Source organism: Telopea speciosissima, chromosome 9 (genome assembly GCF_018873765.1).
Source record: "Telopea speciosissima isolate NSW1024214 ecotype Mountain lineage chromosome 9, Tspe_v1, whole genome shotgun sequence".
NCBI lineage: Eukaryota > Viridiplantae > Streptophyta > Magnoliopsida > Proteales > Proteaceae > Telopea > Telopea speciosissima.
In genome coordinates this window covers 47,956,920-48,029,008 of record NC_057924.1, presented here as the reverse complement: position 1 = coordinate 48,029,008, position 72,089 = coordinate 47,956,920, and the positions used below count along the sequence as shown (strand labels likewise).

Genomic DNA, 72,089 nt, shown 5'->3' with positions numbered 1-72,089 from the left:
GACAAGGATGACAGAAAGTCTACCTCTGGGATGGTTTTTGTGCTTGGTGGGGGTGCAGTGATTTGGAGGAGTGCCAAACAGAAGTCAACAGCTGATTCCACAACAGAAGCTCATACTAATACCATATCATACCAAGTACGATACCATTTTCCCATACCATCACCGTACCGAATACAATTCAATATGGTACTGTATGGTATGAGTAATTTGGTACGATTCCGGTTCAATTTCGATACCGAGTTTATACTCTTAGTGAGACGGGTGCTTAAGCAATTGGTGAAGAGGTGGAGAGAAAAAATTTTGCTGCTACATTTGTAGCAGGAGTGTTCCTGCTACTCTGCTAGCAGCGAAGGAAATGGAATAATTCACTTCCCCTTTGGGTTCATAAATACCCTCCTAGGTCTTACTATTTTCTAAAATACCCTTTAAGATCCCATTTCATTGACTAGCAGCAAGGTAGCAAGGACATTCCTGTTACAAGTGTAGCAACAAAATTTCGTTCGAGGTGGAGGGGTAAAATTGAGAATGAAAAAAAAAATAGTTCACAAAATATCGCAAATGTCATTTTTAAAACTTTAGTACTTCAACCCCAAGGGGGTTGCTCAGTAGGCAAAGACCATGAATTTTTATCTTCCGTTGTCCGCTGCCCGGACAGCAGAGTGCTGTCCCCTTACATGAGTACGAAATGATGATTTAATCCACCCCTCAGGCAGCGTGTTCGGGTAGGGTGGTTAAATCGTCATTTCACGCCCATGTGAGGGGCCAGTACTCTGCTATCCGGGCAGCGGACAGCAGAGGATAACGATTCTAAAGACCACACCTCAAAAGTAAGAGGTCATAAGATCAACTCTCCATAGGGCCTCCCCGAGTAAAATATATATAAACTCCCAATTCCAAAAAAAAAAAAAAAAAAACTATCTTTTGCACTTCAAAGTGCTTATTTAATAACAGAGGACAACTCAGGTGATTCACCCAAATGTTTTATGGTCATGATAAACGCACTTCTACAAAGGGCAAGACGAGATAGAGTTTGCCTGTGGTTTTGCTAGAATTGGTGAGTAGTTGAAGGCACAACTGTAATGCATATATCTTTCATCGAAAATGCCTTTTTGATAAAGAGGGCGTTTCTTGTCTTTTTGATAAAGTCTTTAGTAGCAATTATGACACAATTTTGCCACAGGTTTTTTTGACCATGATTCAAATATAGGTTGAATTAAAGAGGGAGGAAAAAAAAAATAGTTAATCAAACAAATTAACTCAATCAAAAGGCAAATAATTTCTCCCCATGGGTATGCTTAAGAGAACTTCTTGGAAGTGTGATTTGATAATTTTAGGGAAAATTTCTTAGATTCATTAGATAAGAACGGAAATTATAAGATAAGTAGGTTTCAAATTTGTTTTACACACAATTTCTATTTTAAAATGATTTACTTAATCCCCAAAGTTGGTTAGTACTAATGCCACATAAGAATAAAATAAAGCAAACTTCTAAAATTGCCCCAACCTCTATGAAATCTGATGAAAGTGCACCTTAATTGTAGGAGTAGAAAGGCCTATTACCCCTTCCGAAGGAAATGAAAACAAAGCTATAGTATAGAGTCCAAAGCGAAGAACACCTTAATTATTGGAATAAAAAACAATAGAAACATTTAAAAAAAAAAAAAAAAAAAAAAAAAGAAGATGGTTCACCCACCATCCTAGGTTTCACAGACCCCTCATAGGGTTTTAGTATGTTCTACAATACACTCCCGATATCTATTCCCGTCCTCTCCTGTCTTGCAGTGAATGGGATCTCATTTATCGTGGATGGAAGCAAATTTGATAAAAAAAAACAAAAAAGTTGAGAGAATAAAAAAACAGGTAGAGAAAGTTTCACGCCCCTTCCCTCTTATTTTCTCATCGTTGTTTAAAACAGATTTTTTGGACATTTTTGAATTTTTGCTTTTATTTTATTTTTGCATAGCAAGAGTACTAACCAGCTTTGGGGATTTGTGTAAATTTTTTCAAATTGGAAAATAGTGGACATAAAACAAATTTGAAACCTACTTATCTTGTAATTTCCTTTTTTATCTAGTAGATCTAAGAAATTGTCCCATAATTTTACACCTTAACAAAAAAGTATTCTTTGGTGTGCCTTACTAACTTTGGTACATGATAGAACTTACACTGTAATTAATTGGCAAGAAACGAATAGAAAAGAAAAGAAACAACCATAATTTTGAACGATTTTCTTCTCGGCCCATTTTTTCTTGTCATTTGGTTAGCCTATGAAAGATTTGAGATTAGTTTTTAAATTGCTTTTGAAATATTTGAATTTTCTACTCGCGCCATCAAAAACAAATCCCGCCTTAAAGTCAAGATTTGATATTAGTTTTTAAAATTTTCTTGGTATACTCCAAATTTTCTATTCCCACGGTCCCACCATAAAAAACAAATCCAGCTTTAAAGGCTCAAAACCAACATTTGGATTAATTTAAATTTTTTTTTTTTTGAGATATTCGAAATTTTCTACTCCCGCCAAAAAAACAAATCCCACCTTTAAGTCGAGAGTTTTATAGATTTCTGAGAAAGAAATTCTTTGGAAGAAAGGAAGAAGGGACTAAAGTTCGACTCTCTGCATTTCTTGCGTCCTACGCAACTTATTTTCCAGCAACCATCAACTGTTCTTGCATCCTGGGCAACTCATTTTTCAACAGTAACAAGGAAGAACACCAGGTATGCAACTCAATATTTTATAGCCCTTCGAGTAGAACAGCTACTGTGCTTCCTTTTTTATTTTTGGGGTTTCCTGAATAAGGAATTTTTGTCTCATTCTCATTGTTTTTTGTAATTAGTTTATAATCTCAGCAGCTAACCACGGCCTATGTATGTAGGCATAAATACCTCTCAAAGATTATAGCTAGTAGCAATATCAAAGATTGAAGGATTATCTAACATCGTTCACATTTGAAAGGCGTTCAGGCAATTTGATCGAATGATGGCAGCTCATCATCAGGCCTATTCTTCATCATCCTCTTCTGGTTCGAGTTATGAAGTGTTCTTGAACTTTCACGGTAAAGACGTTCGCACTAATTTCGCGGACCACCTGTACCATGCCTTGGTTCAGAACGGAATAAAAACTTTCAGGGACGAGGAGGAACTCCGCAAGGGAAACGAGATTCGCCCGGAGCTGCTCCCTGCAATCCAGCAGTCACGAATCTCCATTCCCATCTTCTCGAAGAACTATGCTTCAAGCAGATGGTGTCTCGACGAGCTAACCAAGATCTCTGAATGCAAAAGAGCAATGAAGCAGATAGTCTTGCCCATTTTCTACAGAGTTGAACCAAGGGATGTGCGAAACCAGAAAAGGAAATATGAGGAAGCCTTTAAGGAATACCAGATGAGCTGCGACCAGACAACCGTGCAAAAGTGGCAAAATGCTCTGAAAGAGATTGGAAAATTGAAAGGATGGCATTCGAAGAAAGACACGTAAGTCCAACAGTTCCGTTTTGGTTCCATATTTGAGGGTTAATCCCTTCTATATTTACTCTATCATGAATTCATAAAATTAGAACTACTTACTGTCTGGTCAATTATTTATCATCTGAGGTCATATTTTGCCAATGTTCTTGGATTGCATTTAATTCAGTAGTTGAATCAGACTAAATAACCCATCAACATACCTCAACTTTCGGCTCACTCTTCTGCTCAATTGCATTTATTATTATGTAGACATGCTAATAAGATATTTTCATTCATTTGATTTGCCCGCATTAGCTATGGGTTTGAACTTCTTGACTTGAGCTTGTCCTTCAATATTTCAGGTGAACTATGATTCACACACTCAATATCTAACACGGGAAAATAAAAAGGGGAAAAATGATCATAGTAAGGGCTATGATAAAATAGGTTCAAGGTCCATTTATTAATTATAAATGTTTTTAGTAAGATGAGTTAGAATGTAGGGAATGCAAGACAGCAAGAGAACAAGAGAGAAAGAGGTGAGATGAGGGTAGGAGGATAAAGGAGAAGGCCAAGAGAACAAGAGAGATGATGATAGAATGTTGTGTGTCGAAGAAATATCTTCTCCACATTTATATTACTTCATTAATAATATGAAAGAAATTACATACATCTCCCTAGGGAGGTAAAAGGTAAGAAAAATAGAAATTACAATATAAGGCAATAGTTAATAATCTAATTCCTAAAATACCCTTGCTACATAAACTCTAACACTCCCCCTCAAACTGGAGAATATATGTCATGCATTCTCAGTTTGCATAATAGAATACCAAATTGAAGAAAAGTAAGTCTTTTGGTGAAGATATCCGCCCAATTGATCACCAGTCTCCACAAAAGGGGTGAAAATGCAGTCAGAGTCTATTTTCACTTTAATGAAGTGTCAGTCCACTTCGATGTGATTTGTTCTATCGTGTTGCACTGGATTGTGAACAATGTTTATAGCTGCTTTGTTATCATAGTAGAGCCGCATAGGTTCTTCAGTATCAAACCCCAATTCCTGAACTAATTGTCTCAACCATATGAGTTCACAAATTCCATAAGCCATTGCTCTAAACTCTGCCTCTACAATGGATCTAGCTACAACAGGCTGTTTTTTTGCTGCTCCATGTGACCAAATTAACACTCACAAAACAATAACTAGATGTAGACCTTCTGTCTGAGATGGATCCAACCCAATGGGCATCTGTGAAACCTTTGACTCTCAAGTGATTGTGTCTGGCATACAATAGTCCTTTCCCTGGACAGAACCTCAAGTATTTCAGAATGCGGTATTCAACATTCAAGTGCCAACTCTTGGGAGCATGCATAAATTGACTCACCACTCCCACAACATAAGAAATATCTGGGCGAATTATAAACAGATAGATGAGCTTCCTCACTAGTCTCTGGTACTTTATTACATCAACAAGAGAGGGACCACAATCTTCTCCTAGTTTATGATTCTGCTCAATAGGAAGACTTACTGGTTTGCAGCCCAACATCCCTGTTTTTTTCAACAAATCAAAAACAAACTTCTTTTGACATATGTTGATTCCTCTTTTGGACCTTGACTCTTCAATTCCTAAGAAATACTTTAAGGGACCCAAATCTTTAATCTCAAATTAGTGAGCCAGGTAGGTCTTCAACCTAGTTGTTTTCAGCTCTGTCATCTTCAGTCACTACAATGTCATCAGCAAAGGCAATTAGGGCTGTAATAGTACCATTACCATGCAGGGTAAATAAGGTGTGATCAGTTTGACAATAGCCCCTTCTTTGTGTTTCCCAAAATCAAATAGAAATGGAGAAGTGGGCAAAGGTGGGAGGAAAGGGATATCAACAACCTCTTCATTCCCACTATGCTCCCCCTAAAGAGGATGTTGATGAGGAGTAAAGAAAGGTATAGATTTAAAGGTGACATCTTTGGAGAGAAGTTGTTGTCGGGAAGAGGGATGGTAGCAATTATACCCCTTGGTAGAGGAGGAATATCCAAGGAAAATGCATTTGATTGCCTTGGGGTCAAGCTTAGTCCTATCAGATTTATTGACATGGACGTAGGACACACCCAAAGACCTTGGGGAGAAGAGAGAAAGCAGAAGTGAGGGGAGAATGTTTCCAAAGGGGACTTGGAATCAAGAAGTTTAGTGGGCATGTGGTTGATTAAAAAGACAACAGTGAGAAGAGCTTTGGACCAAAAGGTTTTAGGAACATGCAGGCAAAATAAAAGACTCCTAGTGACCTCTAATAAATGACGATTTTTTCTCTCAGCTACCCCATTCTGTTGGGGTGTATCAATAAAGGCTACCTGATGGATAATGCCATTATCAGTGAAAAAATTTTGGAGGCCACCATACATGTACTCCCCTCCTTTATCAGAACGAACGATTTTGATTTTAGTTTCAAACTGAGTAAGAACCATCTACAGAAATTTTTAAAGGCATCATAGACATCACTTTTATGCTTCATTAAGAAGTTTCAAGTGGATTGAGAATAATCATCAACAAATGAAATAAAATACAGTAACCAAATAAAGATGTAGTAGGAGAAGGTCCTCAAACATCAGTATGCACAATATGGAAGGGAACAGTGGATAAGAAGAATGCCAATGTTTAGCAAATAGACATGGTTCACATTGTAATACATGGGAAGGAGGAATGGAAGAAAACAAATGTGGTAATTTTTGTCTCATAACACTAAAAGAAAGGTGGCCCAAACGTTGATTCCACAACATCACAGAGTAAACGGTACTATTGTCACTATGCCCACATATGTAGGATTGAGCAGTAGGTAGGGGTGATGATCCTGGATCAAGAAGGTAGAGTCCTTTTTCCTTTCGTCCACTGCCAATAATCTTCTTTGTCACCAAATCCTGAAAAACACAGTGAGAAGGAAAGAAGGTGACAATAATTCAAAGATTTTGTTAGATGACTTACAGATAGTAGGTTAGGGGCAAAGTTAGGGGCATGAAGAACAGAGTCAAGAGAAATGCAAGAAGTGATTCGAACGGTGCCCTTACCAGAAATATAAGAACGGGAACCATCAACAATTCTGACCTTATCCTTATCAGAACAAATGGTGTAGGAATTATAACACTGAGATATACCAATCATATGGTTTGTGGTACCGGAGTCAATGACCCAATAGGGTGCAAATGTGGAGGCTTGTAAGGCTAAGGTTGAAGAATCTGATTCTGTAGGAGTAGTCGAAGAGTGGCCTAGTTGAGACATCATTCAGCGTAGTGTTGCCATATCATCCTGAGTGTGAGATCTGGTGTCTGTCTGTAGTCCGTATGGAAATCCCATAGGCACAACCTTAGTCATCAAAGTGTATGCTTTGGCTCCCCCTCTCTTGCTGCCTTGCATACCAGGGGGACAACCATAAAATATCCAACATCTCTATCTAGTGTGTCTATATTTCCTATAGTGGCCACAACTGAATCTATTCCTGTCATTTCTTGGGATGGAACCAAGATTCTTCCTCTAATAGTTGATATAATGTAGGAATACACGAAAATATGGGGATGATACCCAAATCCAATGAGGAGTACATACTCTGCCCAAATAGAGATAGTTCTTCTTAGGTAAGACTTCTCTAAACAACCTTTGTCGATTTACTGATTTAGACAGGTTGACGAAACACACTTACAAGATGGGGGTTAATATACCCAAATCTAGCTACCCAATAGCATCATGCCACATCATTACAGTCAGGAGAGGCCTAACGATTATAAGCCCATTGGGCCATACCCATACCCGCTCCAATAAGGAGTTTGATTATAAAACGGCGCGATCCACCATGTCGGGGGGGGGGATTAATCCATTCCCTACTTATGGATAGTGACACTCCCATAAGGAAACTACTAGAATAGTGCCCATGGTTCCCACTAACTAGGATCACTCTCCTAAAAGGAATCCATGATATAGTTGTCACGGCGGCATGGCGGTCCAAGGCGGTTGAGGCCTGTCTAAGCGCTTAGGCGGTAAAGCGGCCTCCTAAGCAGAGCTTAAGCGGTAAAGGCGGTCTAGTCACTCTAGTGTTAGTTTTCCCCCTCCCCCCAAACACTCAATACATATCATATCTTATATCATTAAAAATTAAATTTAAACCACTACAAACTACAGAGTATAGAGAAGAAGAAGAAGGTAAGAACAAAGAACTAAGAAGCAGAATTGATTAATTGAAGCATCAAAGAGAGAGAAGCAGCAGGTTGTAGCAGACTAGCAGGCATTAAAATAAAAAAAAATTACAGAGAAGCAGGTTGTAACAATGGAGTTAACATTAAAAAAAAAAAAAAAAACAGAGAGAGAGAGAAGCAGCAAGCTGTAGCAGACTAGCAGGCATCAAAATAAAATAAAAAAACAAAGAAGCAGGGCCTGTAACATGCGTTAACATAAAAAGGAAAAAAAAGAAGAGAGAGAAGCAGCAGGCAAAACACTCAAACAGAGAAGAAGAGTAGGGAACTAGGGGCTTACCTTGCCAGAAGAGTCATGTTTCAGTTGGCGGAAGTGGAACCGGAAGAGTAGAGATGTTGTGTTGGGGGAAGCAGTTGCAGACAACGGTTGTTAAAATAAAAAATGGAAAACAGAGTTACAGAGATTAGAGAAGTAGAAGAAGAAGATTAGGGGAGTAGAGACTAGAGACTTATCGGAACTAGAAGAGAAGATGAGTCGAGTCTTTGTTGCTGCTTGTCGGAACTGGCGGAGATGAAGACTCGAAGAGTTGCAGGCATAGTTGTCGGGTCTTACCTTGCCGGAGCCAGACAGGTAGGAGAACGAAGCTTTGCTTAAGTGTAGTTGTAGACTTGTTGCCAGAATAGCAGAGATTGAGTGTGAGAGAGTGAGAGACTGTAATATCGCATAACCTTTTGGGTTTCAAAAAAATAAAAGATAAAAGGAAAATAGAGAAGTAGAAGAAGAAGACTAGGGAGTAGGGAGAGGGACGTACCTTACCGGAGCCGGAAAGGTAGGAGAAGCTTCGCCTGAGTACTTGATGCCTGAATCGAGTTGTGGTTGCCGGAATAGCAGAGAGCCAGAGACGTCGGAACTGGTCAAGACTCGAGTTGCTTTTGCGCAGAGAGGAAAAGAGGTTTCGATTAATCCGTTTTAGACTTTTAGTCTTTTAGAGTTTTAGGGATTTTAGATTTTTTTAACTTTAAGTTTCAATTTTTTAAGGGTTATTTATTCCATGTAGCAACACACATGTTAAACATATATAACAACTAATGAAAATAAAACAACGAAAATAAAAAAGAATGTATAAAAAAAAAAAAAAAAAAAAAACACTCAACATTGGCGTCCGACTTGACCCCAAGGCTGCCTTTCATGAGTCTTGTTGAGCGTAGCATTGCTCAGCCCTTGTAAATTCGCTTGGATGCCAAGGCGGCGCTTAGGCGACGCCTTGACACAATTATGCTCCACGATTGATTCCTCTACCATGAATAGAAGATTCAATAAACAGGACTCTCCACCACCGCCTCTACCTATAGTCCATACTATATATACTCAGGTATCATATGCTTCATTATTATCACTTTTAACTGTTGCTAGAGAGGCATGACTTAAGCATTGGAGTGTCCTCGTCGGAGCAAACCGGCTCTCTTGTGCTTACTTTATTCTTCTATGCAAGCTGTCTTGCAGGAGGATTCCCTCGACGGTTTCTTGATGCAACAGTTTGACGCCGTTTGTGGGAACAATTATTTAGCTACCAAACCCACTCGAATTCTCTACCAATGACAGGATCAAACCGCACCACCAGAGACCTCGCAGAGAGGCAAAGGGCGACCACCTTGTTGTAGTGCTAGATCTATTTGTGGACGCCCACACCAGCAGAACCCACTGCAGGGACTTAATCAGCAGGTGTAAGAAGTCAACCCTGCAGCAGAAGTAACCCGCAACCACGTGTGTAACAATAAATGCCACAGGAGCAATTGCCACCGTTGCTGCCATTGTTGTAATCTCTTGGTCCTAATGCACCGGCTACCAATACGAGACCTGTAGCTTCAGATGTTGCAAACCAATGAATTGGTTAGAGGGTTCATTAGGCAGTAGATGGCAATTGCCGCACTCCATCATAGCAGTAGGTGACTGTTGTTCTAGTTCCACAACCAGCGCTCGCACAAAAGCAACTGACGTTACCACCAGTTCAGAACTAGCAGGTTACGCCACCACCATCACCTGCACCAGTTGAAGGAAGAGCGGAAAGCCACGTAAGATCATCTCATCCCTGACACCACAGGTCGGTGATAATCCAAGTGGCAAGGATGGAAGATTTGTCTACAAGGGTACGAGGGAGATCGCATGGCAGTCAGGGGCCAACACGAGTCCCTTCTAGAGGCGAAAGGACTTAACAGATCGATCGGTATAGTGAGATCTCGTCGAAAGCTAGTCGTACTCGTCGTTCGGGGGGAAGTGCAGCACAGTCCTAGCAAGATCTTTGTCTGGCAAGTAATCATGTAGAAAGTGCAAATCAGGTTCAATGATTCGTGGGAGACGTGCTGCCCCAAAGGCCAAACGGGGATTGGGTTTGCTGATCTGCCGATCAGGGGGGCCCACACGGACATGTTGAGGATCAGTTTCGATGATTACCTAACCAAACAAAAACAAGTTGAGCGGTAGAAAGTGATTTCCAAAAGAAGTTAAAAAAAATAGACGAAAAACCAAAAAATCACAATCGACTGTCGCTCGATAAAGGACATTCCGCACCGGGTGGCCATTCGTTCTCAACAACAATTATGAACGTTGACCTCCCTGTGGGGTTCAAGGTACTGAGTTTTGGCAGGTACGATGGGAAGGTGGACCCACACGATCACATAAATTATGTCAACTCAATGATGACTCTGTATGATGGCTCAGAAGAAGTCACCTGCCGAGCGTTCCCTAGTTCTCTCAAAGGGCCAGCCACAGCCTGGTTCTTAAGCCTCAAACCAGGATTAATTAATAACTTAGTAGAATTATGCAAGGCATTCATTACTCGCTTCCAGAGTAGCATCAAGCAGAAGAAGACGACTGCTAATTTATGGGCAGTAAGATAAAGGAGCGATGAATCAATCCATGACTTTGTCGTTCGGTTCACGTAAGAGTCTGACATCAAGGATCTGAATGATGTTATGGCATATAATGCCTAATACGATGACATTATAGAGGATGAGTTGGTCAGGTCCATAACATTGCAGCCTCTTGGAAATTGGAGGATTTGCTAGACCGTTGCAATCAGTTAGCTAATATAAGGGATGTCCTGAAAGCCAGGAAAGCAGTTGAGCCGAAAGCCTAGAAGAAGAAAAGGTCATCCAATGGTAAAAATGATTGGAAGGATAAAGAAAATAGGCAAAAGGCTGAACGGTGACAAGACAGGGATCCAAGCTTAGACTATACCCCTTAAAATACTTCCTGGACGGACATCTTGAAGCAGAAACACAATCGGGGCGTCGTTTATTGGCCAAAGCCAATGATATCGAAGCCCGAAGATAGGAACCAAAAGAAATAAGAATTATTGTTGGTTTCATAAGTATATTGGGCACGACACAGAGGACTGCTGTCAACTGAAGAAAGAGATAAAAGACTTAATCCAGGAGAGTCAGCTACGTTGTCTCGTGAGAGATGACCGAAGGTTGACTCAAAGGGAAAAACGCCCTAGAGAGAGTAATGGGGACAACATCGAAGAGAAGATGTTTGGCGAGAGGAATGTCAGCCTGCCAGGATTAATGAAAGGGGCCAATAGGAAGAGTGTCGAGCAGATCTTGGATCAAACCGGGCGGCAAGAAACCCCATTATGATTATTTTTAGGGGGCTAGGCCAAGAGTCGACAAGGAAGGCCAAGGCACAGGCTCGGTTCATTGGCGCAACAGAAGTAAAGGACAAGCGGGTAAAAGTAACCCTTGCAATCTCCTTCTCTAATGATGACATGGAAGGAGTAAGTTGGTCGCACGACTATGTGCTTGTGATCCAAGCTATGGTTGTTAATCGGGAGATGCAAGGAATCCTCGTAGATATCGGAGAGTCAGCGGATATGTTGTCCTACGATGTATACAAGTAGTTTGGATTCTTAGACGACAAACTACAGTATGAGGGAACTTCCTTATATGGATTCTCTGGGGTAGCCACGTTAACAGAGGGGTTAGTAAACTAGCTGTAACGGTCGGAGAGAGCCCTTGTACCATAACAGTGTTGGTCAACTTTGTGGTGGTAAAAGTGGCATCCGTGTTCAACGCCATCTTGAGACAGACAAACCTCAATGAGTTGGGCGTAATAGTGTCAACAAAACATCTCAAGATGAAGTTCCTCATGGAGAACGGAGTTGGGGAGTATTGTACAAAACAAAAGAAGTCCTGCGAATGCCACACCACCTTTATCAAACAGACAAAGGGAAATTGTAGGAGAATGACGCTTCTGTAGAGATCGGGAAACAAAAGGTTTTAGAGAAGAGACAAGGGAAGTGAAAGCTTTGGGTTTGAAATCTATTATTTTATACGGCGTTTGTTTAAAAACGCCTGTATTAAATACAACGACATTTCTTTGAAAAGCGTTAATAAGAATATTAAATCACCCTTAACGGTGAGCTAAAGAAAACGCCGGAAACTAATTTGTTTAACAATTGTACACAACGCCTATATCTATATGACGATTTTTAAGAAAATGTCGATATATCTTCATATATGAATAGCTCAACCCAAAGTGCCGTACCAATTTCTTGTAGTGAAAAGAGTGTAAGGGAGAACTAGTTGAAGACTTGGTGCAATCCTCGTAAACAAAGCGGATTCCGGTTGAAAGGTTCAAATAGGGGCCTCGCTAAACGGGGAATAGAGGGAACAATTGTCTTCTTTCTTAAGGAATAACATAGATGTGTTTGCTTGGTCAGAGGAGGACATGCCAGGAATCCCCCGACACATTGCTGAACACACTATCCATGTTGATCCAACCTGGAAGCCTGTGCAATAGAAAAGGACCTTCGCCCTAGATCGACAGAAGGCAATAAAGGACGAAGTTCAAAAGCTGAGCCGTTCGGGCTTCATAAGGAAAAAATAGTTCCCCATTTTGTTGGAAAATGTTGTGATGACCCAAAGTCAAACGACAAGTAGAGGATGTGCGTGGACTACACGAACCTTAACAAGACCTGTCCCAAAGATGAATACCCACTCCCTTGCATCGACCTCCTCATAGATGCAATGACGGGCCATTAAATGCTGAGTTTCATAGATGTATACTCAGGCTACAACCAAATCATGATGAAGAAGGAAGACGAGTCCTACACGGCGTTTAGAACCAACCAAGAAAATTTTTGCTATATAGTGATGCCGTTCAGGCTGAAGAATGATGGGGCCACTTACCAGAGAATGGTGAACAAGACGTTCAAAGGCTAGATAAGGAGAAATATAGAAGTCTATGTTGACGGCATGTTGGTTAAGAGCTTTAAGGCCGAATGACACCTGAAAGATTTGGACGAAGTCTTACGGATGAACCAGATGAAGTTGAACCCAGCGAAGTGTGCCTTTAGGGTCACCTCAGTTAAATTCCTAGGCTTTATGGTCTCAAAGAGGGAGATAGAGGCTAATCCCTCGAAAACACAGGCAATCTGGGATATGACACCACCCCAGACGGTGAGAGAAGTGCAGAGGCTAAATGACAGAGTGGCTACGTTGACTTGGTTCATGTCCCGAGCGGGAGATAAATGCTTACCCTTCTTCAGAACATTGAAAAAGCTGAGAAATCCCAAGGACATTATCTGGACGGAGGAGTGCCAGCACGTGTTCGAAGAACTGAAGATTTACCTAGAGAAAACACCTCTTTTAATGTGTCCAAAGTCGAGCAAAGAGCTACTACTCTACCTAGCGGGGTCCCTAGTAGCAGCCAGTGCAGTCTTGCTGAAAGAATAAGAGAAGTAACAAAAGTCAATTTATTATGTTAGTCATGTGTTGCTCGATGCAGAGACTAAGTACCCGAAGATAGAGAAACTGGCATTCACCCTAGTAATCGTGGCCAGGAAGTTAAGGTTTTACTTCCAAGCATACGTTGTCACTGTTCTGACCGACCAACCTCTGAAGAAGGTGCTCCACAAACCAGATGTCTCCGACTGGCTCGTGGCATGGGTATTGGAGTTGAGCGAGTACTATATCGAGTTCAAGCCCTAAACGGCAATAAAAGGCCAGTAGAGAACAAGTCGGATGATGAGCAAGAGCCAAGGGGTTGTATTCGAGCCTCATGGACAATATTCGTAGATGAATTGAGTCATTCCGTAGGTGGTATAGCAGGGCTCATACTACCTAGCCCCGAAGGATTCAAGATCCAATATGCACTAAGATTTAATTTGCCTGCCTCAAATAACGAGGCAGAGTATGAGGCACTGTTGGTCGGCCTAAGGGTTGCCCGAGCGGTCCAGATCGAGAAGATCGAAGTTCGAGGGGATTTGTAGCTCATGGTAAACCAGTTGAACGAGGAATAGGAAGCAAAGGACGAGCGTATGGCGGAGTACCTTGCTAAGGCTTGAGACTTGATTAAAGGGTTCACGAGTTTTAAAATACAAAGGGTTCCCTGTGCGAAAAATATAGTGATTGACATGCTCTCACGATTGTCCACTACCGAGCTATCACAATTAAACTGAGCGGTATATCTTGAATCCTTGGATAAACCCTCGTACAAGGAAGAAATGGTGGCTTAATTTAAGGAAGAACCTGTTGGATTTTAGGTTGAAGAAGGAGAAGAGAAGAAAGAGAAGAAAGAGAAGAGAGCAGCCACGGCTGTGGTGTTCAAGTGTAATGTCTCTAACCTAGAGACTAACATGCTTATATTGAAAAGAATAGTAAATTATACCTAGGCCCTTGGCCTTATACAAATGATAAAAAAATAAGAAAATAATACAAGGGGATATTTACACATATACCCCTGATACAATACAACCATTCTTAACACTCCCCCTCAAGCTGGGTGGTATATGTCATACATACCCAGCTTGTCTAACATAAAACTAAAGTGATTGGAGCCAAGTCCTTTGGTGAAGATATCAACCACTTGTTCATTCGTCTTCACAAAGGGAGTATAAATAGCCTTAGAGTCTATTTTCTCCTTAATAAAGTGTCTGTCAACCTCAACATGCTTTGTCCTATCATGTTGAACTGGGTTGTGAGCAATACTGATGGCTGCCTTGTTGTCGCAATATAGACTCATAGGTTCAGTTGTCTCAAACCCTAATTCTTGGACAAGCTTCTTCAACCACAAAACTTCACACACACCATGAGCCATGGCTCTAAACTCTGCTTTAGCACTTGACCTGGCTACCACTGGTTGTTTCTTACTCCTCCAGGTGACCAAATTGCCTCCAACAAAGGTACAGTATCCAGATGTGGATCTCCTATCAGAGATAGACCCAGCCTAATCAGCATCTGTATGTACTTCAATTCTCAAGTGACCATTCCTAGAGAAGAGAAGACCTTTTCCAGGGCATGACTTCAAATACCTGAGGATCCTATAAACTGCATCAAGATGTCCCATCTTGGGTGCATGCATAAACTGACTCACTACTCCAACAGCATAGGTGATGTCAGGTCGGGTGAGTGAAAGGTAGATAAGTTTACCTACTAGCCTTTGATACTTTTCAACATCCACCAAAGGTTCACCACAATCTTCCCTTAGTTTGTGGTTTTGCTTAATAGGGGAGGAGATTGGTTTGCATCCTAAGTAGCCTGTCTCCTTAAGTAGATCAAGAACAAACTTCTTTTGACAAACATTGATCCCTTGCTTAGATCTTGAAACTTCAATCCCCAGAAAATACTTCAATAGACCAAGATCTTTGATCTCAAACTGCCGAGCCAAATAAAGCTTAAGCTTTGAGATTTCAGCTTCACTGTTTCCCGTGACCACAATGTCATCAACATAAACAATGAGAGTTGTAATCGTGCTGCCATTCCTCTGTATAAACAATGTGTGGTCAGCTTGACTTTGAGTGTAGCCATTCTGTAGGAGGGCTTGTCTGAACCTCTCAAACCAAGCCTTAGGAGACTGTTTGAGTCCATAGAGAGCCTTCCTAAGTCGACACACTTTCCCATTATCACCAGGATGCTTGAACCCAGGAGGAGAGTACATATATACTTCTTCTAGGTCACCATGTAAGAATGCATTCTTCACATCAAGTTGGTACAATGGCCAATCAAGATTTGCAGCCATTGAGAGAAGTACACGGATGGAGTTATGCTGGGCCACTGGAGCAAAGGTTTCCTGATAGTCAATGCCATACACCTGTGTATACCCCTTGGGGACAAGTCTTGCCTTATACCTTTCCATAGTACCATCAGACTTGAACTTGACTGTGAATACCCATTTGCACCCAACCGGGATTCTCCCTTTAGGGAGTTCAATAAGATCCCAAGTGTGATTCTTCTCAAGAGCCAACATCTCTGTGTTCATTGCTTCTCTCCATTTTGGATCTGCCATAGCCTCTGTTACATTCTTGGGAATAGAGATGGATGAGATAGCCACAGTAAAGGCTTTACCTGTAAGGGAGATAGAATCATAGGAAACAAACTTGGCAATAGGATTAGTGCATGCCCGAGTTCTCTTTCGGTGAGTAATAGGAAGATCTAAGTCTGAGAATGGAGAATTAGAGGAAGGTATACCTGTCTCAACTGATGAAGGCTCAGGATGAGTAGACGAAGAAGGATTTTGGCAGGTCTTCTTTATAGGAAGCCATGAAGCAGGATTTCTCCTATCCTTCGTATACACCAATAACTCCCCTTGTTCTCTGTTTTCCTGTGCATTAGGAAGCTCCCCCTCAACAACAATATCCACAGAATTTTTCTTCCCTTTGTCAAGCTGGAAAGGAGAAATAGGAATAAGAGAGGAGAAAGGAAATGACACAAACTCGGGAACCTCTTCACCTTCAACACCACCACCACACTCCCCCTGAAGAGGGGACTGAAAATACGAAATGTTTTCAAAGAAATGAACATCCTTGGAGAGGAGCCACCGACGGGTAGGAGGATGATAGCATTTATACCCCTTTGAGGTGGAGGAATACCCAAGAAAGATGCACTTCAGGGCCTTAGGATCCAATTTAGTGCGGGCAGATTTGCTAATATGGACATAGCAAATACACCCAAACACCCTTGGAGGGAGAGAAAAAGAAGAGGACCTTGAAGGCAAGAGATCAAGAGGAACCTGGAAGTTCAAGACACTAGAAGGCATGTGATTAATAAGAAAGACAGCAGTGAGTAAAGCATCAGACCAAAAAGTTTTTGGAACATGCATGGTAAACCAAAGTGATCTAGCCACTTCAAGGAGATGGCGATTTTTTCTTTCAGCCACCCCATTTTGTTGAGGGGTATCAACACAAGCCATCTGATGAATAATGCCATGGTCAGAAAAAAAGGTTTCCAAACCACTATACATATATTCCCCACCTTTGTCTGAGCGGACAATTTGGATCCGAGTTTGAAATTGGGTATACACTATCTCATAAAAGTTTGTAAATGCAACATGGACATCACTCTTATGTTTCAAAAGAAAAACCCAAGTAACCCGAGAAAAGTCATCAATAAAAGAAATAAAGTAGCGGAAGCCACGCAAAGAAGTAACAGGGGAGGGCCCCCAAACATCAGTATGGATAAGATGAAAAGGTGAAGTAGATCTATTACCATTAGATGCATAAACTGTTTTACAACTTTTGGCAAATAGACAAGGTTCACAATGAAAAACATGCGAGACAGGAAAAGAAGTAAACAAATGTGGCAACTGTTTCCTCATAACAGAAAAGGAGGGGTGCCCCAAGCGACGGTGCCATAGCAGAATATCCTCTTGAGTATGTCCACCGTCTTGCCCACAAACATAGGACTGAGCTTGCAGAACAGGGGAAGTACCAGTCTCCAAAACATACAAGCCATTAGCTTCACGACCACTGCCAATCACCCTCTTCGTCACCAAATCCTGAAAAAGACAATGGGTAGGAAAGAAGGTGACAAAGCAATTCAAAGATCTAGTCAAGTGACTAACAGAAAGAAGGTTAGTGGCAAAGTTGGGAACATGAAAAACAGACTTCAAGGGTAAAAAAGGTGCAACCTGGATATCTCCCTTACCAGAAATAGAAGAGAAGGTACCATCAACAATTTTTACCTTATCTTTCCCAGAACAAATAGAATAGGAATTATATAGCTGTGACCTACCAATCATATGATCTGTGGTACCTGAGTCAATAACCCAAGAGGTGAGGTCGGAGGAGGAAGCCTGTAGTGCAGTGGAAGAACCGGTGGCAAAGGAACCTGAGGAAGTGGCAGAGGAACCATCCAAATGAGCCACAATCCGGCGAAATGCAACAATGTCCTCCTTGGAAAGAGAGGATTCATCAGATTCAACAACTCCAACATGAGCCTTAGGCCCTTTCTTCCGCTGTCCTCGCCCTCCAGATGAACCAACAGGGGGCTTCCCATGGAGATCCCAACAAAAATCCTTAGTATGCCCATTCTTGCCACAATGGTCACATAGGAATCGACCCTTCACAGCTCCCTTAGCAAACCCCTTATCGGTCCCCTTAGTGGAGTCTTGAGGGATGGAAGAAACAAGTGCAGAGTGCTCAACAGTGGGGGTAGTCCCCATAGCACCCCTAGGGGTCTCCTTACTCTGTAGATATCCACACATCTCCTCCAGTGAGGGAAGACTTGGACGGCCAAGGATTTGCACCCTAAGAGGCTCAAAATCAGCATTAAGACCTCCATGAAGAAATAAGACTCTCTCTCTCTCAAACAACCGATGCACCTTGACCTCATCAGTAGGGCATAACTGGAGATCTCTATAATGGTCATACTCTTCCCACAGGCCCACAACAAGGCTATAGTATTCAGAGATACTTCTCTCACCTTGGCGCAAGCTGACAATCTGTTGGAGAAGTTGGTACACCTTAGTAGAGTTCCCAACCCGATCAAAAATACGGGCCACACTATCCTAAATGTCCTTGGTAGTCTCCTTGCCCATAAATCTTCTTCCATATCTCAGGCTTCATGGAGAAAAGAAGCCAGGCCATCACCAGGGAATTCTCAGAGTCCCACTTGGGATACCCTTGCTCAGTCGGAAGAGGGGCCTGTATACTACCATTGGTGTAACCCATCTTTCCCCTACACCGGAGAATCAATTTCATGGACCGGGACCAATCTAAATAGTTGTGGTTCTCAAGTTTGGCAATAGGGAGTTGGAGAGGTTCCCGAGTTTGTGTCATTTCCTTTCTCCTCTCTTGTTCCTATTTCTCCTTTCCAGCTTGACAAAGGGAAGAAAAATTCTGTGGATATTGTTGTTAAGGGGGAGTTGGATATTAGGACTCTCAAAGGAGAAATGGGGCTGTTTGGGCTGTGTCTACAAGAGGCAGGGGTGTTGCAGCATCTTTGTCACCCATTTTGATCTTTAATCAAACACTTGATAGGCCCAAATAACAAATATCTCAACCACAACAATAGTCCCACAAATACAGCAATAGAAAACCAGGAAAATCAGAGATAAATAGCTTGAAAATAGGCCTTTAAATCCCTAAAAACTGATCAAACAACCACGAAGTAAGGATGAGTATTGTTCCTTACCAAAAAACGATTCAAATAGACCAAAGAAACTGGTCAAACAAGAACCTATTGAAGCAACAAGGGCCAAAAAACACTGCAGCTGGCGAAAAACAGAGGCAGAACAGCCTGGTCGAGATTCCCTTCTACTCCTTGGGTGCTTCCAAGAGATGTGGGAGGACACAATGAGAAGAAACAAGACCTCCACACGAAACTAGAGCACTTGGTTGCTCAGTATTTGGACTGCAGACAAGAGAGAAACAGGTCTGAGAAGGTATGTTATTTTTCTTCACAGAGACTGTTCTTCACCTTCCAAACAATCTTCAATCACCTTCAAACTCCAGGAGCAAACAGCTCTGATACCATGTTAGATTTTAGGTTGAAGAAGGAGAAGAGAAGAAAGAGAAGAAAGAGAAGATAGCAGCCACGGTTTTGGTGTTCAAGTGTTTTGTCTCTAACCTAGAGACTACCATGCTTATATTGAAAAGAATAGTAAATTACACCTAGGCCCTTGGCCTTATACAAATGATAAAAAATAAGAAAATAATACAAGGGGATATTTACACATATACCCCTGATACAATACAACCATTCTTAACAGAACCATGTTGGATGGATCCAATAATTCAATATCTAAGAGACGGGCGGCTCCCAGAGGACTGCATAGAAGCAAGAAAGGTGAAAGGCCGAGCGGCGAAACATACACTAATAGATGGCATGCCACACAAAAGATCAGTCTTTGCCCCTTTGTTGAGATGCCTTGGCCCAAGAGGAGCGTAGTACGCGCTATGTGAAGTGTATGAAGGAATCTGCAGAAGCCACCTGGGGGGAAGGGCCCTAGCTTACAAAGTGTTGCAACAGGGATTTTATTGGCCAAGAATGCAGGAGGAAGTCATCAAGTATGTTAAAACATGCGAATAACGCCAATTGTTTGCACCAGTGCCACACCAACCTGCGACACAATTGACATCGGTACTCAGCCCCATACCCTTTGCCACGTGGGGATGGACATCATGGGAGATTTCGTGCCAGTTTCAGGAAATAGAAAGTATGTGGTAGTAGCAATCGACTACTTCACCAAATGGGTAGAGGCTGATCCCTTGACCACCATCATGGAGAAGTAGATGGAGAAGTTCTTTAGTGATAAGATCATTTATAGGTTCGGAATGACACGCATCCTCATCACAGACAACGACAAACAAATTGATAATCTTGCCCTTGAGGAATTTTGCAAGAAATACCACATTGAACACCAAACAACGGTAGTAGCATACCCCCAGGTGAACGGCCAAGGCAAAGTCACCAACAGAACGCTGCTCGGTGGCATAAAGAAGCAACTCACATAAGCGAAACGGAGATGGGCAGAAGAACTCCTAAACTTCTTGTGGGCATTTTTTATAACAGTAAGGACCCCAATTGGAGAAAGTATTTTTAGACTGGCATACAACACCGAAGCCCTTGCACCAGTGGAGGTAGTGGCTTCATCCCACCAAGTACTAGCATGAAAGGACATAAGAGGATGGCCTCAAGGCGAACTTGGACTTTATAGACGAGGTTCGTGAAGATGCCCTACTGAGGAACATCACGTACCAGCAAAAAGCCACTATGCACTATAATAAAAGAGTAAAAGAATGGTTATTTCGATCGGGCGATTTGGTACTTAGAAAGGCGAGCACCTCACAACCAAGAAAGGAAGGAAAACTGTCCCCAAACTAGGAAGGACCATACATAGTCTCCAAGCAAATTCGCCCGAGGACGTATCGCTTGAAGACTCTGGGGGGTTAGAAGATACCTCGGCCTTGGAATTTTGAGAATCTTATGAAGTTCTATCAATAAACGCTCCCTAGTGACAATGTGATTCGATTCTTTCTTTTTCACTGGAACTTTTTGAAACAATTCATGTTCCCTTTGCAGAGATTAATACACGATTAAAGGTTATGGCACAAGTTGGTATATGAGCAATCAAAGACCACCACCGGGCGACAATTCAAAGTCCTCGCCCATGAGGCAATAAAAGACCTCACTTGTGGTAATTAAAGACCTCATACGTGAGGCGATAAAAGTCCTCATCCGTGACGCAATTAAAGACCTCACCCGTGAGGCAATAAAAGACCGCCACCAGGCGGCAACTAAAGACCTCACCCGTGCGGCAATAAAAGACCGCCACTGAGCAACAACTAAAGACCTCACTTGTGAGGCAATAAAAGGCCGCAACCGGGCAGAAACTAAAGACCTCATCTATAAGGCAACTAAAGACCACCATTGGGCGGCAAAGAAAGATCTCGCTCGAGAACCAAAAACATCACAGGGTATAAAGAACAAGAAAGAAGGAAATTTATTCATTTAATTGAGGCAATATCACAAACAATATTGCTACTAAATAAGGTCCAAAACAAAAAAAAAAGGGCAGAAGCCCTAACGGCCACGAGCGCGCACAGTGGGGACCAACGACAAGGTAGTTCTTCACGAAATTAAGGCAAGGGAAGAGGAATGCCGACCCAATAGAAGTCAGGTAACCTAGCCCGCACTGCATTATAAATAAGCCAAGCGCCAGCGACATAGTTTGTAGAGGCAAATTGGCAACAAGTAGAGGAACTTTGAAACTCTTTAGTAGCCGCCTCGACAACAATCCTCTTTTCCTTCTCAGCCCATTCTCGAGCGGTCTTGTTGATCTCCTGCGCAAATTCCAACTGCTCGATGAGGTCCTCTATGCGACAATGAGCCTCATACAGTTGGGTGTTATGCAATGGAAGGTCATCCTCCAGGCAATTCAACCTCTCCTTCAAAGATTCAACATAGGCAACCAATGGATCGAATCGCGTGCGACAGTCATCAAGCTGAGCCTCCAGCTCCGCTACTCGCGCGGTAGGATCCATTCCATCCCGAGCATCAAACATATAGGAGACCTGTTGGTGTAGACTTAAAAGGCGAGCACGCCAAGATCGAAAACTGGTAGAGAATAGGGTTTTGATCTGAACTTGGTTTGATTAGGCTAGGGTTGATTGACTGCTGGTTCTATTGGAATATCAGTGACAAGTTCTTAAAATTAATCCTGGTTCTGTAATGACCAGATTAGGGAATGCTGTAGGGACTGGGTATGTGAATAGTTACAAAAAGGTGAAGTTGTAAGGGGTTGGATTGAAGCTAACCTGCAACAAAAGGTGCTGCTGTAACTTTGTTGATGAAAACTTGTGGTTGAAGATGATGAAGCAAAAAAAGATATATTTAGCAAACTAGAGTCCCACTAGTTGCCCAGACATAGGAGTTCCACTTTGGACCGCTGTAGGAGTCTCACCTAAGCATACTTAATAAACTCACAAGCCTTTCTCAAAGAGAAGAAGACTAAGTCTTTTTTTGATGAATTCTGGAATGCCAAAGCAGCCTTCAATATTTTGAATTTATAGGGGAGGAAGGAGTTCAAAAAACCCCTTAGATACATGTAAACAATTAATGTACTGTTGGTATTTCCTAGAAAACATCCCCCATGCATCTAGGAATAATAAACAAGAACCTAGGAACTAGAAACAAGAAAATAATAAATCTGCCTAGGAATATAAAAAGACACTTAAATACTTAACTACCTAGATATATGAAAAGACTTTGAAATAAACCTAGGAAATATGAAAATAAGCACTACTAAGCCTAATCCCTTATGTATTCTGTGTACCCACATTTTAGGCTCAGTAAAGTGGCCAATTACAAATAAAACACATGGAATCAAATGCCTAATGCATACATAACCCCCACTCAAGGCTTATTTTCAATAAAATAAACCCATTATGTGACTTATTTGCATCACCTGTACCAACAGCGTAGGATCAATAGGGAATTCAAAGATGCACAAAGAAACATTCCATTGCCAACAATGAAAGGGAAAAAGAGTGTTCATTCAAGTATTAAAAAAAATTATACCCATGCCCGATCAGCGTAAGAATCCCGGCCGATCAAGCAATTACAAAAAAGGACAAAAATACAAGACAAAAAGGCTATGGTTCGTTTCCTCCGGCAACTTCATCATCTCCGCCGCCTACCACATATTCGTCCCCCTCCTTTTCACTGTCCTCCTCGTCGTCACCTCCTCGACAATAGGAGTTGGCACCGTAATAGCCTTGGTGTGACCTCCACGTCCGTAGGAAGCCTGGAACAAGCGAGGTCGCAGCCCGAGAAGTCCAAGTTGGGGAGCCGCTCTAGGACGTGGTTACAAACCACCCGACCGCCTTTAATGTAGGTCTCCACGTTGGCGAGCGCCACATCCTCGACACACACCTGGAGTTCTTGTAGTCCCCTATGGCCTGGGCAACTAACTTGGACTTCTCCTCCTCCGCCTCCTTCAGCAGTCTCTCCAGATGTAACGCATAGCTCAGAGCATCACCCTTTGCCTTGCGCTCTGACTCGAGAGTGCCCTCAGCCTCGCCCAACTTGGATTTCTGGATTTCCAGGTCGGAAGTGAGCGAAGTCAAGCAGTTCTCAAGGCTTTTAACCCAAGTCTTCGATTGGGATTCCTTGATCTTGTGTTGGTCGTCGGCGTCCTTAATCTGCGCCTTCAACTGGGTGAAACGATTCTGCTGAATGGCGAGGTTCGATGCAACCGTGTCTTTCTCAGTCTTGACGGTGTCAAACTCCTTATGCACGACATCTCTATCCCGCTGAGCGGTGTCAAGCTCACTACGGAGATCCTCCAATTCTTGGGACTTCTTTGCGAATATCTCGTCAAAGTCATTCACTATATCGAAGGACTGGGAGGCGTAAGCGATAAACTGCCACAAGGAGAGTTAGGAATAAATATATATATAAAAGGAAAAAACCTACCAGAAGCATGCAAGGTACAAAGAAATCACCCGAGACAAGTAGGTCCTCCCTCTCGTCACATCCGCAGGAGGATTGCGCCGCATGGTATCATAGTCAATAGGAAGGAGGCAACCTTTCGTCCACTTTGTAGCATTTTCGCGATGCTCGAAAATGTTGTCGTTCGGGGTAAGGTCCCACTTAGGGATGACAATAGTAGCATTGTCTTGGCGCTTGGTGGGAGGTGAGGGGGACTTCTTTGTGGGGAGATCTATCGTACCACCTCCATGGCTAGGGTAGATGAACCGGTCGGAGCAGCCAGACCCGGGTGGTTGGCAACTTCTAAAGATGGGTCGGCCAAGTCTCCGTCCATACTGCCGAAAGGAGAGCCAGTCTCCACCACATCGTCATCCTCTGTCCAAAAGGCGGTTAAGTCGTCGTTCGGAGCATCAGTAGTTGGCCTAGTGGGGGAGGTAAGCTGGGCGTCGCTGGTGGTGGACAGTGGTTCCTGGGGTCCCTTAGTAAAGGAGGGGGTCCCCATCTTTTTTTTCTTGGGCTTTTGAGCCTTCGGCCGGGCAGCCTAACCTGCACCTGTATCGTCAGCACCCTAGGCGCGTGGCGGGCTTGATGAATCTTTAGAGTAGCTTGAAGAGCATCGTTGCGAGCGACACTGCAAAGAAAAAGGAGATTCACAATTAATTAGAATGTTCGATACCTAAAAGAAAATAATAAGAGAAAAAAATCTACAAGGCTCCGGGCTCACCAGGATTAAGTCCGTGTCGAGAGAGGAACCCCTCGTTCCCTAACTCATTGGCGTTAAACGAAAGAGCACTCTTTAGTTGACGAAGGGTAACCTCATCCTCGTTACTGAGGGGAAGTTTGGCTTTCACCAATTTAATCTCGGGTTCACACCAGATATTCCCGGGCAGAAGACCTTTTAACTCGGAAGAAAAGAAAATCGGTCTTTCAGAGTTTGATTGATGAAGGAAGTCCAGTGAGATAATAAATACCCGTACGCTGGCCTAGGCTATACCAACCCCGAGCGTTATGCTAAGAGTTGAGATGGAAGAGATGGAAAAATAAAGAAAAAGATAGTGGCCGGTCGAGGTTGGTCACTAGGAGGACGAAACCGATGATGGTCCGCCATGAGTTAGGGACTAGCTGGGTGGGGGATACTCGAAAGTGGTTAAAAATTTCGCCCAGAAAACTCAAGACGGCTTCGCCGATCAAAAACCTGAGTCCATTGATCAAGAACTCCTCGTAGAGGCATATGTCTTGACTGACCGGGGTACAGGCAGACTCCCTCGACCTAGGAAGCCTAAGAGACGTACCATCAGGGAGATGGTAGTTGGTTTTGAACTCAGCCAGCTCCTCTGACTCGATAGTATAGGAAAATTGCAGGGCCACCCAACCATGATTGACCCTGAAGGTAGGGCCAATCCCTTTGACAGCGCCTAGCACGGCCAAATCAGCCGCACCAATGTGCGCCATTGGTCCAACAAGGGGCAGTACATCCCCAAACACAAGAATTGCAGGGTTAGGATTCCTGGGAGGGATCACACCCTCACCAGGAAATGCTAATCTATTGGTAGAGGCGATGAAAGTTGCTTGAGCCGGTGGGTTCTGACTAGAAGAGTCCATCTACGCTAGGGAATGGGGTTTTAAACTAACAAGAGCGAGAACCCAGAAGAAAAGAGAAGTAGAAAGGAAGAAACACAGACAAAAACAATAGAAGAAGGCCTTACTGGTTAATGAAGTTCGTGGAGAAGAGGAGCAAGACAGCGGAAGTGACGGAGCCCAAAGCAGATGCGTCGAGAAGAAAGCGGTGGTGCGCAGGACTCAAACATAGCGCAATCCCCTTGTAGAGGAAGTCACAGAGAAAGAGAAAACAGAGATTTGCAGAGTTGGAGAAGACGAACAAGATAAAGAATGAAGAAAAAGGAGGTTTAAATAAGGAAAGAAGAGTTTGAAGAGAGGGTAATAAATGCCCCCAGAAAATTCACGCCTGAGGAACAAACTGGCGCACGCGTGAAAGGACAGATTTGAAATTGAAAAGATGCCTTTCATATTCTCCTACCCTGAGCAACACACCTGATGATGTGGCACATACCCATTAGCCTGTTAAGCTGTGAAATCCATTAGAAATTTGAACTTGGAACTTGTGTTCTAGTTCAGTGTCGATGGTTGCATCAATGTTGTGGGATGCATCAGTGGAGGATGCAGGTCAACTCTCTGACTCACCTATGGAGGATTCCGGGGAGTCGTCACATCAAGCCATTCTTGACTCTGAGGATTCTACAGGCTGCCTGCATCTGAGCTACATGTGTCAGACATGCTTGGATGCACACATGCAGAAACTCTCCATTTCATTGACTGAATTGTAAGTATTATTCTATTCCTATATGTTTATATATAGTTTATTTTTTTTAAATTATGTATTAGGGGCAGAATAGTAATTTATCCTTGTGGGACCCACATCCCAGTGAGGGATTCAGCTTCCCATAGTCTACCTCAGTTGGATCCTTGTACGTGTCACATGACATAGCCTGTTAGATATAGGCTGTTATGTAATTAAATTTTATAAAATCAGATTAGGGAAATGATTCTCCAAAACTAATTCTAATTAGAACTAAGCCAACAGCCCTTAATTGAAGTAACTATATAAGGAATACTTGGTTCCTAATTTCATTCCTATCGTGTAAAAGTGACCAAAACCGATTCAGCTAGAGAAGGAGAGAAAGAAGAGGAAGAAAAGAAGAGAAAGAAGAAGGAGAAGAAGGGCTTAGACTTGGAGATTGGAGCTAAGTCTTGGAGGTTGATCTTGGAGTTGAGAAGAGAGGCTGCCATCACCATCTACACTTCAAATTCAGGTAGGAAACCCAACCCATAATTCTGATTTAGTTTAAAATCCTCTCTCCTCCAATCGATTGAGTTTACAACTCAATTCAGCCCAAATTAGGCAACATAGAATGAATATGGATAAATCCCCAAATTGGAGCATGGTTTTTGGTTTAATTAACCTAACACCTCTAACCCACCTTATTTGGACCCTAAAACGTGAAATTGGATCCATGCATGTGAGGAGTAAAAGCCCCAATTCTGTTTTGGCAGCCGGATGAAGTTGCAGGCTTTATGGCGGACGTCCGGCTACTCTGGCAGCCTGCATCCGGCTGCCCCTCTGCTATGTTTGTTGGACTGTTTTCCTAGGGGTTTTGACCTAGACTTCTACCCTAACTAATACACTTTATTTAATGATTATATAGGACTGTTTGACCTTGTTTTGGTGAGGATTACTTGGGTTTTGAGGATTCTATCTAGCTAGGCTTGTCTACTATCTCAGGTAAGGGAATTTGAGTTTAATTTTGTGTGTTTATGCTATTAATTTCTGTTTTATTATGACTGCCATACCATGCATCATTTCTATACTCTGTTCATATAGTTTGTTAGCTTTAAACTTATTTGCATTAGCTATGCATGAATTAGGGTGCATCCTCATATGCATTACACATATTACTTGTTCTTAGAATTACTTGGTTTATGATGATGTTACTGGACAGCTTATTGTATTACACTTATGTATGCATATTGCCATCATATTGGAGTTGCATATGGTTAGGATTGATATGAACCCAGTAGAAGTGTTGGATAACCCGTGGTAGGTCCGAAGGGATGATTTCGGAATGCCATTCACTGTCCCATAGCCAAAGAATATTAGGAATGGGAATAAACAGTAGGGTTAGTCATTGGGGGTTCGTTAGCGTCAGATGTGTAATGCCTAAGCTGTCGGGTCTCCACCGTAGTAGAATGGTTTCGCTTGGGTGACTGACGTCTGGTTATGCGTTTTCGGGACCGATGTTATTATTCTACTACAGTAGTACTTGTACCCCAGGAGACCTAGTATCTATGTTAGGAGCATGTTTCACTTAGTCCATTCATCATGGACTATCTGCATATGCTTGTGTGTTTCCCTTGGGCTTAGTGGAGCTCACCCCCGTGGATATCCTTATTTTACAGATGATACTACTTCTGTTGCGATTGTTCCTGTGGGAGCTTCATCCACTCAGGACCCTCCTACTGTTCATGGAGTTGATACTCCGCTGTTTGTGGAGCACGATGTCTCGTGCTTGTGTAACGATTGTGCATTCTCCTGAAGTACCTGACAGACCAGGCTATCTCCCCACTCTTTTGTTTATAAAACACTTTGGTATACTTAGCTTTATATAGATGTTGTATCTTTTGTTTTGGGTTACTGTGTGAATCTGTCAGTGTAACTCAAACTTCACTTCTATATATAAAAGCATTACTATTAGTCTTCTTTATTATTGCCTTTATCTCTAGTAAATTAAATTGCTTCCGCTGCGTTTAAACTCTGTATTGTGATAATTGTTGTAAATAGGGTATTGCACTTGCGATCCTTCGGGATTGGCTGGATGTCAGAGACATCCAGTCACACTTGGCCCTTATGAACCAGGCCGGGATGTGACATAAGCACATGGACATCCGTACAGACGGCATTGACGGTGTTGAAGTGACAGGAACTACAGCCTCCTGACACTTGGACTGATAGCCAGGATTCACAAAGCATTCAACCACGCACTAGATAAAGTTATCGCTCGGTCGAGAGCAGGGAACTTATCACTGTTCGGAGCTCATGGACACTCACTCGAGAGCATTGGTCAAGATTATGGGAGACGTTAGGACAAGAGCAAGCACGGTGCTATCACTCGGTCGAGAGTACAAAGGACATTGTCGCTCGGTCAAGAGCGCGTAACACATTGCCGCTAAGTTGAATGCGCTTAACGCATCGTCATTTAGTCGAGAGCGCGAAGGATCCCGTCGTTCGTAAACAAAAAATACAATCCAACTCGGTCAAGGGTGGAACATTCGGCTCCCAAAGCGAAATAGATTACACGTCTTCTACTCTGATGAACCCTAACGGCTCTGTCGGAGTGGGGGGCTTGTGATATACCCAAATCTAGCCACCTAATAGCATCATATAATGTCATCATAGTCAGGAGTGGCCTAACGATTATAAGCCCATCTGGCCCATACCCATACCCGCTCCAATAAGGAGTTTAATTATAAAATGGTGCGATCCACCACGTTGGGGGGGGGGGATCAATCCATTCCCTACTTATGGATAGTGACACAGTCCCTTAAGGAAACTACATGAATAGCACCCACGGTTCCTACTAACTAGGATCACTCTCCCAAAAGGACTCCATGATTGATTCCCCTACCATGAATAGAAGATTCAATAAATAGGACTGTCCACCACTACCTCTACCTACAGTCCACACTATATATACTCAAGTATAACCCTTAGCAGGTATAATCTTCTGCACTATTATCACTTTTAACTGTTGCTAGAGAGGCATGACTTAAGCATCGGAGAGTCTCCCGCTGGAGCAAACCGGCTCTCTTGTGTTTACTTTATTCTTCTGTGTAGGTTGTCTTGCAGGAGGATCCCCTTGACGCTTTCTTGACGCAACAGGGGTAATATCCAAAGTCAAATGAGAGTATATTCTCAACCCAAAAAAGGTTTTCAAACACTGGTGAACATAGCCCAGCAACCAAACAAGGCAAAGATCGCAAAGAAATTCAACACCACGGCAATCTTGAAAGTATAGCTTCATCAAACACCATTAGGGAAGCTCAAACAACATTCCTCAATAACACCAAACAGTCCCTCTTCGAAAAAACAATATCCAAATCAATTGGGGAGATCACAATCAACCCAAATACGTAGTCTAACTTCGAGAGAAAAAAAATCCAGCAAGCAAAAAACAAGCTCGAAATGTGAAGAACTTCTCTGAAACAAACCCTCCAAAGGGTAACAACATCTCATAACAACTCAAAACCATATGAGGCATTCCACAACCATTTCATATCTGAAAGGCACCATACATTGCATTTCGAGCAAAAAATAGGGCAACAACACAATTCTGGCAGTACTTGGCAGCTTGGAGGAGGATGAGTTGAGCTCCACCAACTCACCTCTTTAGTAACCAAGGCCTTGGGGGGGTTGAAAGCCACCCCTTGGGCGACTCTAGCAAGCCCAGGTCCATTCCCAAATATTGCTCGATGGAGGAGAAACCAAAAAAGAGAACAAAAATCTGGCAGTACCTTTTGAACAGTAGAGAATTGAGTTGTGGTTCCACAACCCTTCTCTTCAAGAACCAAGGGCCTGTGAAAGTGACAGAGGGGTCTAGGGCGATTCAAATAAGCCCTACCCCAGCTTCATCAACAGCCAGATATGTGTGTGTGAGAGAGAGAGAGAGAGAGAGAGAGAGAGCCATTCCAACACCGAAATCACTGTTCACGTGAACAGTAGTTTGAGCTCCTATTGATTCACATACCTCCTTTTGATGTTCCTATGATCTTCTTTCGAGCTTATCTCATGGTCCCTTTGAGTTTTTTCACACAATGGTCTCTTCTTTTGGAACCCCTCTGTAACCTAGGGTTGCAAAGAGAGAGAAATGGAAGCGGAGTACCGGTAGGACGACTCTCAAACCAAAGACCTTCGCTCCGATGCCAAGTTAGAATGTAGGGAATGCAAGAGAGCAAGAGAGCAAGAGAGCAAGAGGGCAAGAGAACAAAAGAGAAAGAGGTGAGATGAGAGTAGGAGGATGAAGGAGAACAAGGAGAAGAGAAGAACAAGAGAGATGATGGTAGACTGTTGTGTGTTGGAGAGATGTCTCCTCCACACCTATATTTCTTCATTATTAATATGAAAGAAATTACATACACCTCCCTAGGGAGGTAAAAGGTAAAAAAAGAGAAATTACAATATAAGGCAATTAGTTGACAAGCTAGTCCCCAAAATACCCTTACTACACAAACTCTAACAAGATGATGTTGAATTTGATTTCTTTTAACATAATAACATTGAATTTTTTTTAATGTATTAGAGAAAAATATTTGTTGTCATAATTTTTTCCTTTATTTTATTTGATTTTTGGGTAGGGATTTTCCTTTCATTTTTAATATGTATTAACTTTTAGGAAGAATAGTTTGGGTTTAAGAGTACCGAAGAAAAAAAAATAGGTTAAAGCCCAACAAATGGGAAAAAATATGAGATTTTTCATGTCATTTTTATTCACCCTTTGCTCACTTAAGAAAAGTTTTGGTGGGATATAAATACAAAATTATAAACAGAAAAATAAGATGCAAATACATAGTAAGACTTGCATAATCTACTTCAATTAATATAATTCACTTGTGGTTTCTTCTATATTGATTTTTTTGATTCATTTCCATATGTATTCAATTCATCATCCAAATTTTTTTTTGTTTGATTATGCAGGTATGAAGCGGAATTAGTAAAAGATGTTGTTAAAGAAGTTGTTAGTATATTGAACAAGAGACCCTTCAGTGTTTCTAACAACCAAGTTGGAATCCAATCTCGTATAAAAGAACTGTTGATGCTATTAGATATTGAATCTGACAACATAAGAATTGTCGGGATCTGCGGCCTTCCTGGCATTGGAAAGACAACGATCGCTAAGGCTGTCTACAATACAATCTTTAATCACTTTGAAGGGTGTAGTTTCATTACAGATGTTCGAGAAACTGCTCAACAACATAATGGTCTTGTTCATTTGCAAAAGCAACTTATCTTGGATATCCTGAACAAGAAGATCAGGATATTACTAGTGTGGATTATGGAATTAATGTGATCCAGCAAAGATTCTGTGGAAAAAAAGTTCTTATTGTTCTTGATGATGTCGATAAAAATATTCAAGTAGAATCTTTAGTTGGGGACCGCAAATCGTTTGGTGTTGGGAGTAAGATTATTATCACAAGTAGAGATAAGCAAATTTTACGTGTTCAAGAACCAGATGAGATTTATGAGCCCAAAGTAATGGATTCAAATGATTCTCTTCAACTTTTTAGCCATCATGCATTTAGAAGGGACCAACCACCTGAAAATTATTTGGATATCTCAAAAGCAATGGTAAGGACTACTGGAGGTCTTCCCTTGGCTCTTCAAGTTATAGGTTCGTCTTTGTATTCGAAGGACAAATCAGTATGGAATGACATGTTAAAGAAGTTGCAAAAAGCTCCCAACAATGATATCATGAAAATGTTGGAAATAAGTTATGATGGATTAGATCATGAGGAGAAACAAATGTTTCTTGATACTGCCTGTTTTTTCATTGGGATGGATAAAGATGTTGTGTGTCACATATGGGATAGTTTTAGCCTTTCTCCTCTAGTAGGGCTTGATGCTCTTTGTCTAAGGTCTTTGGTAACGATTAGTGAAAAAGGTGGGTTAGTGATGCATGATCTGCTTCGGGATCTTGGAAGGAATATTGTTCGTCAAGAGAACATAGATGAACCAGGGAAGCGTACTCGAATATGGTCTCAAGAGGATGTCTTGGAAGTACTGGATACACAAATGGTAGGTATTGAATATACATAAGTTATCTTTTGTGAGAACCTTGTAAAAAGGTCTTTGATGGATTTTGCTTGGTTTATTTCAAAAACCTTAGATGGGTACTTAATTGAGGTTCTCTGTTTTTTTTTTGCAGGGAACAAGTAATGTTAAAGGACTCAGTATCGATTTCAGCAATATATCAAGAAGCAATTGTTTGATGACCGAAGGATTTGCTGCAATGACAAGACTAAGGTTACTCCGAGTCGATCATGCATGTTTTTCTGGGAACTTCACCCATTCTTTTTCAGAACTGAGATGGCTTAGTTGGAAAGGATGCCCCGACCAATATGCAGGAACCAATTTTCGTCCACAGAAACTGGCAGTTCTTGATCTATCATGTAGTGAGATCACCAAAAACTGGATGGGTTGGAACTACATCAAGGTCTAGAAGAATTTCTCTCTTTTATTTAATTTGTTTATATCAAGTCTTTGTAAAAAATTCAAATTTTCTTTTAGTCCTTAAGCTAATCCGATAAGTTATAATATATATATATATTCTATTTTGCAGATGGCAGTAAATCTAAAAGTTCTAAATCTCACTTCTTGTCATCTACTATTTAGTACTCCCGACGTTTCAGCAAATCAACGCTTGGAGGTATTGCTTCTTAAAGACTGTAAAAATTTGGATGAGATTGATACATCCATTTGTTGTCTGACGAACTTAGTCATATTAAACATGAGTGACTGTGGGAGACTAAAGGATCTCCCAAGTGAAATTTCCCAGTTGACTTCTCTCAAAAGACTCGATTTAGGAAGATGTCCAAATCTAAAGAAGTTGCCGCAGGAATTGGGCCACATGGTATCCTTGACAGAACTTAATTTAAGTTGTTGCAGTAGTCTAATGGATCTCCCAAGTGAAATTTGTCAGTTGACTTCTCTCCAGAAACTCAATTTATACAGATGTGAAAGTCTAAAGAAGTTGCCGGAAAAATTGGGCTGTACGATATCCTTGATAGAACTTGATTTAGGATGGTGCGAGAGTCTAGTGGATCTCCCAAGTGAAATTTGTCAATTGACTTCTCTCCAAAAATTCAATTTAGAAGGATGTCGAAATCTAAAAAAGTTTCCGGAGAAATTGGGCCGCATGATATCCTTGATAGAACTTAATTTAAGTTTTGGCAGGAGTGTAGTAGATCTCCCAAGTGAAATTTCTCAGTTGACTTCTCTCAAAAGCCTCAGTTTGACTGGCCTTGGTTTTAGTAGCTGCTATTCAAATCGATACATCTCATGTCTTCCCTCAAGTTTGACCAGCCTTCATGTTAGTGACTGCTCTTCAATTCGATACATCTCATGTCTTCCCTCAAGTTTGACCAGCCTATATATTTGTAAGTGCAAGTCAATGGTAAAACTATCAAGTGCATCATCAGGAGGCTTGGGAAATTTAAAGAGATTATGTCTTGATTTATGCACCAGCCTAGAAGAAATTGAAGGTGTTGATGAGAAATTGGAGTCCCTGGAGGTCATCGACATTCGGGAGTGCAGATCATTAAAAAAGTTACCCAAACTGACGGGCTCGAAAAATCTAAGGACTTTGAAGCTTCTATGGAACGACGTCGTATCAGATTTTGAAGGCGAGGGGATGGACTCTCTGGAGGTGTTGGAGATAGAGACTTGCCAAGCATTAAGAAAAATACCATATCTGCCAGGTTCAAAAAGGCTGAGGATACTACAAATCGAAGACTGTCCAGCATTATCCGAGATTGAGCGCCTTGAGGACTATGAATCCTTACAAGAACTATCAATTAGTAAGGCCAGATCATTAAAAACATTACCGGATATCTCAACCCTGAAGAACCTGAGCTATTTAGGAATCAGAGAGTGCTGCTACTTGATTGAAAGATTACCTGATCTTTCAAACTTAAAAAAGTTGAGGCAATTAGATATTGGAAATTGTGGGAAGTTTTTAAAAAAATTGCCGAAATCATATATTGAGTATTGGGGGAGCTTAACCAAAATTCCAGGCCTTGGCAGATTGGAGTCCTTGCGACAATTGGGAATAGCAGGATGCATAGCCATTCAAAGATTACAGGATCTGTCAAACTTAAACAAGTTGACTTATCTAAACATTAAAGGCTGCAAGAATCTAACGGAGATTCATGGTATTGACAGATTGAAAAACTTAGAGATTTTGGTTATTAGTAGCTGCGAGTCCTTGGAAAGATTACCTGATCTGTCAAACTTAAAAAACTTGAAGGTTCTAAGGATTCAAGGCTGCAAGAATCTGACCCAGATTCCTGGTGTTGGCAGGTTGAAAATCTTAGAGGAATTGAATATTAGTGGCTGCGAGTGCTTGAAGTTGACTGGATCTGTCAAAAAACCTGAAGGATCTTAAGATTGAAGGCTGCAAAAATCCAACAGAGATTCATGGTGTTGACAGATTGGAATTCTTAGAGAATTTTGAGATTTTTTGGTGCGAGTCCTTGGAAAGATTAGCGGATCTTTCTAACTTAAACATATTGAAATATCTAAAGATTGAAGGCTGTAAGATTCTAACCGAGATTCAGGGTGTTGACACATTGGAATACTTACAGAATTTGGATATAAGTGGGTGCAAGTCCTTGGAAATATTACCCGATCTGTCAAACTTGAAAAACTTAATGGAGCTAAAAGACTGCAAGAAGCTAACTGAGATTAAAGCTGGTAGTGCATTGGAATCTTTGACACACTTGTATGTTAGGGGGTGTATATCCTTGGAAAAATTACCAGATCTGATGAAGTCAAAGAAATCGTTGAAACTAAATGGTGTGTCCTGCTGGGGCCTAACTGATAGTGCTTGAATAGCACTCTTGACTGATGGTGGGTGTACAAAATTATTCAAGGTACACCTCTCTCTCTCTCTCTCTCTCTCTCTCTGTTGCTTCTATTTTTTTGCCTTTTCTGTTTTTGTTGTTAAGACTCCATTAACTCTATAAAACTTTTTTGGCCCTCTACACCTGTTTTTATAACTCTAATAAATTCTTCTTTTCTAAAAAAAAATGATATCAATTAATATTCTCAGCAAAAAAGAGTCTTGTAGGTTGGTCATCTGTGATTATTACCTAAGGATCTATTTTTGTGCGACTTATATAGACTTTTTTTATTTTCATTTTTGATTTCAGTACCCTTTGTTTGCATGATATAGCTTCTTTTTTTGCCTTTTCTGTTCTTTGTTGTTAAGGCTCATTAACTCTGTAAAATTTTGGGATTTCTGGCCCTTTTCTCTCCTGTTTTTTAACATTAATAAATTTTTCTTTCCTAAAAAATTGATATCAACTAATCTTCATAAAATCAGATCCTTGAAAGGTTTTGATTTGGAAAAGGACAAGGATAGACCAGTCAGTGCAAGGTTGTTAGGTCATGAGATCCTCCTCCTTTTGATTAGTTGCTCAAGTGGCAAGTGCCCTTCCCAAAAGACACCCCGCTGCATATTAGTCCAAGGTGTAGCTAGTATCCAATGTATGGACTTTGTTTCACAGACCTTACTAGATTCAATTGTCAATCTAAATTCAGTATTAATTTTGCCTTCTATTTGTGCACAGTTTCTTCAATAAAATCCTTATTTATACATTAATCCTTAGCATAAAGGTTTTACTTCATTCTAGTTCCTGCTCATGTCAGAATGAATAAGGAGACCTAGAGAAACGCAATATGGTTTCACAACAAACCTACTTCATTAACGTACCTTCTATAAGGACCAAATCAAATTTCAGCGAGAGACACTTGTTCATGTTCCATGGCTCTTGATCCATTAAGCATCTTGCATCTAATGCTCTTGCTCCTTGACCTGTTTTCATATTATGGCATTGATGACATTATGTTTGTTGTTTAGACAGGAAATCACATGTTTTCACTTCCCATTACTTACTTCCATGGTTATTGATATATTTCCATTGTTAGGTACTTGTTGAATAATGTAATCCAGAATACCGTGGGGGTATTGTGATCTTTTGGGATTTATGTTTTATGTACTGCCGACTCTCGGCTAGAGTAAGGAGAATTCTATCCTATTTCATGTAATTCTTTTCTTATAAATTAAAGGGCTTGCTTGGTCGATTTGATCATTCAAGCATTCATTATTTTCTGTTTTGTTAACGTGGCATCTGAGCCAATTTCTCCGATCTAGGTTTTCAAAACACTTCCCTCTTCCCCCTTCCATCGTTTTCTCCTTCCTCCCTCTTCCACTCGATCTCCTTTTTCTCTCTTTTTTCCTTGGTTCTCTTCATCCACCTTAGGGCAGCACTAATGAGGTGATCGTATGATCTAGATGCTGCCCTCAATCCAACCTCTTCAATCCATGATCTAATCACAAGTTCAGATCAATACCTACTGCCCCTCTTCTCTGCAATTTTTTGGAGTCTCCCCTTCTTGAAGATCGAGCCTCTCTGTCTTGGAGGTTGATTTTTCTTATTGGAGATTCATCTTTGCAGTCTTGGACAGCAATTATCACAGGTGTTTACCATCCATTGAAGGCAGTTCCCCTATATCGATCTCATCTCAGGGTTTTTCAAAACCCTGACTCTTATCGATTTTGGGTTTTTAAGTTTCAGCTCTTACTGATTTTTGGAGGGCAGTTTTATTCTACTACAAGGAGCACTCGACCTTGCTGGTGTGCCTTTCTATTGAGTTTTTTGAAGATTTTCAGAATTCTCATCTTAGGATCGATTTCTGCCCATATCGATCTTGGTTTTCTGGTTTTGGATCTTAGCTGGCTGCATCGACTACTTGCTATTCTGCTGATTTGAAGTATGTCTGGTTTTGATATTACTACTGCTACTTCCGGCATTGAAGGCCAATCTAGGAATGAATATCTCCCTTATGCTGCTGCTATAAAACTCAATGGGACAAATTATCTGATGTGGTCTAGATCTACCTATTTAACTGTTGCTGGCCGTGGCCTTACTGGGCACCTCCTTGGCATTGCTACCAAACCATCTGACCCTGTTGCTCCTCAGGACTGACGGCTTTTTAATGATGCTATGGTGATGTCATTCTTGCTGCATTCTATGCAATCAGACCTATTAAGTGGCTATTTATTATTGGACATTGGACAGTTTCCTTTCAGTAATGCGATGAGAAGATGATGACACAACATGGGATACTGTGGATGTAAGGATATTGAGTCAGATGTTGAACGCAATGGATAATCAGATTGCAGAACTGGTTACTCACATTGACACGGTAAAGGATTTATGGGAGTATTTGAATGTACTCTACTCTGGGAAGGACAACTTGTCTCGAATTTATGACCTGTCCCAAGCTTTTTATAAAGTGGATCAGAAGACCCTGACTGTTACTCAATATTTTGCTGAATTCAAGTGCCTGTATGAGGAGATGAATTCCATTCTTCCTATCACTTTTGATGTACAAGAGATGCAACGACAGCGAGGGCAGCTGGCTGTTATGGTATTTTTGGATGGACTTCGAAAAGAATTTGAGCCACTACGGTCTCAAATCCTCGATGGGGATAGGGTCACCACACTTTCGGAGGCATTTTCTCGAGTTTTACGGGTTTCCGGTGAGAGCAGCCAAGATTCCACCCAAGGTGGTGATAGTTCGGCACTTGCAGCCTTTCCAAACCTTGGGTTTAGTGGTGGTGGTCATGGCCATGGGCCGGGGAATAGTAAAGCCCCCGCATATGGTACTTCAGAGACTTCAGGACAGGTGTGCACTTGTCATCATTGTGGCAAACCTGGTCATATTCAACGCTTTTGCTGGGAGCTTCATGGTAAACCACTTCAGTATGCAAATTCAGCCAGCAGTGATCCAGTGGTTCCCACTCCTTCCAAGCCTGAGGATAGAACAGTGACTATGTCTAATGAAGATTATGAGCAATTCACTCAATTTCAGAATTCTCAGTCATCTCAGTTCTCCACTACTACATTGGTTTAGCCAGGTAATGCTATTATATGCCTTTCATCTACTTCTTGTCCCTGGATAATTGATTCAAGTGCTTCGGACCATATGACTAGAGTATTGGGTATTTTTTCTTCATTTCATGAGTCTTCCTCCAATGTTGTGTTAGCTGATAGATCTCTTGCTAAAGTTCGGGGTATAGGCATTGTGCATGTTACCCCTTCTTTGTCGTTGTCCTCTGTTTCTTATTTGCCCAAATTTCTTTTTAATTTATTGTCCATTCAAAAATTCACCAAAGCTAACAATTGTTCTTGTAAACAGTCTTAGAATTGAATGCTTGAGTGATCAATATGGATCACCAAGCTCCTTTATTTATAATCAAAGAGTTACAATAATCATACTAGAATTAGGAAGGCTACCCTTGCTGATTCATATTAGGAATACCCAAATAAGAATAGGCTAAGGGAGAACAAATATAAAAGAGGACAAAACTACCCTTATCAGGTAGAACTACTTATTCTAACACTCCCCCTCAAGTTGGAGCATAAATATCAAACATGCCCAACATGACAAGAATAGGATGAAAAACTTTTCCATTTAATCCCTTAGTGAACACATCAGCTAGTTGGTCAGCAGACTGCACAAAAGGAACACAAACCAACCCTTCTTCCAACTTCTCTTTGATAAAGTGCCTATCAACCTCCACATGCTTTGTACAATCATGCTGAATAGGATTGTGAGCAATGCTAAAGGCAGCCTTGTTGTCACAATACAACATCATAAAAAGACGGACAAGAACACCAAGATCTTGCAATAAGCCTTTGAGCAATAGCAATTGACAAATACCCTGTGTTCTGCTTTTTACTACGCCATGTAACAAGGTTTCCACCAACAAACGAGCAATAGCCAGAGATGGACTTCCTGTGAAATCCATTGTAAATTTGAACTTTGGAACTTGTGTGATTTTAGGTTCTAGTTCAGTGTCGATGGTTGCCTCAATGCTATGGGCTGCATCAATGGAGGATGCAGATCAATTCTCTGACTCACCTATGGAGGATTCCGGGGAATCATCACAACAAGCCATTCTTGACTCTGAGGATTCTGTAGGCTGCCTGCATCTGAGCTGCATGTGTTAGACATGCTTGGATGCACACATGCAGAAACTCTCCATTTCATAGACTGAATTGTAAGTAATGTTCTATTTCTATATGTGTATATATAGTTTATTTACTTAAAATGAATATTAGGGGCAGAATGGTAATTATCATTTGCGGGACCCACATCCTCAATGTGGAATCCTGATTCTTGTAGACTACCCACACTGGCTTCCTACTTATGTCATAAGACATCACCCCAATGACTTAATTATAACTAATTAGGTAGTTATTTTTATAGATAATCAGATTATAAAAATACATTCTAAAATCTGTTTTTGACTAAACTAAGGCTAACATGCCTTAGTCATACACTAGTATATAAGGAATACTTAGCTTTAATTTCATTTCATTCCTACATCTAAAAGAGACCAAAACCGATTTCTGTAAGAGTGAAAGGAGAAGGAAAAGATAAGGACAGGAAGCTAGGGTTTGAGAATTTGGAATCCATTGGAGCTTGAGACTTGAAGCTTACACTACAACTTGGAAACTTGGGTGCTACCATCTCTTTCATCTTCAAGTTCAGGTAGGCCATTGAATCAGTTCTGTTTTACCCTGAATTTCCCTCTTCTTCAATTTTCGTTGAGTTTTCTTCCCTATTAAACCCTAGCATAAGAAATTAGGTAAATTTGGACAAATCCCCAAATTGGAATGTAGTTTTGGGTTTAATTAACCCAACACTACTAACCCACCTTAATTAAATCTTGAATTATGAAATTGGATCTATGCATGTGAAGATCCATGTAAGACAGCAAAAATCCCCAATTTTGGCTTTTCGACCGGATGGAGTTGCAGGCTTGCAACCAGTCGACCGGGTCCCATGTGTGAATCCGGTTCACTCTTTTGGCCCAGTTTTGAACCTAGATGTTAGGGCTTGGACCTAGGGCTCCTGCTATAACTAATTTATGATATTTTGTAATCTGAATAGGACTGTTTTACTCTATTCTAGTGTGGATTACTTGAGTTTTGGGATTCTATCTGGCTAGGCTTGTCTACTATCTCAGGTAAGGGAATTTGACCTTAATTTGGTGTGTTTGTGAAATTAATTGCTGTTTTGTTAACTATGCCATATCATGCACCATCCTTACAACTCTAATCATATAGTTTATTAGTTTCTATTTCTTTGCATTAGATATGCATGATTTAGGATGTATCTTCATATTGCATTGCACATATTATTGTTCTTAGAATTACATGTTTTATGATGATGTCACTGGACAGCTTACTGTATTATTCTTATTGAAACATATGCCATCATATTAGACTGCATATGGTTAGGACTGACATAAACCCAGTACTACGACCCTTACTAACAGAGGAGAGGTATTGGATAACCCGTGGTAGGTCTGAAGGGATGATTTCGGAATGCCATTTACTGTAGCATATCCCAAGAACATTACAGGAATGGGAAAAAACAGTAGGGTTAGTCATTGGGGGTTCATTAGAGTCAAATGTGTAATGCCTGAGCTGTCGGGTCTCCACCGTAGTAGAATGGTTTCGCTCGGGTGACCGACGTCTGGTTATGTGTTTCCAGGACCGAGGTTATCATTCTATCATAGTAGTACTTATACCTCATGAGACCTAGTATCCATGTTAGGAGCATGTTTAACTTAGGTCATTCATCATGGACTATCCACATATGCTTGTATGTTTTCACTTGCTGGGCTCAGTGGAGCTCACCCTTGTGGTTAACCTTAACTTTCAGATGATACTACTTCTACTGCTGTTGTTGTACTTGTGGGAGCTACATCCACTCAGGACTTTCCAACTGTTCATGGAGTTGATACTCCGTTGTTTGTGGAGCACGATGCCTCGTGCTCGTGTGATGATTGTGCTTTCTCTTAGTGCCTGACAGACTAGGCTACCTCTCCCCATTCTTTTGTTTATAAAACACTTTTGTATATCTATCCTTATATAGATTTTGTATCTTTTGTCTTGGGTTACTGTGTAAATCTATTAGTGTAACTCAAAACTTCACATATATATATATATATATATAATTGCTTTATCACTAGTTTTCTTTATTATTGCCTTTATTCCTATTATTTAAATTACTTTCCGCTGCGTTTAAATTCTGTATTGTGATAATTGTTGTAAATAGGGTACTGTACTTGCAATCCTGGTGGATCAGTTGGATGTCAGAGACATCCAGTCACACTTGGTCCTTATGAACCGGGCCGGGGTGTGACACTTCCTATCAAGGGATCCAGCTCAATCAGCATCAATATATGCTTCGACACAAAGATGGCCATTCGGAGACAGAAGAATTCCTTTTCCCGGGGCTGATTTCAAGTAACGGAGAATTCGAAGAACAACATCCATGTGAGAAGAATGAGGATCATGCATGAACTGACCTACCATACTCACAGGGACGACTATATCTGGTCGAGTATGACATAGATAAATAAGCTTGCCGTCTAATCTCTGATAAGGACCTTTGTCAATAGGTTCACCCTCCTTTTCTTTAAGCCTTGTAGCAGCTTCCATAGGTGTATCAGAAGGATGACACCCTAGCATTCCAGTCTCGGTTAGCAAATCTAGGATGTACTTCCTTTGAGAAAAATGATGCTCTTAGAAGATTGAGCAACTTCTATCCCTAGAAAGTACTTTAGGTTTTCCAGATCTTTTATTTCAAATTCTTAGCCAAGGAAAGTCATTAATTTACTTATCTCATTATTATCATTCCCAATGACCACAATGTCATCCACATAGACTATGAGAATGTTTATTTTTTCACTATTCCTTTTTATAAATAGGGTATGATTAACATTACTCTGCTTATAACCCACAGAAACCATAGTCTTGTAAAACTGTCCAAACCATGCACGGGGTGACTGCTTCAGCCCGTATAAAGCACGCTTCACAGTTGTCTTTGCATCACCCTTCTTCCAACTTCTCTTTAACAAAGTGCTTATCAAGAACACCAAGATCTTGCAATAAGCCTTTGAGCCATAGCAATTCACAAATACCCTGTATCATAGCATGGAATTCTGCTTCGGCACTAGACCTTGCCACTACGTTCTGCTTTTTACTATGCCATGTAACAAGGTTTCTACCAACAAACGAGCAATAGCCAGAGATGGACAACCTATCAGAGGATCCAGCCTAATCAGTATCGGTATATGCTTCGACATGAAGATGGCCATTCGGAGACAGAAGAATTCCTTTTCCTGGGGCTGACTTCAAGCAACAGAGAATTCAAAGAACAACATCCATGTGAGAAGAATGAGGATCATGCATGAACTGACTTACCATACTCACAGTGATAGCTATATCTGGTCGTGTATGAGATAGATAAATAAGCTTGCCGACTAATCTTTGGTAAGGACCTTTATCAACAGGTTCACCTTCCTTTTCTTTAAGCCGTGTGGTAGCTTCCATAGGTGTATCAGAAGGATGACACCCTAGCATTTCAGTCTCAATTAGCAAATCTAGGATGTACTTCCTTTGAGAAAGAACGATGCCTTTAGAAGATCGAGCAACTTCTATCCCTAGAAAGTACTTTAGGTTTCCCAAATCTTTTATTTCAAATTCTTGGCCAAGGAAAGTCTTCAATTTGCTGATCTCATTATTATCATTCCCGGTGACCACAATGTCATCCACATAGACTATGAGAATGGTTATTTTTTCACCATTCCTTTTTATAAACAAGGTATGATCAGCATTCCTTTGCTTATAACCCACAAAAACCATAGCCTTGTGAAACCGTCCAAACCATGCACGGGGTGACTGCTTCAGCCGGTATAAAGCACGCTTCAATTTACACACTTTGCCACTGGTTTTATCACATGAGAAACCCAGTGGAATATTCATAGATACTTCCTCAAGCTTTCCATGGAGGAAGGTATTCTTTACATCTAACTACTGCAATTCCCATCCCAGATTTACTGCGTAAGATAGTAGTACTTTGACAGTGTTCAGCTTTGCAATTGGTGTAAAGGTCTCCTAATAGTCGATTCCATAAGTTTGAGGAAATCCTTTGCCACCAATCGTGCTTTGTATCGATCCACAGTGCCATCTACCTTTTGTTTCACTACAAACACCCACTTACATCCAACTAGTTTCTTTCTTGGACGAAGAACCACAAGCTCCCATGTATCATTCTTTTGTAAGGCTTTCATTTCTTCCATCATTGCTGCCTTCCACTTTCCATCTGTGAAAGCTTTCTGCCAATTTTGGGGAATAAGAACAAAAGAAAGAGAAGAGACAAATGTACGGAATGATGGAGAAAGAAAATCATAAGAGCCTATATGAGAAATAGGTTGTCCAGTAAAAGCCCGAATACCTTTGCGATGAGCAATAGGTAAGTCAGGAGAAGAAGGAGAAGAGATGTTACCTGGTTCCAGGGCCGGCAACTGGATTGGTACTGGTGCTGCAGTGGATGGTAGCTGCGTATTTTTGGAATGTCCCCTGTAGTAGGTTTTGAGATTAAAATCATTAATTTTCTTCTAAAATTCCCTAATGGTTTGTTGGACTGGAGTCAACTCCCCTTAAGGGGATTTTCAGCAATAGGATTTTCAGCATCATCCAAGTTCTCCCCTTGGGGAAAATCCTCTCTATCTTTAGTAGGAGGGAGGGTACGTGCAGAAGGCTCAAGAGGGGTGGGGCCAATATTCAGTTGGTTCTGTACAGGAAGCTCAACCAATACATCTTCCTTGAAATTCTCCCCCTGAAGAGGTGTAGATGGATAATAGGAGAGAGGTTCATGAAAGATAACATCGATATTGACCAAGGTATAACAGGTGGGGGGTGGTAACATTTATAACCCTTTTGAGATGAAGAATATCCTAAGAAAATACAACGGACGCTACAGGGTTCAAGTTTGCCTGGGGATTTGGTATCCCTAGCATAACAGACACAACCAAAAACTTTAGGTGGAACAACAAAGGAGGAATATCCCTGTAATAAAGTAGCAGGGGTTTGTGAGTCAAGGACTCGGGTAGGCAGATTATTAATGAGATAGGCTGCAGTAAGGACAACATCTCCCCAATATTAGGGCGGAACAGAATGGGTAAACATAATAGCTTGAGACATTTCAAGGAGGTGGCGATTTTTCCTTTCAGCCACACCATTTTGGGTTGGGGTATCGACACAACTGGTCTGATGGAGGATTCCATGGGTAGCAAGATAGTGTTGGAACCGATCATCCATATATTCTTTGCCATTGTCACTCCGCAATATCTTGAGAGTGGCATTGTATTGGGTCTGAACCATCTTATGAAAATTTTTGAAAACAGGAGAAGACATTACTTTTGTTACGCATTAAATAAACCCATGTATTCCTAGAATAACAATCAATAAAAGAAACAAACCAATGATGGCCTTTGAGGGAAGATTTTCAACTAGGTCCCCAAGCATCAGAATGAACAAGATTAAAAGGAGAACTTTTATTATTAGAAATAGAATAAGTGGAACGATGTTGTTTGGCCAAATCACAGGCCTCACAAAAAAATTCATCTTTATTACACTCTTTAACTAATGCTGGAAATAAAAAAGACAGTGCCTAAAGGGGAACGACCTAGTCTTTTATGCCATTGTTGAAGTTCAGAAGAGATTAATGAGCTTTGATGAATAAGAGAAGGAAGTGGTGGTGGTGAAGTAGGACTCCCATTATCAAGCAGGTACAATCCACCATGCATCTTACCACATCCAATCGTCGCCTTCGTTGCCAGATCCTGAAAACAAACAGTGTGAAGGGAAAAAAGTTACTTTGCAATTTAAATCACGGGTAAGACTATTGATGGATAGAAGATTAGTGGTAAATTTAGGGATATATAAAACATATGATAAAGTTAGAGAAGGAGAGTAACTAATAGTTCCTTTCCCAGAGACAGAAGAGAGAGAATCATCAGCCCCTCGGACTTTATCATTACCAGAAGTAGGAGAATAATGATGAAATAGGTTGGAAAATCCAATCATATAATCAGTGGCACCGGAGTCTATGATCCAGGGAGAAGAGACTATCGATGCATAATGACCAGCAAAAGAAATACCTAAGTGGGCTAAATTTGAACTTGGAGGGTTGGAAGAACTGGCAGGAGTCGATGTAGTAGAAGTAGCAGAAGCCTGTAACATACGACGGAAATCCTGAAGTCCATCCTTGGATAGTCCAGTGTTAGTAGGAGTAGTAGTGACAGCCTCAGTATGATTAGCTTTGTTTTTTCGATTTCTGGGCAGTACGCTTAGCTTCAAAGTCGGTTGGTTTTCCATGTATCTTCTAACATGTGGCGTTAGTGTGCCACAACTTACCACAATGATCACATTTGACTGCTGCCTTTTCAGACTTAGAATTTCCAACAATAGGAGGAGTAGAACCAGTCCCAGTGTGAGGAGTTGATTGATCCGGAGGTGTAGTATTAAGCATAGCTGCATGTCGTCGATCTTCAATATGAACTAATGCATAGAACTGTTCCAGTGTAGGGAAGGGTTCCTTGCTGAGAATCTGAACCCTAATTGGATCATATTCAACGTTAAGGCCAGCCAAAAAGTCATAAACCCTAATTTTATCGACATGCTTCCTATACACAGCAATGTCATTGGCAGTAGTGGGTTGATAATCAGAGTAATGATCAAGTTCTTGCCAGCACTTGCGAAGTTCATCATAGTATTGAGAGATAGTCAACTCATTCTGTTTAGTGTCATGAATTTTTTCTTAACTCATACACCTGAGCATCATTCCCAACCTGGGAATAGGTATCCTTTGCGGCCTTCCATATCTGGGTAGCAGTGTCAAGCAGAAGATAACCGGGTGCAATGGAAGAATGCATAGAATGTATAAGATATGACATTACCATAGTCATTAGATAACCATCGAGTCAGGGCAGGTCCTTCAACAGGTTTGGGAAGGCTGCCTGTAAGGTGTCCTGTGTAGCCACGGCCAACAATAGTAAGGTAAGTAGACCTTGACCACATCAAATAATTAGTCCCATCTAGTTTAGTGGGAGAAGCAAAAGAAGGTACTCTGGACGAGCAGATCCATTTGAGTCAGTTGAAGTAAGATTAGACATGATGTCGAAAGTGTAGAAGACACGGGTTTTGAAATTCCCACAAATCGAACCGTCAGAATAGGCTCAAACTTGGATCGAATTCTCTTCAGGCAGTATGTAATAAGTCCTCAAAAAATAAGCAACTTTTGATGTATAAATAAAAAACCCTAGTAGAGCAGATGTCAGAATCGAGTAGAATCCTGGGTTCTGAGATTGCAGAATTTTCAGCCTTCAGAATAGGCTGAAACTGAGGTCGAATTTCCCTCTAGTGGTAGGGAAGATGTCCTCCAAAAATTAGCTCCTTCTGATGAGCCAATAAAAAGCCCTAAATTTATGAAAATTTAGGAAAAAACCTTGAATGAGAGAACTCACAGGGTTGAATCTGAATTTGTGTTGATTCAAAGCTGCAGTCTTCAATCAGGGAAGGGTGTAGACCAATAATGGCAGGAATCAATCTCAAAAAAAAAAAAAAAAAAATACAGAAATCAAGCTTGAGTTGAAGTAGCAGCTCGATCCCCAAGGTTGGAGGAAACCTGCGGCAGATTTTGATCACACCAAGAATATTTGATCTTCAATGAGGTGACATTGAGGGCAGCTGCTAAATCTTCATTAGATCACCTCATAGTTGTTGCCCTGAATGAGAGAGAGAGAGACCGAGAGTGGTGGAGAGAAGAAAACCAGAAACCGAGAAGGGTGGAGAATTGAATACTTGAAAAAACAAGGAAGCTGCTCTTTTAGATTAGAGTTGGCTCTGATACCATGTGAACAGCCTTAGAACTGAATGCTTGAGTGATCAATATGGATCACCAAGCTCCTTTATTTTTAATCAAAGAGTTACAATAATTATACTAGAATTAGGAAACCTACCCTTGCCGATTCATATTAGGAATACCAAATAAGAATAGGCTAAAGGAGAACAAATATAAAACAGGACAAAACTGCCCTTATCGGGTAGAACTACTTATTCTAACAGTTTTGTTACCTTTTTTCCTGATTATTGTGAGTTTCAAGATCTCAAGTCGAGGAAGACGATTGGTAGAGGTCGAGTATCTGGGGAACTGTATCTTCTTGAAGACGCATCCACTGCAACATGTTCAAGTGTGGCACTTCCTCATCAAATCCATTGTCGTTTGGGTAATCCTTCGTTCCAAAGTTTGAAAATTTTAGATAGTATGTTTCAGTTATTGTCAAGTTTGCATTGTGAGTCTTGTCAGTTTGGGAAACTTTACCGTGTAAGTTATCCCCCTCGAGTCAATAAATGGGTTGTTTAACCCTTTTCTTTGGTTCATTCAAATGTGTGGGGTCCGTGTGCTGTTACTTCTATGTTAGATTTTTGTTACTTTGTCACTTTTGTAGATGACTTTTCCAGAGTTACCTGGATTTATTTAATGAAAGATCATTTTGAGTTATTTTCCATTTTTTGTGCTTTTGTGGTTAAAATTCAGAATCAATTTACTACATCATTGAAAATTCTTCGTAGTGATAATGCAAAAGAGTATTTCTCTACTCCGTTTAATGAGTTTATGGTTCAGCATGGGATCATTCATCAGTCCTCCTGTGCGGATACACCCCAACAAAATGGTATGGCTGAAAGGAAGAACAAACATTTGATGGAAGTCACTCAATCTCTTTTATATGAGATGAAAGTGCTAAAGTCTTTTGGGCTGATGCTGTTTTGATTGTGTGTTATCTTATTAACCGAATGCCTTCTTCAGTTTTAAGTGGTGGTATTCCATATTCTGTGTTGATCCCTTCTCATCCTTTGTTTGTCTTACCACTACGGGTGTTTGGGAGTGTTTGTTTTGTTCGGGATCATCGTCCTGGTCGCTCTAAGTTGGATCCTAGAGCTCTTAAATGTCTTTTTGTGGGGTATTCTAAAACCCTGAAGGGTTACCGTTGTTACTCATTTGATTTAAGGAAATACTTTGTTACTGCTGATGTATCTTTCTTTGAATCTGCTCCATTTGTTGAATCCTTGTTGCCTGTTTTAGAATTGGACGATGATCTGCCTCTTTCTGTTGTCCACACTTGTTCTTTTGTGCAGGATCCTTTGCCAGTTGTGCCACCTCCAACAAACCCACTTGCTGTGTTTCACCGTCGTTCATCCGATGAGCCGGCCCATCGCATTACACCTTTGGAGAGAAACGGTAACCAATTAGCAACCTCTACCACATCCTCTTCGTCTCCAGATCCTCCACAAGGTAATTCCTCATCGGCTACTGTTCCTGTTATTTCTGATCTCGATGTTCCTATTGCTGTCCATAAAGGGGTTTGGAGTTGTACCAACCATCCTATAGATCGTTTTGTGTCCTATGTTGGTTTGTTTTCTTCTTTTGTTGCTTGTTTGTCTACTATTGATCATTATCCTATTCCTATGTCTGTGGCAGAGGCCTTGGCTCACCCTGGGTGGAGGGCTGCATTGACTGAGGAATTATCTGTTCTATAGGAAAATCAGACATGGGACCTTGTTTCTTTACCCTCTAGTAAGTCTGCCATTGGTTGTCGATGGATATTTGTGGTGAAGGTTAATCCTGATGGGTCTGTGGCTCGGTTGAAGGCCCGTCTTGTTGCTAAGGGCTATGCCCAGGTCTATAGTGTAGACTATCTGGATACATTTTCCCCGGTTGCAAAACTAACTTCTGTTCGAATTTTGATTTCTTTGGCTGCTATGCATCACTAGCCTTTGTTTCAGTTGGACGTCAAGAATGCATTCTTGTATGGTGATCTCCATGAGGAAGTGTATATGGAGTAACCCCCTTGATTTGTTGCTCAGGGGGAGTTTGGTAAGGTGTGTAAGTTGAAGAAATCTTTGTATGGGCTAAAACAGTTGCCGCCGGCATGGTTTGGCCGTTTTAGAGGTGTTATGTTGGAATTTGGTTTGACTCGATCTGAGAGTGATCACTCAGTGTTTTTCACCCAGTCTGATGCAGGGAGGATATTTTTGGTAGTCTATATAGATGACATTGTTATCACAAGAGATGATTCTTCAGGTATTGAGTGCTTGAAGACACATTTGGGATAGCAATTTCAGACTAAGGACCTGGGAAGATTGAAGTATTTCTTGGGTATTGAGGTAGCTCAATCAAGGAAAGGGATTTCGCTCTCACAGCGAAAGTACGTTTTTGACTTACTCTCAGAGACAGGTTTACTAGGATCTAGGCCTTTGGATACTCCTATGGATCCTAACGTGAAACTTATGGCAAAGGATGGTGATGTCCTAGATGATCCAGAGAAGTATCAAAGCCTTGTAGGGAAATTCAACTATTTGACTCTGACTAGACCTGACATCTCTTTTCCTGTCAGTGTACAAATTTATGTCCGCCCCTCAGACAGCCCATTGGGATGCAGTTATAAGGGTATTACGAGATAATAAGAAGGATCAAGGGCATGGTCTCTTTTATTGTATTCATGGCCATAGAAGGATTGATGGCTTCATTGATGCCGATTGGGCAGGATCTCCGATTGATCAAAGGTCTACTTCAGGCTATTGTCTATTTGTTGGAGGGAACCTTATTTTATGGAAGAGCAAGAAGCAAACCGTGGTAGCTCGGTCTTGTGCAGAGTCGGAGTGCCGGGCTATGGCACATGACACTTGTGAGCTAATGTGGATTGAACAATTGATGGCTGAACTTGGGTTTAGTGATGATTCTCCTATGCTATTGTGGTGTGACAGTCAGGCTGCTATTCATATCTCTGAGAATCCTGTGTTTCATGAGAGGACGAAACACATTGAGATTGATTATCATTTTGTTCGTGAGAAACTGTAGCAAGGGATTATTTCTCCTCGTTATGTTCGTACTGGGGAGCAACTTGCTAATTTGTTTACAAAGTCTTTGGGGAGTGTGAGAGTGAATTATATTTGTACCAAGCTGGGCATGATTAACATCTATGATCTAGCTTGAGGGGGAGTGTTATGAGTCGATTTATGTAAGGGGGAGGGAATCATGAATTAGCGCCAACACTAATTCACGATTCCCCATGTAGGGGTATTTCAGTCCGTTGGCTGTTTATGTCTAAACCTATTTAATTTAATTGTTTGGGAGCAGTCCCATTGATGGCTGTGACTCCCATCTTGCGCAGCAGCTCTTCTTCCTTCTCCTTCTTTTTTAATAATTCTTATAATCCATACTGAGGAGACTCATCGAGCTGCTATGCTTCATACTCCTACTGTCGATAGGTCTGCTCTACAGGCTGGTTCCAGCCCTGCTCCTATTACTGATGGCTCTCCTACTGCTACTACTTCCACCAAGGAACCTGTTAAGTGTTATAGCAAAACACACTTGAAGAATACCAGAACCGAGATGAGAAGAAGAGATGAAAAGAAGATGGGAAGAGAAGAGAACTGTCAGATATGACTGTCTCCCTCATAAGGCTTGAATTTATAATTTGAAATTACAATGGAAAGGGGAACTCCTATTCAGATTAGGAATTCCTAATCATGATAGGATTCCAAGTTACAATAGGAAAATAACAATAAAACTAAGGCTAATAATTCAAAGTAATACTAGGACTAGCAACTAGGACTCATAACTCAAACTTGAACTAGGAGTTTATAATCCTAAACACAAAACCAAATCACTGTTCATGTTACTGTTCACGTGAACAGTATCACGTGAACAGTATTTCGACACTCCCACTCAAGCTGGAGCATACAAATCACCTAGACCTAGCTTGAAACGACAGAAAGTAGGTCCAAACTGTGCCTTTGCAAACAAATCACCAAGTTGATTGGTAGTAGAAACAAAAGGAGTAACAATCAACTTCTTCAGAACAACATTCCGAATAAAGTGACAGTCAACCTCAACGTGCTTTGTCCTCTCATGAAAAACAGTATTACTTGCAATATAGATAATGGCTTGATTATTACAAAACATTTGCATAGGCTGATTGATGGGAAACCCTAATTCTTGGAGTAAGGATTTGACCCACATCAACTTAGCAGTAGTATGTGCCATCGCTCGATATTCGGCTTCAGCACTGGATCAAGCAACGGTGGTTTGTTTCTTGCTTTTCCAACTAACCAAGTTTCCACCCACAAAGGTACAATAACCAGAAGTAGACCATTTATCACCATCAGCACTGGCCCAATCAGCATCAGAGAACCTAACCAGATTAGCATTCCGATTAGGTAGATAAAAAAGATTTTTACCAGGAGCACTCTTTTGATAGCGCAACACACAGTAGGCAGCATCCCACTGAATTTTCTTTGGACACTGCATAAATTGACTAATAACCCCAACAACAAAGGATATATCCGGGCGAGTGACTGTAAGATAAATAAGTTTACCAACCAATCTTCTATATCGATGGACATCTGAAAAATCCTCACCTTTATCGGATCCAAGTTTCTGATGAGGATCCATAAGAGTATTTGTTGTGGTTTGGAAGTAAGCATTCCAGTGTCGGTCAAAAGGTTAAGGACATATTTCCTCTGAGATAAGCTTATACCTTTCTTGTTTCTCAAAACCTCAATACCAAGAAAATACTTGAGAGCACCCAAGTTCTTTATTTGAAAATGCTGATGAAGATATGCTTTAACTTCGGCAATACCAAAAGCATTATTATCATCCACATAGATGACCATCACTACTACCCTAGAATCCTGACGGCGAACAAAAACAGAATGGTTAGAGTAACACTGTGAGAATCCTACCTTAGTAACAATGGAGCTGAACTTATCAAACCATTCTCGTGGAGATTGATTCAATCATAGTTATCGAGGAGTCGCCAAGGCATTGCCATGGCATCCAAGCTCCTTGGTCGCCTTGGACACCATGGCGGGCGCCTTGCCGCCATGGCAGTGTCGCCTTGATTTTATACCCTCTAAAACGCCATGGCCGCCTTCCCGCCTTGATAACTATTGTTTCAACCCATAAATTGCCTTGTGAAGCCTGCAAATTTTGGTAGAAAACTCCCCCTAAGCAACATAACCTGGAAGTTGCTCTATATAAACCTCCTCTTGAAGATCACCATAGAGAAATGCATTTTTGATATCCATTTGATATAGGGGCCAATCAAATTAATAGCCAAAGAAATAAGGATTCGAACAGAGTTCAAACAAGCAACTGGAGAAAAAGTCTCAAAGTAATCCACACTATAGGTTTGAGAATAGCCTTTAGCAACCAGGCGGGCCTTCAGTCGTTCAACAGAACCATCCGGATTGTATTTGATAGTATAAACCCACCGATACTTAACAAGATCTTTCCCAACAGGTAGTAAAATCAGAATCTAAGTATTGCGAGATAACAAGGCATCCATCACGGTGTCCATGGCAGACTTCTAACCAGGATGAGAGAATGCCTCATGGTGGGTGTGAGGAATAAAGTTAGTAGATAATGCGGAAGCAAGTGGGTGATAGTGAGAAGGAAGATGAGAAATGGTTACATAATGCTTAATAGGATAAATCGGTTTTTTAGTGCAAGAACGAGTACCTTTGCTAAAAGCAATTGGTAAGTCGATGGAGCCTTTAGCATCCGAGGCAGATTGAGTATCGGGCTGAGCGGCATCCGTTGTATAGCTAGGTAGCTATGTGGCATCCGCTATATAACTAGGTAGGACTGGAACTGTAGGAACATGATCTGTGGGTAATGTAGTAGGAGTGGATATAGGTGGCTGAACCGTGGGAGCTATTATAGGTATAGTGGTGGAAGATAAGGTTGGTGAACAACGTCGACAACGGTGGTATGGGTGAACCTAAAGGATCTTCATTGTTCACTATAGATGGTACAATGGAAGAAGGAAAATAGAGAGTATGTTCAAAAAATGTGATATCTGCACTAATAAATTGTTTGTTGGAAATGGGATCAAAACATTTATACCCTTTATGAGTACAAGAATAACAAAAAAAAAAGGCATTTAACAGACCGTGGAGAGAGTTTATCAATGGTGGGATGGAGAATGTGAACGAAACACACACAACTAAAAACAAGCGGTTGAGTGGAAAACAAAGGAAGATCAGGATGAAGAATAGAAAAGGGAATTTTATTTTGTAAAACGGAAGAAGGGATACGATTAATAAGATAACAGGCCGTAAGAACAGCATCACACCAAAAACGTCCAGGGACATTCTTGTGGATCATAATAGAACGGGCAGCTTCGAGTAAGTGCCGATTTTTACGTTCGGCCACCTCGTTTGGTTGTGGCGTGTACGAGCAGCTAGTTTGGTGAGAAATACCACGAGTGAGGCAAAAATCAGAAATCGCAGATTGGGTATACTCCAAAGCATTATCTGAACGAAAAAATTTGAATGGATTTGGTAAATTGAGTTTTTATTTCTTGATAATTTTTTTTAAATATAGTAAGAAATTGAGTCCGGTCCTTTAACAAATAAACCCAAGTGGAGTGAGAACAATCGTCCACAAAACTAACAAAATAAGAAAATCCTAACCTATTACGAGCACGACACGGACCCCAACTATCAGAATAAACTAAAGAGAACAATGAAGAACTTCTAGGTAAAGTACGAGCAGGAAAAGACGAGCGATGATGTTTGCCTAGTTCACAAGCCTCACATTTAAGGTGAGATGTGGACTTGCAACTAGGGACCTTTAATTGAAGTTTAGGTAAGGATGGGTGACCAAGGCGTAGATGCTATTGCATGGGAGATGGTATGGTAGTAGATGTAGCAGCAGTGGAAGGTCCGGTGCCATCTAAGTAATATAGTCAATCGTGCTCAAGCCCTCCACCAATCTTCTTCCTTGTCTGAAGGTCCTGAAAAACACAATAAGAAGGATAAAAGGTTACAAAATAGTTAAGGGATTTAGTAAGCTAACTAACAGAAGCAAGGTTTAAGGGTAATTTAGGAACATGTAGAACATGAGAGAAAGTCATGGATGATGTTGGAGAAACAGTTCCATGACCAGTCTTAGTAGAGGAACAATCAGCAAGAATAACATTGGAGGAGGTTTGAACGGATTTTATGGAAGAAAGTAAGCTTGACTTACCAGTCATGTGACATGAAGCACCTGAATTGATAAGCCAAGAAGTAGAAGAAGGGAAAAATACAACATTACCTTTATAGGGTAGAGTGGCGGTAGAGGAAGAGGCAGATGTAGCTTCAAGTTGTTGGAGGCGTTTGACTAGTTGGTTGTAATCCTCACGAGACACAGAAGATGAAGTTGATGAACTCTGGTGCATGTCACTATTAGGTTTCTCAGTAGTAGTGTCAATGGTGGCAGTATTGGCTAGTTCATTCGCCCAATCAGGTTTTCCATGCTTTGCCCAACAAGTGTCAATAGTATGATTAGGGTTTCCACAATAAGTACATTGGCGGGCAGATTTGTCAACATATTGAGTACTTGTACCTTGTCCATTAGATCCACGGCCACAACCTATAAATTGGCCACGACCACGGCCCCGCCCACAATTGGCAACAAAGGCTGAGTTGTCTTTGGGAGTACTGTCAGGTTTGGACAAATTAGCCAGACGGTTAATAAGAGAAAAAAACTTCATTAAGAGAAGTAACCTTCTCTTCAGTGAGTAGTTGACTCTTCACAGACTGGTAGTCAGGGTGTAGTCTGGCAAGAAACTTCGCAACATGGAACTCAGCTCTTTGTTGCTTTAACTGATCAAGATTAGTGGTCAAAGGTTGATGTATTTGTAATTCTTCAACCATGCCCTTATAACTGGCAAAATACTCATTTAAGGTTTTATCTCCTTGTTGGAAGTTAAATAATTTCTCATAGAGATGATACATACGGGAGATGTTCCTTTTTTGAGAGAAGCTTTCACGTAAGTCATTCCAGATATCCTTAGCAAGGGAGTGAAACATAACATTCGAGGCAATAGCAGGCTCAACACTGTTCCATAGCCATATCTTGACAATAGAGTTTTCGCACATCTACTCCTCATGAACTGTGAATGTGGTAGGATCTTTAGTATCACGATCAGGTGGATCATCTGTAATGCATTTCAGTTTGTCCTTGGCATGTATGTAAGCTTGAACTACTTGGGCCCATAATAAATAATTTGAAACTCCTGAGAGTTTGATAGTAGTAAGGTTTAGGATCAGCCATAGATGTAATTTATCAAGTCCAAGTAGTAACAGTAGCGGCAACCAATTGGCAGTAGTAGTAGCAGTAACAAGTGGGTCTCACTTAGAACCAGATTAGGGTTTGATAACCCAAAAGCAGTACCAGTAACCAATTGGCAGAAATAGGGTATGTAAACCCAAGGTGGCAGCAGGGAATTGCAGCAGATATAAGAACTAGCAGAATAAGGGTGGAAAGAAACCCAATAATAGCAGTAGTCATAGGATTTGAAAACCTAAGAATTGCAGAGAAAATCCTATCGGCAGAGATAGGATGTAAATAAGTCTAAAATTTTGTACCTGAAAATAGATGTGATGGATCGATTGGAGTAAATAAAAGGCTTCACTATGAAACAGAACAGCAGATAAAAAAAGGCTTCACTTTGGATTACAGGCAGCTGCAAAACTCCAGAAGTGATTTGTAAGCAGCAGCACAACCGAAAGTAGTAGAAGAACTCAGAAGAAAGCAAAAGATATCTTCAAGTAGGTAATATAAACTAAAAACTCCAGTCGATCCTTTGGTTCAGGTATGAAGTAACTGTAGAACCCTAGTTTTCTCTTGAAAAGTTCATCTAGGGTGTAATTCTCAGAATATGCAGCATAGGATGCTGCACCCTTTAAAGAAAATTGATTATTTAGAAGACTCTCATACCAGTGTCGCAGATCACAGACAACCTAATGGTTGTGCTCTAATACCATGTAGCAAAACACCCTTGAAGAATACCAAAACCGAGAAGAGAAGAAGAAGAGATGATAAGAAGATGGGAAGAGAAGAGAACTGTCAGATATAACTGTCTCCCTCCTAAGGCTTGTATTTATACTCTGAAATTACAATGGAAAGGGGAACTCCTATTCAGATTAGGAATTCCTAATCATGATAGGACTCCAAGTTACAATAGGAAAATAACAATAAAACTAAGATTAATAATTCAAAGTAAAACTAGGACTAGCAACTAGGACTCATAACTCAAATTAGAACTAGGAGTTTATAATCCTAAACACAAAAACCAAATCACTGTTCACGTGAACAGTGTTATGTGAACAGTACTTCAACGGGTGTGAACATTGCAACAAACCATGTCACACTACGGCTACTTGCTGGAAACTACATGGGAAACCTACTGATTTTGAAGCCAAACATGGTCATGGTAAAACTAAAAACAAGGCTAATCACACTGAAAGTGTAGCTACAACTCCTACTTCTGAACATGGTCTCTCCCAGGAGGACTTACAAGCTTTCAGGCGTATGTTACAGGCTTCTGCTGCTTCTATTACATCTCTCCCTGCCAGTTTTTGCACTCCTCCAAGTTCCCACTTTGTCCATTTAGGTATTTCATTTGTTGGTCATTGTGCATCGGTTGTCTCTACTCCATGGATTATAGACTCCGATGCCATTGATCACATGATAGGTTCCTCCAGCCTCTTTCATAAATATTCTCCCACTTCTGGCGAGGATAAAGTTAGGGTGGCTGATGGATCCCTCTATTCTGTTTTTGGAAAAGGTTCCATTAGTTGCTCCTCATCCATTACACTGTCTTCTGTATTACATATTCCCAATTTTACTACTAATCTTCTATCTATTAGTAGTCTTACTAAAGTTCACTGCATCAGGGGAACTTGTGATGACTTCTTCTCTGACCATAGCAGGGGAACTTTTTCGCACCCAGCTAGGGTTGACTACACTCACAACAACGTCAGAGAACTTGTGAGAAGAGTCAACATCACACCCAACTGTAGCAGCTTCAGGGGTCTTAGGATTGCAAGCTTGGGTGGGATGACCGAAAGCCTTGCAAACAACATACTGGGGTGGAAGTCTTTCGAAGAGGATCTTCTGCTGGAAAGTGAAACCTTCATCATCTAAGATAGTGACTGAGGATGGAGGGAGAGCATCAGTAGAGACAAGGACACAAATCCGAGTGAACGGCAACCTATCCATCTTTTTGGTTCTTCTATTGAAGTAAAGGGGCTTGCCGACAATGGATCCGATGCTGTTAAGACCGTTTTTGCACCAAAAGTGGAGAGGAAGAACAGGCAGCGTGATCCAAAGAGAGATGGAGTGGAAATCAACCTTGTTAAATTGCAGATGATGATCGCACTTGCGAAGGAAGATGGGATTTATCCCCACATGGCAAGGGCTACCCTCAAGGGCTTTTAGTTTATCAACTTCATCAGAGAATTTGAAAACAAATACACCATTTTCAAGAAGGTAGGTATCCATGGTTCCAAGGGATAACCATTGCTTAGATAGAGATGACTTGACAATGTTGAAGGGAGGTCGGCTCCCATGGAAATGACCTACCAAGATGTTCGACCATTTGGAGATTTCAGAATCAAGAAGCCCTGATGGACAGAGGCCGACTTATTGGTTACCAACAAGGGAAGGACGAACAAAGTGGAGAGGGTGTCCTTTCCTAGCAGAGGAGATGGTAGGCCTGAAGAGGGAGTTCCAGGTCTTAACGCCGGTGGCAAGAAGGGAAGGAGAAAAGTGGGAGGAGAGGTTTGGAGAGGATGGGAGAGGGGGGAACTGGCAGGCAGGGTCGCCAGAGAGAAATCAGCCATGGCGGAGTGAACTTATATCTCTGCAAAGGACGAAGGCTTTGATACCATGTTAATAGGAAAGAATTTAGAGCTCAATAAATGGGGAAATTTTGATGTTGTATAAAGGTGAATGTTTGATGTTTTTTTCTTTTTTTTGTTTTTTTGTTTTTAACTTTTTAATTGGGCTGACTCTTAGTATTTTAGACTTACATGTATTTGTTTCAATCTATTTGATTAGACTTGTATGTGTTTGTTTCAAATTAACATGTTAGGCCATATTCAAGCATAATAAGGAGAATAGGTCCAATCTGAAAATGGGCCACACTGTAGGGAAGAGAAGTTTTGCGCAAAAAAGAGAGAGGATGGTATAGATGAGGGTAGAAGCATATAGTATTCTATACATAAATCTTGTTTATATATTTTGCGACCACTCCAATACCCCACTTCTAGTGGTGAATATGTGTGTGTGTGTGTGTGTGTGTGTATATATATATATATATTCATTTATTTAGTGTAAGGAGAACCCAGATGGAGTGCCTCCTCGGTTGGAGCTTTTCCTGTACACACATACTAACAAGGATGGATCTCCTGTAAACAACAGATCAGGGGAGACAATGGTATGGTTATTAAACCAATAGTTTAACCTATGATGCTCTAAGTTGATCTGCAAATTCCATAAATTTTTTTATTCTTTTTCATTTCTCAGTTTCAGATTTCAAACATCACCTTCTATGGAAGTAACATCATCCAATTTTTCGTTCCCTTTTCTCTCTTTTTTGGTGCTAAGTATTTGATAGAGGGGAAATCCAGAATTTGGGATCCACATGAGAGGTAGCACAGTTTGTTATGCTGTGAGATTTTACTCTTTGGAGTTGTAGCCGAGAATTCTAAATCCCACCGCATACTCGGCTACAACTTTGGACCCGTGGACTAAAAACCATAGCAGGTTTATTTGATTAGGTGGGTACATGATAAAACACCAAAATTTCAATGACTGAACTGTAAATTATTGCCTTCAATGCTGCCCAGGAAACTCAACCCTTTGTCACCCAAATGACAACCAGAATCAGTTGCAACTTGCAAGAGCCAAACAAGTTCTTCTGTGAAGAATCACTGTAGAAAAGCAGAACTACAGTATCTGTAGATTTGAATAGCATTGCCATTATTTCTTATTTGTTGTTCAGACTTCAGAGTAGTTAAATAATTTTTATTTTCCAATTTCTATTGGTGGTGCAAACATATATATATATATAATCTTTTTGGATGCTATCAAGGTTTTGGCCCTTGAATAACTAATGCTATCGCGGTTGCTCACAGTTTTCACATCTTATATAACTGGAATTACGAATGGAGCAAGGAGAAAACTTCTCAAGTTTGAATTATTGAAAACTTAGGGTAGCAAAGTTCTCTAGTCAAGGCAAGTTAAAATCAAAGTTATTATTCTTTCTACATATTTTTAGTTCCACCACAGAGCTGGATTTTTTCGGTTGGGTTGTGGTCAAATCAAATGAGAAATATGTCATGTTTCCTTAATGCCCAACATAATATTACACTCTAGCTAGAGGGAATGGTGGAGACCAACTTGTTGGGCTAAGGCCTTGATGAGTAGTTAAGCCATGGATTTCATTTCTACATGAAAAACAGATAAAACTGACAGTAAAAAATAACATAAAACTTAACAATATAATGGAATCACATCTATGGCACTAAATGAAACTCTTGTTAGTCATTCAATAAGACATTCAATGTTTTTTTTCCAGCCTAATAGGTCAAATGAGTTGTTCATAGATTTTTTTGACAGACAGCCTAGTGTTCTTTGCAACAGCATGATGATAGATTTCTCTGTGGAGCAAAATATATGTTTTTCTTGGCCAAGAAACAGTCCTGATCTAAGTCGAAACCCTACCTAGTCCTGTCCAAATTGAGGCTAGCTCAACTTGGAATGCATTTGGGTTGTAGGTTGGATTTGGGAGGCTAAACCAAGCCCAAGACCTCACAGGCAGAGTGTGCCAGCAGATCTTAAAAACTAAGGATATCTTTGTCTATCTATAGTAAGTCTAGTCGCTGACATGTCTATTTACTCCGCTTGTCAGCACAGGGTTTTCGTTGCTTTATCATGGAAATGCTGTCCTGCAAAGCAGACAACACTACAAAGAAGAGAAAAAATAGAAGCAAACAGTGTGAATCGATGGAGAGATTTCCCCCAAGTTTTCTTCCCATACACTAGCCCTTCCATTGCTGGTGTTACAGTTTTAAGACATTCATAATCCACTTCAAGAGCCGTTGCTCTACAGGGTAGTTATTCTACATTCCATTGCAGAATAACATGAAGAGGAGATCAATAGAGCAAGAATGTAGACAGAGCTTTCCTGCTATGAACAATGCATCACTCCCTAGGCTTCTTATGCCAAAGCTGCCTACTTCTTTTAATTTAACCATCAACACATAAGCTGTCAAAAGTACCACCGCTATAGACAGAGTAACATGTCTATAGCTGTTGGTTGTTCATTATTCTTTCTTTGTTGGCCATGGCAATGGGCAAGGTATCTTGGCAACTGAGTCTAGTTACTTAATCCTTATATAGCTTGGTGATAATGATCATGAAATTTAACGACAAATATCTTCTTAGTTCTTTAGGTCTCAAGTATTAATGGATTAATTCACCAATCTTCATAGATCTTTATCACGGTAATCTCTCTCAGATTTCAATACGTATTTAGGTTCAGCAATTAACATGTATAATAATGATTCAGGCAGATTTTGTTTACATATTTGCTTCTCTACCACTCTATAAGAAAAGAATCTAGCCCAATTTGGTTAGAAGTGAAGTGGTATCAAATCTGCATTAGTAAAATGAAGTCAAGTGAACAAAGCATGAGCAACGTTTCAATAAGGGACATTTGGTTGGAAGCAAAGAGGAAAAAGGAAAGAGATTTTATTTCATTTTTGGATTTTTCACTCCACTTGAATCACTTCTAACCAAATAGATCTGTAGGTTACCAATCAATTCTCTCAGAGCAGAGACCTCTTGTGGATGAAAGATTGAAACATGAAACGTTCTTTAGTCCTTTATGCACCCTGTCTCAACGGCACCACAAATTCACTTCAGATTTAGCATATCATGCTTTGGTAGTGTGTCTTGGGCCTTGGAGTGGTAATGAGAGGAATGATTAGTTTTGACATTCAGGATCTTCCCTCCAATGTAGTTAATGGTCCAAGAGATATTGACATTGGGATTGAACATATATGGTTTTGTATCTTTGCATGTTGAAGTACTAGAAGGATTAGAATTAAGTCTTGGAATACCATGGTAACTAATCCAAGTCCATATTTCTCTTCAAATTCGTTTCTCTTCTTGTTTCAGCTTGAGGAATTTGGAATTGCTTCAGGAATCTATAAGCTTTCCCACAAACTCACCCACTATCTTTAATATGACTTGCAGACACAGATATTAAACCACCTCAATAAGAAACCTAAGGAAACAAAAAGGGATAAGGCAGTGCACGTGGAGATCTTGGCGCAAGTAATGGGAGATGATTTTCATGCCGGGTGTGCTTCACAGGAATTGGAAAACTTGGAAAGGATTTAAATGGACCATCAAGTAGAAAATGTGTTGCCTTTATGTGGGAGAATGCCCAGTTGCAGAGTGAGGTAAGAGCTCTGTGAAAGAGTCTTGAAGAACAACAACTCAGCCTTAGCCCAACTAAATGGTGTCGGATACATGGATTCTTTCCCTCCAATCAGTTCTATTCGAGGTCATACTTGATACAAGACTAAACTATGCATGTCTTCCTCACCATTTCTCCTAAGGCCTTTTTAGGTCCGCCCCTCGCTCTTTGAGTTCCTTCAATCTGAATCAAATCACCGCTCTGTACTAGAGCATCCAAAGGCCTTTGTTGAACATTGTCATGCCACCTCAAACGACTTGCTCGTAGCTTATCATGCATCGGAGCTACTCCTAAACCAGCTCCAATATGATCATTCCTTACTTCATCCTTCGTAGTTTTGCCACTCATCCATCTCAACATCCTCATCTCCGCTACATTGAGTTTATCTATATGATGCTTCTTAACTGCCCACAATCCGCACCATACATCATAGCCGATCGTATGACTGTCCTATAAAATTTTCCTTTTACATTTTAAAAGGAGTACGTCGATCACAAAACACTCCGGATGCATTTCTCCACTTCATCCATCCTATTTTAATTCTCTGTAAAACATCATCCTCTATATATCACCTTCTTTATTTATGATTGAGCTTAGATACCTAAAAAAATCACTTTGCGGAATCTCCCTCGTTAATTTTCACCACCTCATTATCCGTCCTAATATAACCAAAGTTGCACACCATATACTACGTCTTCGTTCTATTTATCTTAAAAACTTTTGATTCCAAGGTTGATCTCCATAACTCCAACTTGGTGTTAATCCCTGATTTTTTTCTCATCCACCGAAACAATATCATTAGCAAAAAGAATACACCAAGGAACCTCATCTTGAATGTCTTCCGTTAAATCATCCATGATCAGTGCAAAAAAAGAGTCTTGAAGAACAAAACAAAAAAATATCTTTAGTGTAATCCTTATTTGATATGTTAATGCAACTTGTGGTAGGAACAATCTAGCAGGCACGCAGATCACAGATGTTTATACTTTCACACTGATCCTTATTTGATATGTTTGTCATGAACACTGCAAGAAAAGTGGCCTTTGGCTGCACTTTGTTGAGAACCGTGGAATTAGTATTTATCTCTTTACATTAAGGTTTTTATGTTATTTCCCTTTTTCCCTTTGTGCCCTCTTGGGTTGTAATCTCATTATAAATAAGAGGACCTATGTCATTAATGACAAGCCAATTCATTCTCTCACCTCTGATTCCGAACTCACTTTTGTGGAGGTTTTATTGGCGGAATAAAAATATTGCCACCAATATTACCTTTTAGTGGTGGTGTTTTTTACCACCAGTAAAAGTCCATTTATATACTGGAACTTAAACCAGTTAGAGGGAGTATTGTCCCCTTGGTTCTTTGGCTGGATTTAGTATTTTTGAACATATTCTCAATGTTAACAAAATAATGTTTTTGGTAATTGAACACTTTAACGTTAAATTGAAGAGAATGTAACTCTTGGATACAAACCTCATTTGACATTTGCATACTTTCATTTGATCAGGTATCTTCGATGGGACTTGCTTGATCCTAGTAGTGATTTTTGAATCCATGCCCAAGTTCTCAACTGCTCAAGGGTACTAGCTGTTATTACATGCTTGTCAGTATGGATCAGGCCATTGCTACAAAATTTTCTTAGTTTTATGGACCGTAGTTGCTCAGCTGGTTGGGCATGTTAATGTTGTCATGCATTTGTTTGACCATTATAGTTCCATTATCTGTATCCTCTTGGCAAGTGGGATTTAATACCATAGGTAGGAGAGTTTCCCATGTTTTGGTGCAAGATAAGTATTATTATAGAAGGATGCTCTGTTTGATTAAAATCATATCATTATGAACATATTTTTCACATGTCTTTCAGACTCCAGAATCACCTGTTGATCAACTGATAGTTGTTTTTCATTATTTATTTTTCTTGGTGACTTGTGTAACATAGGATCTCTCTCTCTCGCTTTGCATTGTGCAATATATAGCTATTTCTTCCCACAAGAACTTTCAGTTCATGCCACTCTAGTCCTTGCCTGTGAATATCAACAGAAAACAAAGAAGAGAAAGAAAGAATGCCAGAACTGTTCATCGTCCAAGCAAATTATGTCCAGCCAACTAATCATCTTAATTAGGCCTTTCTTCTGTTTCTTTTCTTATCTTCCATCCCTAGGAAGGTAAGAAAGTCCAAGTTAAGATGTTATGTGTTTTTGCTTGCTTCATTAAATTTAATGAACATTTTTCTTTAATTCATGCATATCATATGGTCATGGCCCCTGAATATCTCTTCTTTTGTTTATATGTTGTGCATGGCTTAGTTATGAATGATCACAGAAGTGTATGGTTATGGTGATGCACGTCAAATCATTTGTGTTCATTCAACATAAAATTTCAGGTCCACAAGAGTCTTGAAGCAGCTTTAATTTATGTTTTGATTTTTATTGGTAGGTGATCCAAGTAGGAGTAGAATCTTTATTTATCCTAGGCTTTCCTTTTTGAAATAGAATTTACCTAGACATATTTTTAATTACTTTATGAATGAATTAAATTGTTTATTTAAATCAAACTTCTAAAGAGAGAAGATGGTCTGCTTTCATTCTTCATAGGGTCACTGCTGTTTGAAGCCCATGCTATTATCTACTTTATCTTTCACTGCTGTTGATATTCAACTGCACAAATCTAAAAGGAAATAAGTTGTCGAGTCTTGTTGTTATTAAGTATTTATTTGATACTTTTACCAATTAAAAGGCCATAAAATTGGGTTACTTTGGTCAGTTATTAGTGTTTGGGAATTTATATACTAGAAAATATCAAATTTGAGCAGCAATATCAATAAAATTAGAATCCCTACTCAGTCTCTTTATTTCTGTTGGATATAAAAGGGTGAAATTTAGATATTTGCATCCTGTCGAAGTAAGGAACCATGGCATATATGTTTGGAACAGATTCCATTTTGAGAGATTTGTTTACAAACCTTGATACTCTAGGAGACCTATCTTATGAAGTTTGAGATTATGTATATTCCTATTGATTGGTCTTCAAGGGGAGTTGAGTGATCTGTTGTTGGGTTTAATCTATAGACCATACAATAGAATCAACTTGTCAATTCAACATGTTTACATTGCTCTGGCTCAAATAACAGTTGGTGGTAGTTGGTAATATGGCTACTAGTATATTGTCTTGAAGTTTGAAAGCATGGTGGACAAATTTGGTTGAGACTTTACATAGTAATCTGGAGTGCATGGTTGATGTGATTACTGAACTTACTCATATATGGTGTGATTAGGATACTGCTTATTGAACGTGTTGTACGCACAAGCTTTTCTCTCCTGTCTTGAATCATTTGTGAGGATGTGACAGTGTTTGGTGTATTTTACATTTTTCAGGCAAAACTACACTTTTCAGCATACTATTTAGCTGGATTGATGGAGTGAGTTTTCAGCTTAACCCGTCTTTCTGCAAGTTCATGCCTTGCTCATAGTTTAACTTAACAACTGTAAAAGGTAGACTCCCCTCAACACAATTCGTTGTTTAATTTATGATCTGTGACTTCACAAATCATAACATGCCCAAATTTGGAATATGTAGGTTTGCTACATAAAAAGCATGAGATTTTATCTCCATAACAAGCTTTAAGAAAGTTTGAGATTATGGACACATATGACATTTGAATACTTCCTCAACGTTCACATAAGAGTTGAATCGGCTGCCTGAAGAAATAAGAAATGACAAAGCACTCAAAGAAGGCATCTTCACCAAGGCTATAGGCAATTATACCCATAGTTGAGTGCGCCTATTTGGAGCTAGAGTAAGCCCTAAGGACTTTGGTCTAACAAAAATGCGCCATAACACAAAGTTGCAATGTCAAGTAGCAGAGTTGAAGCAAGAAATGGTAAAAGAAAGAACAAAGATGAAGGAAGAGCTGCAGAAGAAAGAAACTGAATGAAGCAAAGATGGAAGAAGAATGCAGAGGCTCTTTCCAGTATACAATCACAACTGGACAAACTTACACAATTCATGATGAATAGAAGCTCACAGGATTCAATTAATTTTGGTAATGATGAACAATATTAATTTCTCTATCTCTATGATTATTTAATTACAATTTTTTGTAACTAATTGTGATCGACAATTCATTTGACCAACAGATTAATGAGGTGATTGCACAAGCTGTCTTGTACTCTTCTTGTCTTATTCTACAGGTAATAAATTTTTTGAATTTCACAAGCTCTCTCTCTCTCTCATGTGATGGATATATACTGGAGCAATTTTATCATCATATCCTACCTATCTATGAAATTATCTATTCATTTGGTTAAGAGATGTGACAAAGTTCTGTTTTTTTCACCCCTCTTTAAATTGAGCAATTATGTGATGCTTGAATTGTATGTCAATTGTTGTAAGTTATGTTCTCTTGATACACTGTTGCCCCAGCTTTGTGACCCAAGTAGCTAGAACTTGATGTAACATCAGTGTTCAAAGCTATATTTCGGTTCGTATGCTTACTTACGTTTGATTCGTTGGATTGATTATGTGTAGGCATCTGTTCCAATTGCTGTTTTTTAGTCTGCTAATTGGAGTGGGGGTTGGTAGCAGCAAACAGGAATTAAAAAGCTTTTTCTTTGGTGCGTGGTTTGAACAGAGGATGGAGTAGGTTCTGCTAAACAATCTTCTCTTCTCACATTTGATTCACTACATTGTATCTTTATGGCTATTCAAAATATTGTTGGATAGAATTTTCATTTGTTCAATCATTTTTTTCATGAACAATACATTATGGTTGGTTGCGAAATATGAGTTATAGAGTGGGGACACCACCACTGAAACTTATACAAAAAAGATGAGATGACAAATTTGAAATGGCTTAAGACCGATATGTTGGAGGATCACTATGACTATAACCCTTGGTAGATTTATCAAATACGAAAAAGATTTATTTGATATTATGGATGACTGATTGCGGAGGGGCCATTTCATTTTTGTAGGTTGGCCCGGTCTATTGGTCTTTCCTTGTGCCTATTTTGCGTTAGGAGGTTGGTTCATTGGTACAACCTTTGTAACTTCATGGTATACCTTCGGATTGGCCAGTTCCTATTTGGAAGGTTGTAATTTCTTAACCACCGCAGTTTCTACTCCTACTAATAGTTTAGCACATTCTTTATTGCTGCTCGTAGTTGCCAAGGCGGCAAGGCAACCCAAGACGGTGGAGGGGTGTCTAAGCGTTTAGACTACAAGGCGCCCTCAAGTGATATTTTTTTATTTTTCCCTTTTCTAAAATTATTTAGTGTGCTACGATATTTTAGCATGCTACAAAATATACCTTATATCATCAAAAATCAATATTAAGCCTTCTCAAGTAATAAAAAATCAACATTAAATCTCCTTAAGTCATCAAAAATCAACATTATGCCACATCAAGTCATCAAAAATCAATATTAAGCTACATCAAGTCATCAAAAATCAGCATAGAACTAGAAGGTAGCAGAGCTGAAGAAGCAAATTATAAGAAGTTTGAAACAAGCAAAACATACATTTGCATTATACTAGTCTCACATTTGGTTTAAACTGTTCTTAGAAAATATAATCTTATCTATAAGTAATTAAATTGCTCTTGATTTAGAGAGATGTTTTTGTTCTCCAAAAAGTTAGACTAGTCAAATGATTTTAATTACATGAGACTTTGTAATTTTTATTTTTTTTTTGGTGAATAAGACTTTTTCTATTAGTTAGAGCACAAAACCAGCTTTCCAACAAATCCAAAACTGCTTAAATTTGATTTATATTGAAAAAATTATGTTTCAGTCAAACCTTATTTGATATGCGCGAATGTTGTCAAAATTGTTCTGCATGAATATATTTTTTTAGATATCAAAACAAATGAATATTTTACCATATTTTTTGTTTTTAGCAATGTTTTACCATATTAAGATTTATAGAAATTTAATATTTGATAAAACCCACAACATTTGAAAGTTGAAAATTTCACCTACCATCGAAAATTCAATTTTTGTTCTTGAACTGGGGGGTTGACTTTTTATCCATTTGGAATTTGATTTTTTAATTATTTTTATTAGATTCAAATAGGGGTATTTTCTTATTTATGAATAATTTCTTAAGTAAATGAAATACCAAATATAAAAACATTTATTTATCGATGCCAATATAACCCAGTGTGCTTGGACGCATAGGCTACGCCTTACAATAAGTAGGCCCCAACAAAACCGCCTAGATGCCTAGGTGATGCCTTGACAACTATGTTGCTACTATGGAATCTTGAAGCACAAAGGGATTTTACTCATTTATGTCAATTAGGCGGTCTGTGGACTTTTGTTGCTCTCCATGATGCTTTTGGACTGATAGGTTTATCACCTATTCAATTAGTTGGGAGTCTCGTCATGCAACCCCCATACCCCATGGAAGAATCGAATCAAGACTAATAGAGGGACGTTGTCATTGAAATCATTCCATCGCACTATTCTGGAATTCACTACATAGAAGGTACACAACCAGAGAGAAAAGTAGAACCGAAGGAAGGCTTCTTTGATTCAATTGAATAGTGTGATAAGCTATTAGTCTTCAACCAAAAAATATAGTAGAAATATTAACTGCAAAGTCTGGCTAGCCACCCGGGAAAGCACAAAAGGAAATAGATAGATCTGTAGGCTTTGAAAAACCTACCTAATAGCAAGGAGGTCTTAGACCAAATATTCAATCAGCCTTATCTACGACCACCCTGCAAGTAGATAATAGAAGAAGTTGGTTCAATGAGGTATTGCTAATTGTTATTCTTGATTTCAGTGATATTAGTGGATGCTATTTAAACTGTTCCTTTTTTATTCATGTCAGCATTTCGTATAGAAGTTATTACGTCGGCAATAGTCTCTATCCTTGACAAACTATAATTATTGGTGCCCCTAGTTTTGATATAATCAACATGCTTTGTTTTTATTATTTATGATGTAATAAAATAAGAAGAAAGAAGGGAGGAGGAAGAGGAGAGAATGGCTGCAACTTGTTGGTAGTCAGTGTCGTCACAGTAACTGCCCCAATTCATTCAATAAATAATAAGATAGACAATAGACAATAGGGTAAACAACAAATGACCAAAACACCCTTGAGGAAGGAATCGTGAATTAGCTCTTAGCGCTAATTCACGACTTCCCTCCCCCTTACTACGACAACTTTTAACACTCCCCTCAAGCTAGAGCATATATGTTAATCATGCCCAGCTTGTTACAAATATAATCTACTCTCACACTCCCCAAAGACTTTGTAAATAAATCAGCAAGTTGCACCCCAGTTCGAACATGACGGGGAGAGATAATCCATTGTTGTAGCTTTTCACGAACAAAATGACAGTCAATCTCAATGTGTTTTGTTCTCTCATGAAACACAGGATTGGTAGAGATATGAATGGCAACCTGATTATCACACTATAGTAACATAGGAGAATCATCAACAAACCCAAGTTCTTCCATCAACTGTTTAATCCACATTAATTCACAAGTGCCATGTGCCATAGCACGATACTCCGACTCTACATTGGACCGAGCTACAACGGTCTGTTTCTTGCTCTTCCATGAAACAAGATTTTCTCCAACAAACACACAGTAACCTGAAGTGGATTTTCGATCAACTGGAGACCCTGCCCAGTCAGCATCAGTAAAGCCTTCAATTCTCCCATGACCATGATCAGAATATAGAAGACCACGACCTGGAGCTTTCTTGATATAGCGCAAAACCCTTATAATTGCATCCCAATGAGACGTCCGAGGAGAGGACATAAATTGACTCAGTACACTGACAGGAAAGGAGATGTCAGGTCTAGTCACAGTCAAATAGTTGAGTTTCCCTACCAGCCTCCGATACTTCTCTGAATCATCAAGGATATCACCACCATCTACGGCCAGTTTCAAATTAGGATCCATAAGAGTATCCAAAGGTTTAGATCCCAGTAACCTTGTCTCTGAAAGCAAGTCAAGGACATACTTTCGTTGTGACAACGAAATTCCTTTTCGTTATTGAGCTACCTCAATACCTAAGAAATATTTCAGACGTCCCAGGTCCTTAGTCTGGAATTGCTGTCCCAAATGTGTCTTTAAGCTCTCAGTACCTGAAGAATCATCTCCTGTGATAACAATGTCATCTACATACACTACAAAAAATATCCTCCCTGCATCAGAACACCGTTTGAACATTGAATGATCACTCTCAGATCGAGTCAGTCCAAACTTCAACACAACTTCAGTAAACTGGCCAAACCATGCCTGTGGCCACTATTTCAGCCCATACAACGATTTCTTCAGCCAACACACCTTACCAGACTCCCCCTGAGCAACAAAATCAGGGGGTTGCTCTATATACACCTCCTTTTGGAGATCACCATGCAAGAAAGCATTCTTGACTTCCAATTAAAACAAAGGCCAATGGTGTGTAGCAGCCAAAGAGAGAAAAATGCGAACCGAAGTAAGTTTCGCAATAGGAGAAAAAGTATCCAGATAGTCTATATCATAGACCTAGGCACCCTTAGCAACAAGGCGTGCCTTCAACCGAGCCACAGACCCATCAGGATTAATTTTCACTACAAATATCCACCGACAGCCAATTGTGGACTTACCAAAGGATAAAGAAACAAGGTCCCATGTCTGATTTTCCTTCAATGCAGATAATTCCTCAGTCATAGCAACCCTCCACCCAGCGTCAGATAAGGCTTCAACAACAGACTTAGGAATAGGACGACTCTCAATAGTGGATAAATAAGCAACAAAATTAGAGGACAAACCAGAATAGGATACAAAGTTAGAGATAGGATGTTGGGTACAACTCCGAACACCCTTACAAAAAGCAATAGGAACATCTAAATCAGAAATAACAGGAGCGGGAGGCGAAGAGGAAGTACCTATTGGAGGATCTAGATCTGGAGGCGAAGAAGACGTGGTAGAGGAAGCGAACTGTTTGCTATATTTGTCAAAGGCTAAAATGCGAGGTGTCGGCTCATCAAATGAGTGACGATGAAACACAGCAGGTGGCTAAGCCTGAGGTGGCACTGCTGGCAAAGGATCCTGCAAAGGAGAAGATTGCTCGACAACATAGAGGGGCAGATCATCATCCAAATCTGAAGAAGGCAGCAAAGACTCAACAAATGGAGTGGACTCAAAATTTTGACATCAACAGTAACAAAGTATTTCTTTAAATCAAAAGAGTAACAATGATAACCCTTTTGAGTTTTAGAATACACAGCAAACAAACATTTAAGAGCCCTAGGATCCAATTTAGAGCTATCAGGACGATGATCTCTAATAAAACAAATACTCCCAAAAACCCATGGGGGTAAAGCAAACAAAGGTTGCGAAGGAAACAATAAAGAATATAGAATACTCCCACACAAAACTGAAGAGGGTAGACGATTAATAAGATAACATGCTGTCAAAACTGCATCAGCCCAAAAAATTTTAGCCACTTTCATCTCAAACAAAAGAGAGCGAGGGACCTCCATTAAATGTCTATTTTTCCTTTTGGCCACACCATTTTGTTGTGGTGTGTCCGCACAAGAGGACTGATGAATAATGCCATGTTGAACCATAAATGTAGAAAAACGGGCAGAAAAGTATTCTTTAGCATTATCACTACGAAGAACTTTTAATGAAGTGTGAAACTGATTCTGAATTTCAAGAACAAAAGCACAAAAAATGGAGAATAAATCAGAGTGATTCTTCATTATATAAATCCAGGTAACTCTGGAATAATCATCAACAAATGTAACAAAGTAACAAAAGCCTAACTGAGAAACAACCGGACAAAGGCCCCAAACATCAGAATGAACAAGAGCAAAACAGTGGGCAGCCCCTTTTTTTACTCTAGGGGGATAACTTACACGGTTCCCAAACTGACATAACTCACAATCAAGACTAGACAAAGACTTAAAACGACTATCCACAATTTTCAAACTCTCCAAGGAAGGATGACCCAAATGACAATGAATCTGATGAGAAAGCACCACACTCGAACATGGCATAGGTGATGTGTCTTCTAGCAGATACAGCCCCCCAGATTCACGGCCTCTACCAATCGTCTTCTTCAACTTGAGATCCTGAAATACACAATAGCCAGGGAAAAATGTGACAGAACAATTATAAGCTTTGGTAACCTTGTGAACAGATAACAAATTAAATGAAAACTTAGGCAAATAAGAAACAAAAGATAATGACAAAGATGAGGTAGCATGCACAATGCCTGTATCCTAAACTTGAGCTAAAGATCCATCAGCTAACACTACATTGGAAGAAGACTCACAAAATGAGGAAAAAAAAAACCTAGAACCCCAGTCATGTGATCCGAAGCATCTGAATCAGTGATCTAGGGACGAGAAGTGGATGAGAGGCATGTAGTAGCATTACCTATCTGAACAAGAGTAGAGGCGGAGAACTGAGATGATTGGGAATTCTGAAACTGAGTAAAGCGCTCATAATCTTCATCAAACATCGTCACAATCTTACCCTCGGGCTTGGAAGAAGAAGAAACACCCGAATAGCTACTGGCCGAGTTGGCAAATTGAGGTGGCTTACCATGTAGTTTCCAACAAAAGCACTGAATATGGCCAGGCTTACCATAATGATGACAGGTCCTCACCTGTCCTGAAGTCTCCGAAGCACCAGTCGTGGGAACTTTACTAGTG

At 40.3% G+C, this 72,089-nt stretch overlaps 2 protein-coding genes and 1 pseudogene across 2 annotated transcripts; 2 read left to right on the top strand and 1 right to left on the bottom strand.

The window, feature by feature from the left end:
* Positions 1 to 2,899: 2,899 nt before the first annotated feature.
* LOC122640967 (TMV resistance protein N-like) lies at positions 2,900 to 3,519 on the top strand. Its single transcript, XM_043834266.1, has one exon. The coding sequence runs from the start codon at positions 2,975 to 2,977 to the stop codon at positions 3,470 to 3,472; it is 498 nt and encodes a 165-aa protein (XP_043690201.1). The 5' UTR covers positions 2,900 to 2,974; the 3' UTR covers positions 3,473 to 3,519.
* A 22,443-nt stretch (positions 3,520 to 25,962) lies between these two features.
* Positions 25,963 to 35,038, top strand: LOC122638988 (annotated as a pseudogene).
* A 16,138-nt stretch (positions 35,039 to 51,176) lies between these two features.
* LOC122638987 (uncharacterized mitochondrial protein AtMg00810-like) lies at positions 51,177 to 51,778 on the bottom strand. Its single transcript, XM_043831834.1, has 2 exons — positions 51,524 to 51,778; positions 51,177 to 51,407 (listed from the first exon to the last, which is right to left on the bottom strand). The coding sequence occupies exons 1-2, from the start codon at positions 51,776 to 51,778 to the stop codon at positions 51,177 to 51,179; spliced, it is 486 nt and encodes a 161-aa protein (XP_043687769.1).
* Positions 51,779 to 72,089: the final 20,311 nt, after the last annotated feature.

Coding starts and splice junctions, on each gene's coding strand:
- LOC122640967 (XM_043834266.1), top strand. CDS start 2,975: ATGATGGCAGCTCATCATCAGGCCTATTCTTCATCATCCTCTTCTGGT.
- LOC122638987 (XM_043831834.1), bottom strand. CDS start 51,778: ATGGTCATCTATGTGGATGATAATAATGCTTTTGGTATTGCCGAAGTT. Junction 51,408..51,523: donor GAAACTTGGATCCGATAAAG/GTGAGGATTTTT, acceptor CAATTTATGCAG/TGTCCAAAGAAAATTCAGTG.